The sequence below is a fragment of the Dipodomys spectabilis genome, unplaced genomic scaffold, assembly GCF_019054845.1.
Source record: "Dipodomys spectabilis isolate Male_0828 unplaced genomic scaffold, ASM1905484v1 ptg000125l, whole genome shotgun sequence".
NCBI classification, from domain to species: Eukaryota; Metazoa; Chordata; class Mammalia; order Rodentia; family Heteromyidae; genus Dipodomys; species Dipodomys spectabilis.
The window spans coordinates 18,565,316-18,636,794 of NW_024870802.1; the positions used below are offsets into that span (position 1 = coordinate 18,565,316).

The following is a 71,479-nucleotide window of genomic DNA, read 5'->3' on the forward strand; positions in this document are numbered from 1 at the left end:
TGCCATTTCTCTCTGGATTCTTTCATGTCCAATTTCACAGCCAGCACTTGGATCCAGGCCCTGATTAACCACATGCCCATAGTTGCTGCTGGTCCTCTAACAATACCCCTCATTTAGACTCTTCCTGTTCAGGTCACACACCTCCTTCCTTAGACCCTCCACTCACACCCAAGGCAGTGATTATTGGTGACTCTGTCACATCTCATCTTAATATTTAATAAGGCATACAACATGGTGTTTTAATATGCATATAGATATGAAAATAATTAGTGTAGTCAAGGAAAATAAGATTCAATTTCTAATTTTACTTCTTCTACTCAGGTCAAAGGTCTCTGCCTCTACCACTACTCCTTCCTGTTCTATAATTTGAGAGCTATTGGCACCCTGGAAGGACCTGCCAAAACAGCGTTGCTGAACTGCTCCTCTAGTCTTTCATTTGCAGCAGGACTGGGGCAGAGGCTGAAATGTGCATTTGTAAAAGGTTCCAGAGCCACGTCCTTCCTGGGACCGCATGTAGTGAGCCACTGCTTTTCTCTGAGTTCAGGAAAATGGCTTACCTTCTCTAAGCCCTGACCATAGAATTTTCTATCTTCTCTGGGACCCAGCTTGCTACCCTGCTTCCTTGTAGTGGCAAATACTGATCTTTGCCATGGAAACGATCCTTATTATGCCTTCAAGCATCTCTTATCACTGCTACTTTAACCTTTCTCTCATCTGCACAGCCCAGCTCTCACTACCATTCCCACCATCTTTCCTTCTACTGCAATTTTTCCTGAACTTATGACCCTTACCTATGGTTTCGACTCTTTATCCACATATTTCCTTTTATAATTTGCAGAAAATTCCCAAGCTGCATTACTGATGCTATGTGAAGTTAAAAAATACTCATTCTTTCCACACTCAATGAAATGTCCTTATTACACATAATAGCAGTTAATATTTTCTGACTTCCAATTGCATTTCAGGTACTATATAATTCATATAGAGAAGTTTGTGCTGTAACTCTTTGCAGAATATGTTGTTGGTTTTTCCTTTCCTTATTGAAAGCATTCATCCTGTCTCTAAAGGAAACATCTCACAGCTTCTCTTTGGTATGTCTGGATGCCTAGCACTACTATTCTAGTATGCCAGGGTGGCTACTAAGTGCCTGATATAGTGTGTATATCTGGACAAAGGGACAATTCATGCACTGGGTGGGATGGAACTGGGTTTGGGGGATGTGGTGGAGATTTTAGCCTGCTATTCAGAATGCCATGCAATTTAGAACTTGGAAAATGTTTTTATTTCTGGAATCATCCGTTTTACACTTTTGGATCACAACTGATCATGGGTATGAAACTGCAGATACAGGGACTACATTACTCCAGACAGTAGCAAAATCCAGAACATCTGCTAAACTGCCATGTTCTACCTCCAGTGCCAAAGGTTCTGAACCAGGCGTAGTCAGGAACTAGGCATTTGAATTATTATTATTATTATTATTTGGTACCTATCCTAGGGCCTGAACTCAGGGCCCGGGTGCTGTTCCTGAGCTTTTTTTGCTCAAGGCTAGTGCTCTACCATGGAGCTACTTTTGGCTTTTTGGTGATTAATTGGAGATAAGAGTCTCATGGACTTTCCTGCCCAGGCTGGTTTTGAACCATAAGGGTTAGATCTCAGCCTCCTGAGTAGCTATGATTACAGGTGTGAGCCACCAGTCGCAGCTGCAGGGTAGAATCAAAATTCCATTTTTTTTTTTTTTTTTTTTTGGTCAGGGGGCTTGAACTTTGGGACTGGGCACTGTCCCTGCATTCTTCAGCTCAAAGCTAATGCTCTACTACTTGAGCCACAGCACCACTCCGGTTTTCTGGTGGTTTATTGAAGATAAGAGTCTCATGGACTTTCCCACTCTGGCTGGCTTTAAACCATCATCCTCAGATCTCAGCCTTCTGAGTAGCTAGGATTACAGATGTGAACCTCCGGTTCCCGGCAGAATCAAAATTCTTAATGACTCCCTTTGTGGTTCTGGTGTGGGTAGTCTTGTAATCACATACATTCTGAGAAACAGTCCTCTGTATTGACATAATTGGCCACACCCTCTCTTTAAACACTTCCCCCGGTTGCTATGATACAACTTTCTTTCTTTCTTTTTTCCTGTGGGCTCTTTGATTCTGCTCTCCATCACCTGCTCATATCTCTGGCCCCCAGACCCTGCCCTCCGCCTGTTCCTCTTTCTGCTATCTGTCCCCAGTACCAGTGCTCCAACTCAGGCAGATGGTTCCCAACCAGGCCCTTCTGGTGCCAACCTCCTGGCAAGAGCCATGGAACAGCATGACGAAATGATTTTGGAACAGAGATGAGCTTCAACTCAGGCCGCAGACAAAACCGTGAGCAGATGACATTGACTTTGGTACCCCATTGCCCCACCCCTCCTCCTAGTCTTTTCCTCTGGCTCACGAGATCTATGTGCTTTGCAGTTTTCTAATCCAATCAGTTCAGCAACTGAGCTAATGTGTTAGTTAACTCTCCCAGTCATTTGCATTTTTAAAGCCTTTTATACCTCTTTGTGGTTCATGCATTGAAGACAAAACAGATTTGGAGAATTTGGAGGGAAATAGGTTCTGAGGAGAAGAGGAGGAAGGCTTGGGATGGGGTATTTTCATCCCTTGGCATGTTTTTTGGAGCTTAGATTCAAAAGCATCCAGTAGACTGCTGGGAGGGCAAGACTTGGCCTTCCTGGCCTCATGCAAACTCCAGGGCCCTGGGCAGTGATAAGCAGTAAGTGCAGCTGCTACTGGCTGGCCCTGAAGCAATGAGGGTAGGACAGACTATGGAGATGGCAGTTTGGCTGGCATCCTGCCACTGCTGCCTGCACACTAAGTTTCATCTTAAATGTTCTCTCTTCTGAGCAGCAGGTCGTGACTTATGGAGCTCCTATTGGTGATCCTCTGTGTTTCTTTCATTGCATAAATCACAATTTGTCATTTTTACTTGTTCTTTCCTGTCCCCATCCTGAGAGCAAGGATCAGGAGAGCAGAGACCATGCCTGCTTGCTCCCACTCAACTCACATCATAATGGTGCTTCCTAGTAGCTATGAAGTGTTTATGGCAGGAATGGTTGTGGAGTTACACCTCTATCACTAGTGCCAGGTCTTGAGCTGCCTCTGATTATCACTACCAGCTATTCTAGTGTTGGAATCCCTGTTGGAGTTGAAGTGAATGAAGCATGTCTTAGAAGTGGCCTCAGGAAAAATTGAAAATGAAAATCTTTGAAATAGGGAGAAGAAAAGAAATTAATATGTCTTCACTAGCTTACTATTGAGTTATCTAAATTTTCACTCTATAAGCTCTTTTGTAACGTTGTAAAAAAAATGATCGTGATACCAACAATTCTTTTCCATGAAGTTGCAAATAGATTTTTGTCTGGTGCACATATGTTAATAAATTATCCTGGACCTAGATCAGTTTTACAGCATGCCTAAATTCATTTTACCTTTCCTGATTGACAATGGGTATGCTCTTGGGATTCTTTGAACTGGTTGTCACATTTTGCTGGTTTCCACACTAATTAGTAACATAAAATCTCTGACACATTGAGTTTGTGACTCTGCACGAGTCAAAATAGAACTTAAAAAAGAAATTAGATTCTCAAGTTGGACTTTAAGAACATTTGTGCATCAAAGGATACTATCAAGAAAGTGAGCTAGGCGCCTGTGGCTCACACCTGTAATCCTAGCTACTCAGGAGGCTGAGATCTGAGGATTGCAGTTCAATCTGGGCAGGAAAAGCCGTGAAACGCTTATCTCCAATAAACCACTACAAAACCGGAAGTGGTGCTGTGGCTCAAGTGGTAAAGCGCTAGCCTTGAGCTGAAGTGCTGAGGGGCAGCACCCAGGCCCAGAGTCCTAGCCCCATGACTGACCAAAAAAAAAAAGAAAAAAAGGAAAGAAAAGAAAAAGAAAAAGAAAGAAAGAAAGTGAAAAGTCAGTCTGTAGAGTGGGAGAAAATATTTGAACATCATGTCTAGAATATACTAAGAACTAAACTCAACAACAACAAAAACAACAAAATGAATCCAAAATGGGCAAAGCACTAGTTTTCCAAAGAAGATATAGAATATAGAAATGATCAGGGGCTGGGAAGGTGGCTCAGTGGTAGCGTGCTTGCCTTGTATGCATGAGGCCCTGGGTTTGATTTCTCAGCACCACATATGCAGAAAAAGCTGGAAGTGGCGCTGTGGCTTAAGTGGTAGAGTGCTAGCCTTGAGCTGAAGAGCTGAGGGACAGTGCCCAGGCCCAGAGTTCAGACCCCACTTCCGGCAAAAAAAAAAGAAATGATCAATAAACACCTGAAAAGATGTATAATATCATTGGTCACTGGCACAATGCAAATCAAAACCATAATGATATGCTACTTTATACTTACTGAGATGTCTACATAACTTTTGTGTGGGGGAAAGTACCAAGGCTTGAACTCAAGATTTCTTGCTGTTGCTAAACTTTCTTGCTTACAGCCAGTGTTCTACCACTTGTGCCATGCCTCCAGTCTTGCATTTTGTTGTTTATTCAGAGATGGAGTCTCACAGATTTTTCTGTCCTGGTTGACTTCAAACCTTAATTCACCAGATCTCAGGCCTGGGCCACTGGTATCTGGATAATACAAAATAACATCATGCACTCTGCTTCTAAACCCCAGAAGGAACTATTCTGAAGGCAATGGACCATCCCTTGGAAATGTGCACCCTGTGAACTTAGCTCACAGAAGTGTTTTGTTCCCAGGAATGTTTGCTTTCATTTTAAAATTTTAATACCAATAATAAGAATCAGAATAATGAAACTAAAAACTCACATTTCCATCTGTTCTTGAAAAGTGGATAACTCCAGAAATTCTGGCCTAATTTTCTATTTTGTGCCTCCTGCACTGTTTAACAAAATTCTTGATAAAAAAAAGTATGTCGTTAAAAAATGAATCTTACGAAAGTATGACTTAGGAACCTGTGGTTGTTATACATCAGAGTGAGAAGGATCACAAAGTCTCTATCTCCTTCCTGTTCACTACTGTTCACTGGAAACTAGTGGGTCATTTATGTTTTCTGTGTGTGTGTTTAACTATTTCCATTTCACCTCCAGTAGCAGGAAAAATAGTCAAAGAAATTTTATTTTTAAAAAATTTTTCAGGGCATCACTTTGAGAAATTGCTTATGATTTATGTGAAATAATTGGACCACTTCAAAATGGTGGCATGTATCATTAAAAGCATGACCTATAGCTGGGCGCTGGTGGCTTATGCCTATAATCCTAGCTGATCAGGAGGCTGACATCTGACGATCACAGTTTGAAGCCAGCGGGGACAGGAAAGTCGGTGACACTCGTATCTCCAATTAATCACCAAAAAGCCAGAAGTGGAGCTGTAGCTCAAGTGGTAAAATGCTAGCCAAGAAAGAGAAGGGGTGGGTGTGGGGGAGAACACACTCAGGGACAGCATCTAGCCTCTGAATCAAACCTTAGGACTAGGGGCGGAGGGAGAAGGGGACACGACTTCCTTCTCTAGATATTCTCTCTCGATGACCATGTTATTGTCCAAAATTTGTGAAATCCTGTGATTTGGTCAACTCTTATTTGGTGCCTGTTTACTCATTATATAAAGAGAGGAACAACTGGAGGTCACTGATGAGGGATGGCCACCTGACAGGACATTTCCATACTCCCTTTCCTCTGCATACAAAGTCAGCATAATTGGAGCAGTGTCAATCCATGTGGTTTGAGCATTTGAGCATACAGACCTCAATCTCGGAAGTGTTTCTGGTCTCCTCTCTCAGGAAAGGGCCCCTTCCTGGTATTCCATAACACTCTGGACCGGTTCTTCTTCTTGCCTACCCTGCTGTACTATTATGACCTGTTTCTGAGTCTATGTCTCACCTAGCAGTGAGCCTTCATGATAAGGATAACTTCTTTTTATGACTTTAGCCCCAAGCCCAGCCAGCCCTAGAGAAAAGAATGTCAACCTTCATTATAGGGACTTTCATTACTATTACTCCTCTTTGCGGTTCCTAAGTGAGGCAGGCAATCTTTACAGTCATCGATATTATATGACCCCCCTCCCCCAAAATCAGCATATCAGTTCTCAAATGGAGGTTAGTCTTTCTTGTTTTTGCCTCACTTCTCATCTGTCTTCAGAGAGTCTCACTATCTCTTAATCACAAGCTTTCTTATCCACAACTACTTCACAGAGGAGTTCAATTGATGGCCTACCTCTTTCATTGCCTCCTGAGAACAGGCCTAAAAATGGCAATTCATTTGTCCACTTGATATCTTTTCACTTTGCTTTCCAATGCCCATACCCACCACAATATTTGCCCACCACAATTTTTGCACGCTGCAAATATTGTAGCTCACCATCAGCCTTCTCCAGGCTGCCACATGAGCAAGTGAACAACTTGACAACTCGCAAAAGATACCATTGGGCTGTGGTCCTATTCAAGGCCCAAGCTTCTCTTCGAAGCTGCCTTTGTGCAAGATCTAAGCTTGTAAGAGGATAGGAAACATAAGCTGATCTTGCCAAGTTCAAGGCCTGGGCACTTTGGCTAGTAGACGGTTTGTCAGCATTTATAGAATCCCTATCTGTGTCTGTCTTGGTCCCTACAGGAAATTTGCCTTGGTGTAGTAAGAATTTACGATTTGAGATTTCTAAGGTCCTATGAAATCCCACCTACTCGCTTTCTGATCTGTTTTTTCATGCCCAAAATTGTTTTCATTGACAAAATTTCCATTTATGACTAGAGTCAAAGTTTAAAAAAAACAAACCACAGGAACACTAACAACTTTTTACATGTAAGTTTTTTATTGAACAAACACAATACACACAAATACACACACACACACACACACACACACACAAATGCACAGATCATAGGTGTAAATGAGCCACTAATAATGAACACCAAGATCAGCAAAGCCATTATCTTCTCAAAGTTCACTGTCGCCTGCCTTGTGGCCTCTTCCAGTCACTTTCCTCATCTCTCACCTGGGATACCACTATCCTGACTTAGAACAAGACAAAATACTTAATATTAATAAATTCATTACCGATGGATAAATTTTTATGATTTACCATGTAAAACATAATGCTTTGAAGTATATGTACAATGTGGAATGTCTAAATTTAGCTAATTAACACACATGGCCATCATATTTGTTTCATCCTTTATGTACGTGGAACCATGTAAGCATTCTTTTGCATATGTGTATGCTTCTTTTGCTCAGAATTATGTTTCCTGAGATTCATCCATGCAGGTGCATAATATAATTGTAGTTCACTTTCTTTGCTGTATAGTATTCTAATGTGCAATTAATAATGAGTTCATTATTCTAAAGGTGACAGGCATTTGGGTAGCTTCCAGAGTGTTAGCGAAATGAATTCCCTTCCCATAGCTTAGTACAGTCCTTCCCTTCTCCACAGCTTAGCATGCTCCCTTCCTAGGCAACACTAGGCCCATGTAGTAAAGGCAATAAATAGCCTCTAACCCCCTTTACCTTGGGATGGCACTTCTCTGGGGCAGCTACCACCATATAAGGCAACAAAAGCCCCTTAGAGTGACCTTCAGGTCTGGACAGCTTCAGGACCCTTATCTCCTATTTGGGCAGCAGCCATAAATCCTAGTCTACCATGATGAAGCCCCTGACCCTCACATCCACACCAGAGTCTCCGCCTCCTAGCCCCTTCTAGCCCCTCCTAAATCTCCTAGGTTATATAGGTCTCCTCAGAAAATAGCTGGCGCTTCTTTTCACTTCTCCCTTGTGAGAAGGGGTCTTGCTGGCCCCTTTCCTGGCAATAAACCTTTCTTTGTTCTCTGTACCTGGATGTCTGCGTGGTATTCTGGCAAAGCCCAAATAATCTAACACAGGGTTTTTCCCTTACATATTGAATTACTGTCAGGTGCTGGTGGCTTTTTTGATGGTTGAGGGTAAGCATCTTAACAGACTTTCCTTCCTGTGTTGGCTTTGAACTGTCATCCTCAGATTACCTGAGTAGCTATGATTACAGGTGTGAGCCACTAGCCTCCATTTTCACCCTATTATTTTAGATAATAAAAGTAAGAGTAAAGAAAGAGATAACTTGACCAGGGTCTTCTAGCTAGTGAGTAGTAGAAACCCTACTCCAGTGAAAATCTGACTGACTCTTGTCACAGAAGCTTTTGGTGGAGAGAGAAGCAAAACATTGTATTGGAGGGGAGTTGGGTAGAGAATAATGAGGACCCACAAAAAAAGATAAACATGAAAAGTTAAGAGGTGGCGAGTGCTCAAAGCAAAGTACACAAATATAATTTTTCATGGAAACGGTATTTAATCTTTTGTATGTATCGCTACAGTTTCAAATTCACAACCAAATACAACTTACCATTTTTTGAAAACAGTGCCATGTTTTAGTCACCTCCTCCATTTCTATTAAGATACTTAATGCTCTTTCAGTCTCTTTAGCTTTACAAGCATCTTCAACTTCTGAATCCTTCATCCCCTATACCTGATGTGTCACAACTTCTACCATTTAGTTCTTCAACTCATTCTTAAATTCTTCATCACCAGTCTAGTACTGCCTGTGTTCTGATAAATCTCCCTATAGCCCCTCTTGCCTTCAGCCACTCCTGCCTTTCTACATCCCATTAATCAGATGATATATTATTAAAACACTACACATATTGCCTTCTTTAGAAAACAATAGTGAGCATTTATTAAGTCTTACTAAGTGCCAGGCATTAGGCCAGGGCCTTTAAATACAAAGTCTAAATTGCTTTCCACAATAATACTGTCAAGTAGTCACTGTTGTTATTCTCATTTTTACAGAAGGGGAAACACTGAAGAAAACCCAAGTCATGCTTAAGGTTACATAGCTAGTAAATAGCAGAGCCAGTATTCAAACAGAACAGTATTTGATACTGACTTCTTATACAGCCAAACATTAGCTGTGTTTTACCATGCTTTGCTGGCTGTAGACCAAATGCCACAACCTAATATTCAAAAACATACAAAATCAACTTCTTTCTCTGACTTTTCCTTCATACTCTTGTCTTTTGTTTTGTTTTGTTTTGTTTTGTTTTTGGGGGGGGGGTGGTCCGGTAGTGGGGCCTGAACTCTGGGGCCTGGGCACTGTCCCTCAGCTCTTCAGCTCAAGGCTAGTGCTCTACCACTTGAGCCACAGCACCACTTCCGCCTTTTTTTTTTTTTTTTTTGCTTATGTGGTGCTGAGGAATTGAACCCAGGGCCTCATGCATGCAAGACAAGTGCTTTACCACTGAGCCACCTTCCCAGCCCCTTGTTTTTGTTTTTGTGTTGATCTAGGGACTCAAACTCAGGGCCTTGGTGCTGTCCCTGAGCTTATTTTGCTGGAGGATAGTGCTCTACCACTTGAGCTACAGCTCCACTTCTGGATTTTTTTTTGTAGTTAATCAGAGATAAGAGTCTCATGGATGTTTCTGTCTGGGCTTTCTTGGAACCTCAACCCTCAGATCTTAGCTTCCTAAGTAGCTAGGATTACAGACATGAGCCATAGGCACCTGGTGCCTTCACTATTCTTATTCAAAAATTCCTCTCCAGCTAAAGTGATCCCTCAATTATATTTACCCAAATAACCCAAGGATCTATCTACTTCTCACCTTTTCCTGAGACTCCCCTCCTTTGAATGTCCCCTCTTCCCATCTCCTCTTCTCTTATTTAAGGTCAATATTTAAATCACAGGTTATGTTTCATCTTCTCCACAAAGACTTTCCTACCTCTTACCAGTCCCTCTGTATTCTTTTCTGATTACTTTTCTGCATAATAATAGTTTCTGATTTTTCTAAGTACCAAAAAACTGCAATGGGCCTCATTGAAAAGTAATCTATCGGAAAGACTGAAAGATTATTAGACTTTGCCAGAGAACCACGCAGACATCCAGGTACAGAGAACAAAGAAAGGTTTATTACCAGGAAAGGGGCCAGCAAGACCCCTTCTCACAAGGGAGAAGTGAGAAGAAGTGCCAGCTATGTTCTGAGGTGACCTATATAACCTAGGAGATTTAGGAGGGGCTAGAAGGGGCTAGGAGGCGGAGACCCTGGTGTGGATGTGAGGGCCAGGGGCTTCATCATGGTAGACTAGGATTTATGGCTGCTGCCCAAATAGTAGACAAGGGTCCTGCAGCTGTCCAGAGGTGAAGGTCACTCTAAGGGGCTTTTGTTGCCTTATATGGTGGTAACTGCCCCAGAGAAGTGCCATCCCAAGGTAAAGGGGGTTGCAGGCTGATTATTTACTGCTTTTACTACATGGGCCTGGTGTCGCCTAGGAAGGGAGCATGCTAAGCTGTGGAGAAGGAAAGGACTGTACTAAGCTATGGCAAGGGAGTTTATTTCGCTAACAAAGACAATACAGCTATGGAATTCAGTTTTTGGTGCCCCCGTTTACATGCTTATGACTCTGGGAGAGTTAACCTCTCTGTCTGTTTCCCTGTCTATAAAATGGGAATAATAGTACCTACTTCATTTGCACAATATTTTTAATTGTAATTAATTTTTTATTATCTTTAAGTGGTTGTACAAAGAAGTTTCCATTCTACAAAACAGTATATGAATACACAGTATCTGATAACATTGTCACCCATCATTCCTAACTCACCCCTTCTCTCACTTTTCTTTTTTTTTTAAGTTGAGATTAGGTGACTATGTAAATTTCACATATTTCACAGTATTGTGGAATAGTGATAGTTAAAGTCACACACACATTTTAACCTTCACAAGGCAAATTGTCATTATCATGGTCTATAAAGTTTGTGAATTCTATGAGCTTTTATCTTTTTCTTTTTCTTTTCTTTTCTTTTTTTTTTTTGTCAGTCGTGGGGCTTGAACTCTGGGCTTGGGCGCTATCCCTCAGCTCTTCACCTCAAGGCAAGCGCTCTACCGCTTGAGCTACAGCACCACTTCTGGTTTTCTAGTGGTTTATTGGAGATAAGAGTCTCAAGCCCAGGCTGGCTTTGAACCTCGATCCTCAGATCTTAGCCTCCTGAATAGCTAGGATTACAGGGGTGAGCCACCTGTGCCCTGGCTAATTCTATGAGCTTTGACAATACAGTTATTTCTTCCACATCAGGTGATATTTACATTTCTTTCCTTTTGGTTAGTGTAAGCTGTTCCCTCTTTCCCTCTCATTCAATAAGTATTTTGAACAACTTTTATGCATCTGGCATTGTGTTGAGTACTGAGAATTGAAAAAGAGAGGCACGGGCCTTAATCTTGTGGAGGTTACAAGTCAATGAAGAAGGCAGATGTGAGTTAAATTACCAGTATGTATGCAGTTGATTGTACAGAAAGATCATGATAATCCAATTTAGTTGGTGAGACAGTGTAGATGAAAAGCTTGTGTTTCATTTAAACTGAAGCTTGAAGGATGAGAGGGCAGGCAAACAGAGGATTTCCAGGCAGAGAGAAAGGTAAATTTGAAAAGACAAGTCTGTTGAAGGAAACAAACCCATCATGGCTGAGGTCTCATTCAATGCTATGGGGACTGAGATAGCAGATGGTTCTGTCAATTACTAGCATATAACAAAACATCCTCAAGCTGAGTTGCTTGAAACAAATTTAATCTGCCAATCTGGGTGGGGCTCATTGAAAACAGCTCATCTCTGCTCTGCCCCAGGCCCAGTCAGCAAAATAGAAAGAATGAGGGAGAAAAAAAACCTGTATCATCCTTTATCAGTTTAGCCTGTATCAGTTTAGCTTCTGAAGATTCTTAGTCTTACTTTTGCTATAGTTACTACCATACCTGTACAGATTTAAGGTAGAAACCATGGATATTAGTTGTCCATAGGAGAATTTCAGTGTCCTATCATAATAAAGGCATGTTTAAAGGGAGACATTTATGTGACCATTGGTGGGTAATAAAGTATATTTAAAGATATACACTGTTAGTAGAATTTACATCCATAGTTTAAAATATTACTTAAATTACCACCACCCAACTTCCCTCACTAGTACTTAACATTGCTGTTTTGCTGCTTTGAGTTACACAACGTTAATGAGCATTTATATTTTCATGTTAATTGAAATAACACACTTTACAGATTGGAAACCACAGGTCATGCTATTTACTAGGCACATTACATATGGAAGGATATATTGTTATTCTGTATACACTATCTTTTTGACTGGTCAACTCTTCAAGGTCCAGTATACCTCTCTGTAACCCTGATGAGTAAGTACTTCAGTGCTCTGCCTAGAGCAGACACTATAAATATGCCTTTTGTTGTTGTTAAGGTATAATGATTGAGATTTCCTGATCTCATATTTTTTTTCTATCTAGTATTGCTTTTAGATTCAGATTAAGCAATCTATGTCTAACGAATTTTTTCTTCCAAAGTTTTTATTAGCATAACTATACATTATAAAGAAATGTCATAGTGACATCTAAATACACAAATATTATATAGTTTGACCAAATTCACCCCATCTAAATCACACTTTATCTCTCCTTGTCATTATTCCCTTTTAACAGATTTTACTGGGGTTCATTGTGCTATTTTGATACATATGCCAAAGGAAACAAGGCAAGAAGACACCAGAATTAAAAGAAAAATGCTAAAGTAAAATATTGGTAGAAAGGACATTGGCTACAAGGCACAAATGTGTTTGCTTATATTAATAATAAAAGAACAGATGGTGTGTTTTTTTTCAATGCTCCCTATAAAAGGGTGCTTTACAAAATAACTCAAAGAATATAACATTGAATTGTGAGGCCTCCTATTGCTTTAGTTTTTTGAGCAAACGTTTTTTTATACAAGTATAATCCAATTGCATTTTGAAATAATTGAATTTACTATTTAAGTTACCTTACAGTTTCTCAAGAAGTCATTCACTGCAGTAGGTAAATCAGAATGTCTCTACAATGTACTGCCTGGCTTAGAAGGAGCCTTTTACTGATAAGGATATTGAGATCTATAAAATCAATGTGCACTAAGTAACATGGTTTTCTCTCAAAAAAGGGCATTCTGCAAAAAGCCAGAGGCATGCCAGTTCAATTCAACAAATATTTAATTAGCGCTTGTGATTTCCAAGACACCATGTTGGGTACTGAAGAAGTAGACATAACTCCTGAATGCCAGAGGGAGATAAGACCTGGATCCAGGAATTAGAGTGGAAAGCAGAATCACGGAGTGGGAAAGGCATAATGCAGGAAGAGCCTAGAGGATCTTAAAATAAATTAACTTTAACTTTCTTGCCTGCCTGGGTTTTTTTTTTTTTCTTTTTTTCTCCAAGGTTCTATTTTGGATCCTCTTTCATATGTGCCAGGTTCCTTGTTGGCAGAGGATCCACGACCCTGTGAGCGCTCTCCCCTTCCTTTTCTTTCTCCTTTCCTCCCCAGTTTGATGAGCTGTTCTGCATTTGGACCAGCATCTACTGTGTGGGTGGTGGAACATGTAATGTTATTTTGGTTCTAATTATGAGCGCGGCTTTACTGGGGAGCAGAGGCCGAGGCCGAGGCCGAGGCTGGGAGGATGCTCCGCGGAGGCGTTACTAAGGTTACTAGACAGAGGACGGCAGGTGACAGGCAGGCAGGCAGGGTTGGTGTTTTTTCTTTTCCTGAGACAAAATTCGTGGCGGGCGTGGGTTGAGCCACACGGCGGTACTTGTTGGAGTTCCTCGAGGGGAAAGGAGGGAGGCCCGGGGCGAGGGGGTGGGGGGCGGGGAGAGCGAGAAAGAGAAAAGCTGAGCGCCTCTGCTCCCTCCTCTTCCCGGGCCTTTTCCTCAGCCACTCTGGTTTCCCGGAACTGTTCTAACTGTAGCACAAAGTCGGCGTACCCGGAAGCGGTACCTTTTAGGTGTGACACGTGCCTGAGCCAGGCCGGAAACAGCTCCCAGTCGAGACCCGTAGAGCGGAAGGAGGAGGAGGTGGAGGCCGCTGAGGTGACGGCGGTGGCGGCAAGGTTGTGCGGCCGAGGCGGACACGGGGTGGGCCCTGCCGCGGCCCGCTTAGGCGGTGGGTGGTCGCTGCAGTGCCCAGACTCCCAGGGCGAGCTTGATGCTAGCCGAGAGGACCGGAAGGGAGGGCTGCAGAGTATCCGGAAACGTGGCGCTCCAGCGAATTGACCTCAGTCTTGAGGGGACGGGGGGCGGGCGATAGAGCCCGGGGACTCCGGCCTGGGCGCCCGAGCTGTTCCCGGCCCTGCCGGAAGTGGTTCTGCCGGAGAACTTGTGAGCGCAGCCACTGGGTAGATGCAGCCGGGAGGGAGAGGAGAGAAGACAGAGGAAGGGGAAGCGGGGGTCGCTGGTGGTGTTGCCGATGAGGGAACTGGGCGACCACAACGCCGTGCTCGTAGTTAACTTTCACAGGGCTCCCTGTTCCCCTTCGAGCTGGTAGCTTCAATCCCGTGCGATCGGCACTCGTTAGCCTCAGAAATTCAGGAACCTGCCCTGAGACAGATGCGATGTGTAGAGCCAGGCTTTGACCTCCTGCAGGCCGACTCTAGAATTTACCACCAAGGGCCCACCATTGTTTCTCCAACCATCGAAACTGGCAGAAATTGACGAGGACCAGGAGTAAAGGGGTAGTTTGGCTTGAACAGAAGTGATGGCTGGAGTCAGGGTTTGATCTGATACAAGGTATGAAATCCAGAGGTATGGAGCAAAGATCTATAAGACAGGTGGAACTGTGGCCTTCATCTTTATCTCCAAGCATGGTTTGAGATTAATCTGAGGAATTTGATGGGGACAGGGAAAGAGAGGTACATGCACACCTAAGCTTGAAAGTTGACTGGCTTGTGCAATTTAAAGCTTACTGATGTAGTGATTATGACAGTTGAAAACCCAGAGTTGAAGTGACTAGTGTAAAGACTAGAAGCAGTTCAGTGAAGTTTAGGGAGTTATTTTTTTCCTTTTCCTGCTGTGCTTGCTGTCATGAATATTAAAGTTTACAAGTTGTGGTGAGTCATTTGACATCGACTGGTTTCTTTTCAGCCATACAAATCGAGTATTTGTGACATCAAATAGTCCATCCATTCCCCCATTAATATGTGCCCCAAATTCAACATAGTACCAAACTCAGGAGTTTCTTCCAACAGATTTGACACTGGCATTTTTAAGAATTTAAATGTGAATTGACACAGGATCAAATTAAGCCAAAGGGTAAGGTAGTTTATAGAAATGTTCAAAAAGAGAAGTATCTACATGTGTTTAAAATATCAGGAAATTTTTCATCAGTAGTATATGTTCCACAAATACAGTAATTCTTGTGGATATATATGAGGGTAATTTGAAATAATTGAAATACTTGAAACTGTACACAATATCCACGTCTTAGATTTTTTTCATCCCTCAAATGAAGATTATGGACAATCACAAAAACTGTCAAGTGTTTAGCACAATGTCTGTGCCAACATAAATGCAGTCAAGCATGGCATAATGAGAGGAGCATGTTGTAAGAAATGCTCCCTTAGGCAGTCTCATCATTGTGCCAACGTTGTTGAGTACTTCCAGAAACCTCGATGATAATATGGTAAATGTACCACACACAGTGTGTGGGATAGCCTAGGCTGAAAGTCTGAACTATAAACATGTATAGTGTGTTATTTAATACTGTGGGCAACTGTACTAAAATGGCATTTGTGTTCCTAGACACACCTAAACATAGTGGCAGAAGAAATATTAGGGAATAAGAACTATCAGCTACATTATTATCTTATTTGAATACTGTTATTGTGGTCTGTCCTTGACTGAACCACCCTTACCAGGTGCATAATTAGCCAATAATTTGACTCTTCTGGGTCAAATAAATGTAGAGCTTCTTTCCACTTCCATTCCTTGAAATGGAAAGACCATGTAGTAACTTTCCGTATTCTATATGTTGATGAAAGGTTAAAAAAAAATTACACATTTTCTGAAGGAGACCCCTGCTGTCTGAAAGTATTTGGAAGTCTTAGATGGTTGAATAGCCCACAAACAGTAATTTTATGATGATCCTTTAAAACTGTTGTGGTTACTGAAGATCACTTATTTTTCAGTTGCTTTGTCTCTCAAATGCTTGTCAATGTAGGGACTAAATAGTTGCTTTTACACTCCTTTGCAGATGCATGGTCATGGAGGCTATGACTCAGATTTTAGTGATGATGAACATGGTGGAGAATCTAGCAAAAAGAAAAGAAGGTAAATAACCTATAGTTGACAAAATTTCTAGATTGATATGAGACAGATAATACTGAATAGTTTTGGATTGTGTCTCCATGTGAAGAAAACTGCTTTAGTGAGTCATTTTTTTTTTTTTTTAGTTCATCAAAACTAATAACTTGATTGGAAACTGAAGACAGTTGTGGTGAAACAGGATAAAATGTGCTGTAAAGAAGTTTATTGAGCTAGAGAGGAAAAAGGAAAGAAAGACGTGATGTTTATGTCATAGTTCAGAAGGAGCTTGGTTGGGGCTGTCTTACTAGTATTTGACTTCAAAGTGAAGTTAGTGTGGAGGTTGCAATTGTAGCACAGGGTAGCCCTATGAAAGAAGCTCATGGAAAGTTTGATTGGAGGAGATAAGAACTGCCAGCCTATAAAGCCTAGGTGTCACAAAGAGGCTATGTCTTGACCAATTAACAGTGTATTGGGGCACTTTTGCAGCTTTAGTGCTTAGAGACTTGTTTTTTATCCATTAATTTAGGAATAGTTGGCTAAACTAACTCTGCAATGAGAATACTATATGAGGCATACTAATGACCTGAACATTCTCATAAAAAGATAATCCATCTTTATGGATATAATTATAATAAAATACATTTTATAATGTTTTATATTTTCTACTTTTTTAGTAAAAATACTTTATCAGAATAGAATTCAAGCAATGTAGTTAGATACTATGCTCTAGGATTATGTTTATCTAAATATCTAAGGCTGTTTATCCATGGGCTGTATCCTCTATAATGGTTCTTTCTTTTTCCATATTTTTTATGACTACAAACTATTTTTTATGACTACAAACTTAATACCCCTATTTTTCAGACAGAAAATAAGTTACTTTACCCTATTAAAGATTAAGGGGAACAATGGCTTAGTCAAGCTGTGTGTTGGTGGCTCATGCCTATAGTCATAACTCTGGAGGCTGAAATCTGAGGATCAAAGTTCAAAGCTAGCCTGGGTATACCTGGAAAATCTGGGAGACCCTTATCTCCAGTTAACCATCAAAAAGCCAGAAGTGGATCTGTGACTCAAGTGATAAAGTGCTAGCCTTAAGAAAAAGAGTTCAGGGACGGCATCCAGGACCTTGGTTCAATCCCCAGGAACTTAGAATTTGAACTAAAAAGCTGGGGAGTAAAAAAAAACAAAAAACCTGGGGAGTGTAACACTGGAACCAGTATATTATTTTGTTTCATCATCTCCATTTATATAGGCATTAAGTAGAGTTAAAGAAAATATAAACTGTCTTACTAAATTCTTTTTAAAGATAAGACTTGAATACTGTAAATTCTGCTCATTTTGCAAAAGCTAGCAAACAACTTTTGAGAAAAATTAACTAATGTTTTTTCTTAATACATTAGGACAGTTGAAGATGATTTACTGCTGGAAAAGCCATTTCAGAAAGAAAAACATGGAAAAGTGGTCCATAAACAAGTTGCAGCAGAATTGCTGGATAGGTATGTCATTTCAATGTGAATTGCATTCTTTCATTTAAGATGTTTTATGAACTCAAGGATAAAGCAATTTGATTATAATTAGAATATAGATATTTGAGTTTGTTTAAAATATATTTTTTTTTGACAGGGAAGAAGCAAGAAATAGAAGATTTCATCTCATAGCTATGGATGCTGTATCCTTTTTATATTTGTATATTTCTGTATTTAGTAGAATATTAAAATATACTTTGGTAATATATTTTAAATTTTTTATCATAATTTTAAGAAGATAAATATGCCTTTTTATTTTTTGAGATAATGCTTATTGAAAATAGAATTTTATCATCGATACTTTTGGATGTAATTCTCTTTTATTAAAATATAGGGAATATTTCAGACAAAATAATGAAACATATTCCTACTATAATCTGTAAATAGACTTACACAGTCCATGAATCTGCACATATTTTTTCAATTTGTTTTTGTCAAACTTTTGATACTTCCCTTCTCTACGTTCTCTTATCTTGAGTCTCTGTTTAAATTCTCTTCCTGTCTAATTCTTGCTTATCTAAAGTTCTCTGCAAAACTTGTATTTGAAATTCCATCTGTGTGTGAGCCATCTTCAGGCCTGCTGTGATTTTAATTCTCAGTGATGACTGCAGGCCAGATATGAATGATAACTTGTTTCCCCTCCCTGTTGTAATCAAGTCTCAGCTCAATTTCTCATTAAGACTGTGGCTCAAGACAGTAACTGCTACACTGCTAAGATATTAGAGAGAAATAAGAATACTGTTATATTCTTAATTTGTTGCTTCCTATTACCTTCTTAGACAGTAGTTTAACTTTTCCATGGATCTCCTTAGCTTCTTGTTCCTTTAGCATTTGCTCTGTCTTTTCTGACATATAGGCAGAGTCCGAATACCTAGTTGCAGCCTGGTGAGGGTGAAAGTCTAGATATTCCATTTCAGGCACGGGTTGAGGAGAGATCACAGTTTTTACTATAGTGTTTACCTAGTGTACAATAATTACTGTCTATTAAGTTACTGGTCTCACTAGGCCAACTCTTGATCACTTGGTTAGAGAAAACAGGCTTTTACTAAGGCTGTTCAAAGCTATGCTTCTGGCATTTCTACATTGTCAGCTTCATCTCCAAGTCTGTGATATGTGAGACAAAAAGAAAACCTGGGGGTATACATGACCTGAAGAATTCGGTGAATGGCCTCCCCACCATTCAGTTTTCTTTGAAAATTTTCCTTCCTTCCTTTCACTTTGTTTTCACTCTTATTTTTTTGGTAACACTTGGGTTTGAATTCAGAGTCTTGAACATGTTAGGTTTGTTATTCAGCTGGTGCTCTCTTACTTGAGCCATATCTTTAGTCTTGCTTTTTTGCAAGATGGAGTCTCATGAACTTTCCTAAAGCTGGTCTATGGCTGGTCTGGAACCAGTTTTCCAGATCTCAGCCTCCTGGGTAGTTAGGATTAGGTGTGAGTTTCTGGCACTTATTTGTTTTGTTTTATATATAATGTCCAACACTGTTGTTTATTGCTAGTTAAGGAATAAGGAGAAATATATCTTCACCTACTCCATCTTCCTGGAAGTAAGTGTTCCATGGACCACCTGTTTTCAGACATAAAAAAATTGTGTTGGAGGGGCTGGGAAGGTGGCTCAGTGGTAGAGCGCTTGCCTTGCATGTATGAGGCCCTGGGTTCGATTCCTCAGTACCACATAAGCAAAAAGAAAAAAGCCAGAAGTGGCGCTGTGGCTCAAGTGGTAGAGCGCTAGGCTTGAGCTGAAGAGCTGAGGGACAGCGCCCAGGCCCAAAGTTTAGGCCCCACGACCAGACCCCCCCGCCAAAAAAAAAAATGGTGTTGGAGCCGGGCGCCGGTGGCTCATGCCTGTAATTCTAGCTACTCAGGAGACAGATCTGAGAATCATGGTTCAAAGCCAGTTCAGGCAGGAAACTCCATGAGACTCTTATTTCCAATAAACCACTAGAAAACTGGAAGTGGTGCTGTGGCTTAAGCGGTAGAGTGCTTGCTTTGAGCTGAAGAATACAGGGACAGCACCTAGGCCCAGAGTTCAAGCCAAAAAAAAAAATGTGTTGGAACACATTTATATGTTGTCTGTGGTTACCTTTTGCTACACTGGCCTAACCAAGACCAAATGACCCGTGAAGCCTACGATATTTGTCATCTAGCCCTTTTTTCCGTCAGTTGTGGGGCTTGAATTCAGGGCCTGGGCATTGCCCCTGAGCTTCTTTGCTCTATCACTTGATCCAATAGCACCACTTCCAGTTTTTTGAGTGGTTAATTGGAGATGAGAGTTTCATGAGGACTTTTCTCCCCATACTAGCTTTGAGCTGTGATCCTCAGATCTCAGTTTTCTGAGTAGCTAGGATTAAAGGTGTGAGCCACCCTCACCCCACTTGCCATCTAGCCTTTTACAAAACAAGTTTACTGACCACAGCTTTTATAGAAAGTGGTCATTCAAGACCTTAAACCCAGATTTCAGAATATCTGTTATTTCTCACTCCCTACTGCTTTGCTACCAGTTTTAGAAGTGTAGTGAAGTATTCTATTAGACCACATTGTGATCAGTAAAAATCATTAATGTATCTTTCCTTTTGTCTCTCTTGTTTCTCTCTCCTCTTCTTCCTCCCTCCCTCCCTCGTTCTCCCAACCCCTCTTTCTCCCTTCCTCCCTTCTTCCCTCCCTCCCTCGCTCTCCCAACCCCCCTTCCTTCCTTCCTTCCTTCCTTCCTTCCTTCCTTCCTTCTTTCTTTCCTTCCCTCCTTCCCTCTTTCCCTCCTTCCCTCCTTCTCTCTTTCTGTCTGTCTGTCTGTCTCTCTATCGCTCTCTTTTGCTTGAACTCAGGGCCTGGGCACTGTCCTGAGGATTTTTTTTTTGTTCAAGGTTAGAGCTCTACCACTTGAGCCACACCTCCACTTCTGGCTTTTTTGTAGTATAATATCCTGGATCCAAAGGAAACTCTAAGACACCCAGTTAAAGGAGCTAGGAACTTTATTACATCCGCATGGGGTCTGCTTCCTGCTACCGGGAAAGTAGGACAACGGCCTTGAGCTCAGGGTAGGATGGGTTTTTATAGGAGTAGGTTATATAGAGTTACACAGAGGAACCATGCAAGGCAGGTTTGGCACATTTTCATTGGTTATGGTTATATGACCTTTAAATTCATTTGTTCTTTATGGTAAATATATGTAATAATCTGCAGTAGGCTGCCCATAGTGGGACCATTCGGTGGTGGTCTTCACTTGGAGGACAGTGGTGATGTCACCTGTGGGCTTAAGGCCTTGCTACTGAGGCAACCAAGCAAGGTTACAGAAACAAAACAGCAAAAACATAACCTTGAGTCACTGGAGCATAAGTAAAACATAATCTTGACTTGCTCAGCATGACCGATACTATCAGTGGTACTGACACTATTGCTACTTCATTACAAAAATTCCTTGGATTACAGAAGTCAAAATACAACCTTGGGTGGGGGTGGTCTATATTACAAGAATGATTTTTATTATGAGCTCCCGACTAATGCAGCAACTCAGTGCAGCTGGTGATAAGCCTCAAAGTTGTCAGTAGCCTTCTGCAAAGTTGGCAGCTTGGTAAACTTGAGTGAGGCAGAGATGTTCTTTTGCTTTTTAGCAAGGATGGAAAAGAGGCTAAGGCTGATCAGTACTCAGCCTTTGCTTGGGTTTTTCTTTACCAAGAGGTTTTGCCCTTTATCAATAATTTTGTTCTGTTTTCTGATTTCACATTTTCTCATGAATATCCTTCTTTTCCAAGGAAAAGTAGGTTCAGGGGGGAGAATAAATTTCTAACAGCAGGAGAAACTGAAGTCAGACAATAGAAGGAACTTTCTGCCAGTAAATAGCAACTCAAATATTACACTATCATGTATCTTTTTTTTGGGGGGGGGGGGTGTCCAGTCGTGGGGCCTGAACTCTGGGCCTGCGCATTGTCCCTCAGCTCTTCAGCTCAAGGCTAGCACTCTACCACTTGAGCCACAGCACCACTTCTGGCTTTTTTTTCCTGCTTATGTGGTTCTGAGGAATCGAACCCAGGGCCTCAAGCATGAAGGCAAGCGCTCTACCACTGAGCCACTTTCCTAGCCCCTATCATTATGTATCTTTAATGCCACAGGATGTTGTTACAGATAGCATCACAGAAGGGGAGATCAGCTTTGCTTTATGCATGTTCAACTCCAACTCTTTCAAACCAGTAAAATGCTCATGCATCTTGTTATACTGTGTTGAAAATAAACATAGTTGTATAGAACATTGGATTTCCTAGATTGCTCTATTTTTTTTGAAAGTAACGTTAGGATTTTATAAAAGTTACATTTTCTATTAGAGACTTTAATATTACAGAAACAGCTAACAATGATGCTAAAATTTGCCTTTTAATTTTAGAAGCCATGATTTCTTTACTTTTCACATTCTGAATTGTAGACTATCTGGTGGTAAAAGAGTATGTGCCTTGTATGATTAGAATAGAAAGCTTTCGCTCTCCCCTGGTGGTGATGTGCTTTATCACAGGAATAATATTCCAAACATTATATTTCAAGTAACATATATTTGGGAAAGTATTCAGTAGGAAGTAAAAGTTCTTCTACTGTACTGTACTAGATTTTATAAAAGCATGTTTAATATATAAGTACATATAATATATTGATATATTTTAAAAAGTAAACAGACATACTATGCTTTTTATGTAACATGATGACACAGAATAAGTCAACAAAATCCTTAATTTTTTCATTTCAGTATCAAAGGCATACAAAGTTTGTAAATGACTATATTCTATATTACGGTGGCAAAAGGGAAGATTTCAGGCGTTTGGGGTAAGTGTCACGAAGTGTCATGGAGAAGGGGACGTGGATGACTTGATAGACATGCAGCCTCCTGTCTTCTGTCACTCTTGCACAGCTTTCTGTCCCAGCCTCCTTGCCATTTCTTAAGTGAACAGGCCATATATAGTTTCTAAGTTGCTCTTTGTGAATCCCATTTCCTTGGCAACAGGCCTCAGGTAGCTGTCTCACTTGCTGAGCTGGGTGTGATCCTGGCAATAACTGCATGTGTGAGGAATATTCATGTGTCTTGTTGGCAGAGATCTTTGAGACAATAAGATGTTTAGACCTCAGTGTTAAGGCTAGTGTTTTTCAAGGTAAGGCAAACAAGAAATCTCACTCAAAATTTCTCATATATGAAAGTTCTTTCTCAATTCGAGGCCCTTTAATTAGAGCCAGTTGGTCTTGCATGGATTTTTTTCCCACTTTGTTTTAATTTTCTGACTCAATAGGGCCTTAAAAAATTTAGTTCTATCTCAATCTTCTCTATTCCAAATTCTGTTCCTCTATTACTTTAGCTAGCATCCCTCAACAATCATTTATTCTACCTCCTGACTGATTAACAATTTATCTTTTTTTTAAATAACATTTTATCTTGAAAGGTCTTCTTAACTCTCCTCCTTTACTCAGTCTTCCTAGAAAACTAGTAATGAGGTAACTTTCCATATTTTTTTAAAAATTAGGTATCCAGAGAGTAGTCTTACTAACTTCTCACTAAATTCTGAAAGTTACTTTTATTCATATTTTTTTAATTTAGTGATTATTCAGTTCTCATCCTAGCTTTTGTAGCACTTGTTGAATATGGATGGATTCTTATGCATTTATCTTGCTTATGTAGCAACACTCTTTTTAAGTATCTTGTAAAAATATTGAAATATTATATATGTATTATATCAATATATGCTTATATATATTTTTATGTACTTTTATTTACCTTCAAAATTCATTGTTTTGCTTCCTAAATTTAGTTAATTTTATTTTTTAATTAAATGGAAATCATTTTATTTTCCAGGGAGAATGACAAGACAGACTTGGATGTTATTCGAGACAATCATAGATTCCTATGGAATGAGGAGGATGAAATGGACATGACTTGGTAGTTTTTGCCATCACAACCATAATGTACCAGATTCTTAGTCCTGTCTTTCTTATTCCATGTTTACTTACTTGTTATTTATCCAAAGCATTCAGCCTTCTTGTAGGACCGTTCTGAATTAAGGACCATATTGTATGTCTTCTTATAATATAGGCTTCATATAAAGTTTTTTAAGTAATTTGGTAAAAAGTAATCCCTGAGACTGGTATTAAAAAGCTAAATATTAGGGCTGGGAAGGTGGCTCAGTGGTAGAGCGCTTGCCTTGCATGCCTGAGGCCCCGGGTTTGATTCCTCAGCACCACATAAGCAAAAAGAAAAAAGCCAGAAGTGGCGCTGTGGCTCAAGTGGTAGAGTGCTAGCCTTGAGCTGAAGAGCTGAGGGACAGCGCCCAAGCCCAGAGTTCAAGACCCACGACCAGACCCCCCCCCCCCCCCCAAAAAAAAAAAAAAAGCTAAATATTAAGCCAGGTGCTGGTAACTCATGCCTAAATCCTAGTTACTCAGGAGGTTGATCTAGGTTTGTGGTTCCAAAGCCAGCCCAATCAGGAAAGTCTGTGACACTCTTACTTCAGTAAACTATTCAGAAAAAGATCTCTGGGAAGAGCAAATGGTGCTATGGCTCAAGTAGTAGAGCTCTAGTCTTGAGAAAAAGTCCGAGGGACAGTTCCTAGGCCCCGAGGACTGGAACACACACATACAATCTAAACATTAGCTGAGCTCCAAGGGATCATGCCTGTAGTCGTAGCTATTCAGGAGGCTGAGATCTGAGACTTGTGGTTCAAAGACAGCACAAACAGGAATGTTCATAAGACCTTTATCTCCATTTAACCAGCAAAAAGCTCGAGGTGGAGCTGTGGCTCAAGTGGTAGAATGCTAGCCTTGAGCAAAAATGATCAGGAACAGTGCCTATGCCCTGAGTTCAAGCCCTAGTAGCAGCGCACGCGCGCGCGCGCACACACACACACACACACACACTCACACTCTCTCTCTCTGATGGAAAAGTAATTCTTCCTCTCATTTCTATCAATTTCCTATCTGTGTACATGAAATAGGCCTTTTTTTAAAACATTAATATTTATATCATATGTATTAACTTCTTTGACATTGCTTCCAAGTGAAAAACTATAGTTAGATTTCTAAATGTGCAATATATTTTTTTCTGGATCTAGGGAGAAGAGACTTGCAAAGAAATACTATGATAAATTATTCAAAGAATACTGCATAGCAGATCTCAGTAGATACAAAGAAAATAAGGTATGCCCTCTAAATATTAGAGAAGGTATTCTTACTAAAGTACAGTGTTAGTTTTTATTCTATTATGACCCTTCCGCTATCATGTTAAAGACACTAATTCTAGTCTAAGTTGTCTTGAACCTATGAAGTATCATTTTGATCAGTTGACCTCTTCAGCCAAAGGACTTACTAAGGAATTTATAAGGGACAAGGTTGCTTTTTCTTTGTGAGCTGAAGCACGACTAGTCTAAAATTAAGCACAAGTGGCATCCTCTTTCATCCTGACTATGGTCTAGAGCCACAGTGATTATAATGAATGATTTAGCATTGCAGAATGATGTATCATTTCACAGAGGATGTTTGAAATTGATAGATTTTTTTCATTGATTATTTATAGAAAGGCAGGTGCACATCTATGACATAAATAATGTCTATTTTAGTAAAATTAACTTTTCAGTGAGTGCTAATGACAGATTTCCATTCCCACATCTTGCTTTGGTTAATAGTGAGGTTATTTTTATTCCTAGCTCATCTTCAAATTAGTAACTGGAAAAGTTAATAGAAACCAAAAATAGATTATCTCAGTTGGAAATGTGAGAGGAGGGAATCTTGTATGACTATGTATGTCACAGACAGTGTATATTTGTATATATGTTATTATTTATATGTAGACAAACTACTTTAAAAAACTACCTTAAGTGTATATACCCAAATGGTTTGATCTCATCACAGCTAGGATTGGTGTAGTAATTTTTTCAGTAGTGCCTTCAAGATATATGTTGTTTTCTAACTCTGAATAGACAATAGTAGTATTTATTTTGTACACCCTTGTTTACAAAGCCATGTACTGGATGTTTCCTAAAGATTTCATGGTCTTTGGGAATTAGTTGTGGACTCTAGCTCATACCTCTTATCTGTGTGCCTGTTAATTATCATATATAATCTAGAAAGTGCCACAACAGTTGAAGTTATTTGAGATTACTACATTGCAAATCAAATGTGAATTACTAAGTCTTTCTAGGGACATGTAACATTATCACATAATTCTATTACAAGTAGAATAATCCTGGCTCGTTTATGGATTGTTTTTCAATATTTATTTAAACTGAACTAGACACTGGATTAGTACATGGTGACGGCTTTTCAGAAAAAGCTGTGGTCTAGGCTGGGCACATCATACATGTCTAAAATACCTTCAGTTGGGAGGTAGAGGTATGAGGATTTACAGTTTGAGGCTATCCTGAACTACAAAGTTTGAGGCCAGCTTGGGCTATATAAGTAGTTGAATAGCTTTAAGTATTCATTGAATAGGTTCTTGAAAGATTCTTTCTTCTCCCTTCTCCCCTCCTCTTCTTCCTTCCCCTCTCCCTTTTCCTGTCCTACCTTGTCCTGCCCTCCTCCTTGCCTCTCCTTCCCCTCCCCGCTACCCTCTCCTCCCCTTCCCTTCCTTTCCCTGACCTTATAATCAAAATCCTGCCTCACCCTCCCAAGTAGTGGGATTACTTTTACCCTTTGCATTTAAGATACAAAATTGCCAGATTCAAATAATAGATGATTTAAAAAACTAAATCCAAAGTTAACCAGGCATTGAATACTCTGTAAAGTCTCTCAATATTATGACCCTGTTAGGTTAAGATTGTTATTACTGCCCTATCTTTATACGTAAAAAGGAAATAAAATAATTTTAATTCATTTTTTCCAAGGTTACAGAGCTAGATGATGATGGTAGAATTTTATGAACTATCATTCATTAGAGTCCTGTGTAAGTCTGTATGATTCTAGTCTGAATCTTTGTCCCTTTTTAAAAAAATCTTAGATTTTTTTTAAGTTCCTAGCAAAATTGAGTGGCAGTACAATGATTTCCCTTATGCTTCCCCCTCCTCATACATGTACAGCATTCCCTACTAACATCCCCTACTGAGTAATGCATGCATCTACCATCAAAGTGTATAAAGAATACCCTTAAAATCCTTTATGTTCTGCTTTATCTCACTCTCCATAACTCCTAGCCATTCCCTTGTGTATATATGCCACATTTTCTTTATTCAGTCATCTGTTGACAGGCACCTAGATTGAGTTCAAATTTTGGCTATTGTGAAGAGTGCTGTTATAAATATGGGTATGCAGCTATCTCTCTTGAATGCCGACTTGCATTCCTCTAGATATATGCCCATAAGTGATATGTCAGGATCACATTGTTTTTTTTATTTTTAGTTTGTTGAGGAGCCTCCATACTTATTTCCATAGTAACTGCTGTGCTAATTTACATTCCTACCAACTATGTATAAAGGTCCTCATCCCCTGCCTCCCCCCATCCTTTCCAGAATTTGTTTTCATTTGTTTTTTTTGATAGACATTTTGACTGGCTAAGATAGAATCTTAGTATCATTTTGATTTGTATTTCCTTCATGGATAAGGATGTTGAACATTTAGCTTCATGTTTAAATTTATAGTTTAAATTTAATGCTTAAATTTACTTTTACATAATTTTATCTTATCAGTTTGGATTTAGGTGGCGAGTAGAAAAAGAAGTAATTTCAGGAAAAGGTAATTTTTTTTAAAGTTTACTTTTTAGTAGGATATAGCTGATTTTCCTATGATGTTGAAATGAAGTCATTGAGTTAGGTTATTCTTAGCACATAAACGAGGAAATGTATTTGTGTTACATTAACAGAGATCAGACTATAATGTGTTGGTAGAATATGAGACTCCATCTCCAAAATAACCAATAAAATATGCTGGGCTGGAGGTATGGCTCCAGTGATAGAATACCAGCCTAGAAAGCAAGCCCAGTAAGTACAATGCCTTGAGGTTAAACTTTGGTACCTGTAAAGAGAGAGGGGAAGGAGGGAGAGAGGGAGGGAGGGAGAGGAAGAGAGAGGATATCTTAGTAATTTTTTTTTTTTTTTTTTGGATCCGGTTGTGGGGCCTGAACTCTGGGACTGGGTGCTGTCCCTCAGCTCTTTAGCTCAAGGCTAGCGCTCTACCACTTGAGCCACAGCGCCACTTCCGGCTTTTTTCTTTTTGCTTATGTGGTGCTGAGGAATCGAACCCAGGGCCTCAGGCATGTAAGGCAAGCGCTCTACCACTGAGCCACCTTCCCAGCCCCTGTCTTAGTAATTTTTATTTTAGAATTTTGCCACTAGAACAATTAAGAATAAGTTTAAGGCCAGGACATTGGCTCTTGCCTGTAATCCTAGCTACTCAAGAGGCTGAGACCTGGATGATTGTGGTTTGAAGCTAGCCTAGACAGAAAAGTATGAGATTCCATATCTAATTAACCAGCAAAATGTTAGGTTGGAGGCATGGCTTAAGTGGTAAGAGTGCCAGCTCTGTGCAATAAAGCTGAATAAGAGTCTGAGGCTCTGAGTTCAAGCCCTGATACAAATACAAAGAAAAGAATCTTAAAAAAGAAAAGGTACAGAATGTTTAAAGAGTTAACAGTAAGAAGCAAATGAATGCTTTTTCCTTTTAATCTGTTTTTGGAATTATAATTGGATTACTGTGTTTAGTCAAATCCACATTTTAAAAATAGAAATTAAATTACACTTGAACCCATTAGAATTTTCATAAGGCTAGTTCTCATTTTGGAGCATTCCTGAAATTGAGCCCAAATATTTAATCTGATAGCTGATTAAACTAGAACATTTGGCTAGCAATCAATAAGTGATTTTTCTATTCATTGTTGTAATCAGTTCATATGTTAATGTAATCTATTAATATTTCAAAATTGTATACCTCTATACTAAATTAGCTTTTTATACAGTAATGGCATTTTTGCTATTAATATTTTTAAAAACTATATGGTAATACTTGGGAAACAATTTAAGACTGAAAATACTTTAAAAGAAAATAGAAGCATGGTGAGAATGCTGTCATAATATTCATTGCACGTCCTTTAAAACTAGGAAAGTTGAGGGGAGGGATTGGCCTGGGAGAGATGGGGAGAATGATGAAGAGGGTAACATTGATTAAAATGCATTGCACTTATAAACTGACTTGTTGAATGCTAACTCCTTTGTACAGCTACTTAAAGATAATAAAAATATAATTAAAAGTGAAACAAAAAAGAGTTTACATTTTTAAATGGGCATATATGTTACCTGACATCTATGAATTAGATATATTTTAATCAGCTCTGAAAAAAGATACACTGTCAAAGAAAAGCAGTAAGATTTTTTTCTATAAATAATGAAGAATTAGTTCTAAAAGTGTGTTAGAGGAAAAGGAATAAATTTAAAGCTATTTTTAGCTTTTCTTGAGGTTACATTTTCATGTGTTTGTACCTAAAATAATGAGGGATCTTGAAATGTCTTTCGTTATCTTACACTTTTGTACTTTGAGATTTTTAGGAAAGTTTATATTACTTTTTAAAAAAATGGTGAATTCATTAAACTCACATGACTGAATATAAGAAAGGAGACAGCAGCTGGGCACCAGTGGCTCATGCCTGTAATCCTAGTCCCTCAGGAGACTGAATATCTGAGAATCATGGTTCAAAGCCAGCCCAGGCAAGAAAGTCCGTGAGAACTCTTATCTCCAGAAACCACCAGAAAACCAGAAGTGGCGCTGTGGTTCAAATGGTAGAGCGCTTTCCTTGAGCTGAAGAGCTAAGGGACAGCTCCCAGGCCCAGAGTTCAAATCCCACAACTGACAAAAAAAAAGAGGAGAGGGCAAGCAAGATGCAGCTGTGATTTAAGTTATGTTTTTTGCTGTTTAACAGCCATTGCTAAACATGTAGATTTGTAATACACTCATTTTAAATCACATTAGAAAATAATTAGAAATTGTCTTCGGTTATGGTAATGTGAATTCAGTTTGGTAATTTCTTTTATGAAAGATTTGGTAGTTTCAGATTTTTCCTGCTGGTATAAGTAAAAATTTGATTTTTGTGATTTTCTACCAAAGTAAATATTATTGAACAGTTTCTTTTTCCTTATAGATCATAAATCTTTTTTTTGTTGAACATGGTGATGTGTATTAATAGCAACAAGGGATTCTAAAATTTAGAATATTGGGTTTGGGCTGGGAAGGTGGTTCAGTGGTAGAGTGCTTGCTTCTCACACATGAGGCCCTGGGTTCAATTCCTCAGTACCACATAAGCAGAAAAAGCTAGAAGTGGTGCTGTGGCTCAAGTGGTAGAGCACTAGCCTTGAGCTGAAGGGCTGAAGGACAGTGCCCAGGCCCAGAGTTCAGGTTCCATGACCGATAAAAAAAAAAAAGAATATTGGGTTTGATTATATGTCATACTTCATATATTTGAAATGTGGTTTTGATTCTCATTTTTACTATAGTTCTAAATAAATGCTATTATGTTTGTACTTAAAATGTTAATTTTAATATTACAATTATACTCTTCATAGAAGAGTATAAGTCTCTTCTTTGAGGATTTTAGAATGTACACTCATTTTCCAGACTGTAAGATTCCCTAATAGTCTTTACAACTCTAAATATGAATGGCTTATCAAGTAGTAATTTTATTATTATTTTGCTACAGTTTAGCTGTTTGGTCTGATTCTTGTAAACACATTTGTTGAACATTAAACAATTACTGTGGTCAGTTATTTTCTAAGGTTGACTTTATGCAGCTAAGATTTTTTTTTGCCGGTCGTGGACCTGAACTCTGGACCTAGGCACTGTCTCTCAGCTATTCAGCTCAAGGCGAATGCTCTACCACTTGAGCCACAGCACCACTTCCGGCTTTTTCTGTTTATGTGGTGCTGAGGAATCGAACCCAGGGCCTCATGCATGCAAGGCAAGCACTCTACCACTGAGCCACCTTCCCAGCCCTGTAGCTAAGATTTTGTATATTTAGAAGTAAACTAGAGTTACTAACAAGTCATTTAAATAAATTTTACTAGCTATGGTAGCTAAGTATTCTTTCCTTTTTGCAGGTCAGTTTTTTTGTGGAAATAAACATTGTGATATAAAAGAAGGCTTGAAGAGTTGGGAAGTTAATTTTGGTTACATTGAGCATGGCGAAAAGAGAAATGCACTTGTTAAATTAAGTAAGTTGACTCTAGCAGAGGTGAGATTGATGTATTTCAAGCTTAATTTACAATTTAAAATATGTACTTAAAATATAACTGAAAAAAATAACATCTGAAAGTACTCATTTTTTCCTTCGAGCTTACCAGATTCTCAAGTTTTGAGCCCCAAATTTTAATGTTCTTAGCATTATGGTGACATTTCAATAAAACGATTCTAATTTCAAATGTGTATTAGACTTACACATCTAAGAGGCAGAGAATCAGTTAAGGCAATAAAAAACTTACAATATCTGATCACATAGTCATAACATTGCAGTATGGATAGTGAGTCCATTGTTTTCGACATTTAATAAAGAACCATTTGAGGGTGACATAATTGTTCTTTTCAAGTTAGTCTTGCATCCACTGCTTCTCTCCCACATGTTAATGGCATTGCTTCAGCTTTGTTGGTCCTAAGTAAATATGCCTTCAGAGCTCCTACCCATACCTCATATTATTATTATCAAGTATTATTTGACTGTATTATTATTTCTTTTAGATAGCCTTGGTAGGAGACATTAATGCTGCTAATGCAACATAATTGACCTGTTTTTTAAATAAAGTAATGTTAAAATATGTTCAATTTTATTTCAATTTATTATTTCAATTATTTTAACAATCTATTTTATATTCATATATGAATTCTTTTGAGTTGGTGAAGGTCATATTGTCTTCAAATTATTCCCCTCTATAGTATATGAAATATAAACTAAAAAGTGGGAATGGTAATAGTTATTGCTCAATTTCAGCAATTCCTTTTTTGTTTATCCTTTGTTTTTCTGATTTTTTAGGATTATGCCAAGAGTGTTCTTTTAAGTTAAATTTTCATCACAGGTAATATCTTTCAAGTGTTATTTTTAGTATATGTAGGAAAATGTCATTGTGAAACCCATTATTTTATAAAATTACTATTTGGTAATGAAAACAATGTTAGTGTTAATAATCCTGGCCACAGTAATTTATCTGTACTGAGTGTCCAGCTGTAGACATGGGAGTTGATAGATTGGTTGGTAGCATAGAAAATCAGGCATTATTATGTGACCACAAAACACAAGGAATTGGAAGTCTACTGTGTTCTAGCCAAGCAGTTGAGATGGGGTGGGGAAGGGAGTAAATGAAATGCATGTAAAGTACTTGCCACAGTACAGTCCTGGACATTGAGGATATTTGGACAAAATCTGTGAAACTTGCCCATGTAGAAATCAGGTTCCACATTCTGAATAACAAGTTGGCAAAAATGTATCCATCAACATAGTAATTTTTTGCCAGTCCTAGGGCTTGAGTTCAGGGTCTGGACACTCCCTGAGCATTTTTGCTCAGGGCTAGCATTCTACCACTTGAGCCACAGCTCCACTTGCAGCTTTTTGGTAGTTAATTGGAGATAAAGAATCTCATGAACTTACCTGCCTGGGCTGCCTTCAAACCAAGGTTCCTCATATCAGCCTCTCAAGTAGTTAAGATTATAGGCATGAACCACCAGTGCTTGGCAGACAGGCATATTATTTATTTATTTGGTTTTTTGGTCGGTCATGGGGCTTGAACTCTGGGCCTGAGATCTCTATCCCTAAGCTCTTCAGCTCAAGGCTTGTGCTCTACCACTTGAGCCACAGTGCCACTTCTGGTTTTCTGTTGGTTAATTGGAGATAAGAGTCTCACAGATTTTCCTGCCTGGGCTAGCTTTGAATAGCGATCCTCAGATCTCAGCCTCCTGAGTAGCTAGGCTTACAGGCATGAGCCACTGGCACCCAGCTAGGCATATTAATTTTGAAATCAGCTTTTTCATGAGTATGCTTGTCTTGTACTGTTGAAAGTAAATACTAAATAATAAATGATTCGCTCTTAAAAATAACAGGACTTCAGGGTCTGGGAAGGTGGCTCAGTGGTAGAGCGCTTGCCTTGCATGCATGAGGCCCTGTGTTCGATTCCTCAGCACCACATGAGCAAAAAGAAAAAAGCTGGAAGTGGCGCTGTGGCTCTAGTGGTAGAGTGCTAGCCTTGAGCTGAAGAGCTGAGGGACAGCGCCCAGGCCCAGAGTTCAGGCCCCATGACCGGACCCAAAAAAAAACAAAACAAAACAAAGCAAAAAAACAGGACTTCAGATTTCTCAGATAGCCTAAACCTTTATTTCCCTTTGCCAACAATGACAACAAAAGGAACTAGAGATATCTACATCCTTGACTTTTGAGCTTTATTTCCAAACTGAAGTGATTCTGATGGAAGAGCACACATAGTCACTGTTATAACTAGTATTTGGAAGTTCTGTTAAACTTTTCAATCTCTTTTCTTTCCTTTTTTCTATCTTTTTTTTTGGTCTTAGATTCAGTATTATCTCTTTTCCCTATGTAGTTTTTCTTAAGCAATTAAGCCAAATTGCTTGCCGTATAGTACTGACCAGTTTATAAACCTAGCCTGGAACAGATGAACAGCAATAAGAGTATAAACTATAAATTGTCTAAAGTTGACATATGAGTTCAGAATAACCCCCTTCCATCTACCTTCTATTATAACTTCATTATATTAATTTTTTTGTCTGCTGGTTCTAGAGTTTGAACTCAGGACATTGGTGCTGTCCCTGTGTATATTTGCTCAAGGCTAGTGCTCTAGCACTAAGCCTCAGCTCCACTTCTGGCTTTTTTGGTGGTTAATTGGAGATATGAGTCTCACAGACTTTCTTACCTGAGTTAGTTTTGAAGTTTGATCCTCAGAACTTGGCCTCCTGTGTAGCTAGGATTACAGGCATGAGCCACTTGCACCTTGGCATTATTCTTTTATCCTTATGAAAAAAAAAATTTACAACAGTTTTCTTCTTGCTTGTGATTTTTCAGTGTGTTTTTAGATATATATTATGTAAAGGGAAATGAGATTTGTTTTTGTAATTTCCTTAAGTGAATAAATAATAAAGTATGAAAGGAAATAATTTGTCAATGTTTAGCCTTCCAGAATTGTCTTAATATAGCCCCTTAAAATATTTACATGCTCATTTAAGATTCTTTGTATAAATTACATTTTAAAATAAGTACTTTAATGTGGGGTTTTTTTTTGTCCACTGGTGTTTATTTTTGTAAGACCATTTGAAAAGTTAACTTTGATTTTACATTATTAACTTAAAGGAGAAAAGAAATCAAGTCAAAAAAAAGAAAGGCTAAAAAAGACTGTGAAGAATATGTACATAAAAAATCCAGATTATCTCCTACAGAAGATACCTCCAAGAAAAAGGACAAAGGTAAAGGGAAATTAACGTATAGTAGCTATTTACATTTCTGAATATGAAGTGCTTTATAATGTTGAATGAAAGTGTGTTGAGAATTTAAGTGTGAATTTATAGTGACTTGTAGGAGTTTTAAGAACAGGATTGGTTTTGATTGATTTTTGGCAGGTGTAATATTACATTATTAGTTTTGTTAATTACATTATTAGTTTTGTTAATGCTATACTACAATGTTGTATAATATTATAAATTGAGTCCTGGCTTTATCCAAGACTTGTAACCTTAAGTAAGATACATTAAATTATTTTTTAATTATTATTTTACTTTTTAATTAGCATACATATATAGTGTGAAGGGGTTCACTGTGATGTTTCCATACATGCACACAGGGAATTTTTCATTAACCACCTCCTCTCCTCTCTCTTCCCCTCCTTTTCAAACAGCATTTGATAGTGCCATTGTGCTGTGTGGGTGTGGGTGTGGGTGTGGCATACTTTATCAATTTTTGGACACTTTACTTGACTCCACAGTTTGGCTATTGACACCAGAGCTACAGAAACAGGGGTACACAGGTATCTTTCTTATATGTTGATTTACTCTCCTTGGTGACATATGCCCAAGTATAGTGTGGTAGAATAAGATAGATCTATTTTTAGTTTTTTCAATTATTAATAACATTCTTCCAACAGTATATGAGGTTTTTGTGCATCATCAGTATTTGTTGTTTATATCCTTGATGATTTTATATCCTGTTAAGTTGTTGAAACTGCTTATCAGATCTAAGAATTTTTTGTTGGCATCTTTAGAGTCTTTTAAGTATAGAATCATTTCATTTGCAGACATGGATAATTTGACTTCTTCCTTTTTTCTTTGTATTCCTTTTATTTCTCTTGCTTTATTGTTTAAGCTGAATTCTAGAAGACTCAATTTCTTGAGTTTATTTTTCTTGTGTTTGTTGGGGTAATGTTAATACCTCCCTGCTAGTCAGATTATAGAGAATCAGAATGTGAAAGCACTTTAAACACTAAGAGTTTTATAGTTTATAATGAACGGTATAAGATTTACAGTACTGCGGCTGGGAAGGTGGCTCAGTGGTAGAGTGCTTGCCTTGCATGCATGAGGCCATGGGTTCGATTCCTTAGCACCACATAAGCAGGAAAAAAAAAGCCGAAGTGGTGCTATGGCTCAAGTGGTAGCGTGCTAGACTTGAGCTGAAGAGGTGAGGGACAGCGCCCAGGCCCAGAGTTCAGGCCCCACGACTGGACCCAAAAAAAAAAGATTTACAGTACTGTGATATTTATTATAATGATCTGTGTAATTTTTTCCACTCATAAGCTTCTGAATTGAGAGATTTTAATATATTGATGCGCTTAGAACCTAGCATGTGCATTGCATATACTTAATAAATATCAAATTCTAATCTTAGTCCACTGCCTACATTTCCTTAGCAGTACTTAAGGTTTCTAAGCCTATTTCCTCATATGTAAAATGGGTCATGATAACAGTAGCTACTATATGCAGAAATTGAAAAGAGGTATTCATTAAGCAATTTGCATACTACCTAACACATAACTAGTTTTTTCAGCCCATAAGAGTGTACTTGTCTGTTACTTCAAGTAAATCAGAATGCTAGGTTGAGTTAGATTCAACTCAGTGTTAATATAGTTTTGGACAAGAGAGGGCTCTCTTCCTCCAACTATGAAGATCATTAGCGAAGTTGCATTCTTAACATGCATTTTTTCTTTTTGCATATATTCATTGTATCAGTGGAATTAAAATATACAGATATATATTATCACCAAGTTCTAGACATGGTAAAATTGGTAGATAGTAAAAAAAAAAAGTTTTTCTCTTTTTTTATTGAAAGTTAGCCTTTGATGTACAATTCCTTTTCATATCAATTTAATCATGTCCAAATTCTATAGAAAATACCTATAGAGTTTAAATTTTTTTATCCTGATAATGCTAAGAAAATATTTAATATGCCATTTGAGAAGTTTGTCGCACCTGTTAATACTTTTCATATTGTTGAATTCACATATTCATGTCCTAACTGTGATACCCTATTTATTATTGCATTTTCTAAATTAAAAAAGACTTAAAGTCTCCTTTAACCACATCACCTTAAATTAGCCTACATTTGCATAGTAATTAATAATATCATTGTGCATTAACTAACTTACTATCTTGATTTTATTCCTGTCTTTCTGGCCTCTCTTCCTCTTTTCACCAGCAATTCTTCCTTAGTCTTACCCTTAGGTGTGTTTCTCAGTGTTCTTACCTGGACATCTCTTTAGTGTTCCTGTGTAATACTATCTACTTCTGTAGTTTCAGGTTGCCACCATAGAAAATGTAAAATAAAGGAGCAGATGAATATTCAGCTGGATGCTTGATGGCTGAACAAATGAAGAGGGAGGAAGGGAGGGCAAAAGGAGGGGGGAGAGAAAGAAAGGGGACGGAGAGAAAGAGAAAAGAAACAGAAAGGTCAGTATCTTGACCTTGAGGATGAGTGAATTTGCTTTGGCAAATAAGGGCAGAGCATCCTACTTAGGTAGACTGTCTTGGCAGAAAGTTCAGGTTTTTACTCCTCTCATCATTGCCCTTTTTAAAAGCAAATACAATTTTATTGTTATTATTAAGATGTTGTACAGAAGGTTTACCATTTCATAAGTCAGATAAAGACTACAATTCTTAAGTGGTGCTGTAGCTCAAGTGGTAGAGCCCTCGCCTTGAGCTGAAGAGCCTGAGAGACAGTGCCCAGGCCCAGAGTTCAAGCCCCACGACCAAAAAAAAAAAAAAAGACTACAATTCTTTTTGGACAGTGGCACCCCTTCCTTTGCTTTTCCCTAGTTTCCCCCTCCTGTCTCTCCCAAATTGCATTGTTCATTCTCCACCTAATATGTAGAGAATACCATGACTGCATTTGTTCATTCTTTCTCTGTGCCTCCTTCTTTACTCCCTGAAAAAAAGACAAAAACAAAAAACAGACCCCCAGAAAACCCCAAGCCCATTTCCACTTCCTAGAATTTGTTTCAATAAACAGTATTTTGCATGTTCAAAGGAGTTAATGCATTGGGTTCCTCCCCTAAGAGTATCTTCCTTTAGTCTGACTGTTAGTGTGTGAATGCCCAGAGTTCTGTATAAGTTATCATGTCCAATTGTATATTAGGTCTAACTTCCACATATTATCATTGCCCTTTTCCTCAAGGCCACCTCATCTTTCAGGTTTCAGTTTAGCTCCTTGGAAAGGCATTTCACCCACTTTTGCAAGAACCCTGCAGTTCTTTAAGAAACATTCTTTAGAAATTCCCTTTTGAAATAATTTATTTTCTGTGAAGGAATGGACATGTGGCTTGTGTAATTCATCATCTCTAGTTCCTAGCAGTGAATTCTACCAATTTCTCAGAGCTGAAAGGTGCCTCGGAGATCAATTCTGGAATCATGATAGAAAAATATTCTGTAGTTTTGCTCTTCAAAGTACAATACAGGAGTGAAGAAATGTTTTTCTAACAAAAGCCATTTGAATATTTATAACATCATTCGTAGGCTATATAAAATTACTAGTACAAACAGGAAGCTCAGTATAGTGGATGCACTAATATATCTTCAGTGCTTTTCTTATTTTATTTCCCTCAGCCTTGGCAGAATTGAAGTCTTCCTTTATGATATGACTTTGGCAATATATTGTGATAAGGGAATCTTTTTGTAATTTGTAAATTACTACTTTCAATTGTTGAAAATCACAAATAAAAGAAGTTATTTTTTAACAAACTATGGGTTTGATGTGTTTTTTAGCAAAAGTAGGTTGATATATATCTATATATACATACACATTTGTTTTTAAAATTGAATGCTACCTGTTTTAGGTTATATGAGAGTGTAATATAAATTCCTGCCTAAAAGAACCTATCATTTTATTTGGGGAGATAAGCTAAGGAACCTGAAAGATTAGAAAATGTAAGAGCACAAAAGAACCAAACTTGAGAAGAACTATGGCTATAGCCACATCTGTTACACAAGTGTAAATGGTACTTTGCAAAATATTGCTAATGTTGGTTTGTTTGTTTTTTCCAGGACATTCTTCCTCAAAGGAATCAGAAGATTCTGTAAATCGTAAGTGTCAAGCCTTTATTAAGTAGTAACATATAGATTCATAACACTTCCAGTTTAGATTTTTTATGAATTGTACTTGCTCTGATGTGAATTATTCTGTTTTTGTACTACATGCGAAGAATCACAGAGGACCAAAAATGTTTATTCTCCAATTTACAACAATTAAAACAATTTACAACAATTAAAATTTCTTTTCAGTATAGAGAGCATTAAAATTGTTTTCAAATAAGTACAATGGACACAGATTTTAAGTTCACATGATAAAATGTGATGGAAAAGTAAGTATGTAAGTGTAAGTTAAGTAGAAAAAAAATGGGTGGGTGTTAAGCCTTAACTTGTCTAGCTGGGCATAGTGACTCATGCCTATAATTCTTGCTCTCAAAAGGAAGAGAACATTATAGCTCGTTGTTAATTATCATGGAATAGTCACAAAAGCCAAGATGTTAGGCCTGCTTTCATAATTTAGAGCGTCATGTATAAAAATTGATAATTTAGAGCATCATGTATGAAAATTGTATGTGGTTGTTTGTAGGCCCCATATTCTAAAGGGGATATTGAGGATGAAGCAGGTCAGGAACAGAACAGCCGAGGTGTTATAGGGAGAATATTGGTGGCACTGCACATGTTTAGCCTGGAGAAAAGTGTTGAGAGGAGAGGAGGCAAGGGCACAGACATGGAATAGATGTTTGGAGGCTTTTTAATGACTTTGGTTGGCAAAACTAGAACCTATGCATAAAAACTGCCTGAAAACAGTTTTTTTTTTTCCCTCATTCTTAGAAAAAACTTGTCACTTACAACAGTGAGTAAAAGAATTGAGGGAAAGATCTGCCTCAGGAGGTATTATGTCCAAAGCACATTGTAGATGGAAACTTGCTGGACATGTTGCAGTGCAAGATGTATTCTTTGCGTAGGACTGTTCCCCTTCCAGTCAGAGTCAATGACTTTATTCTGGCCCCCCACCCTTACCAATAGTGTTTGTAGAGATGAGACAGTGACTCTCTAAGACATGGTTTTGTAATGAGCACTAACTTATTGTTACTTCCTTGGCAATATCCCTTCCATCTCTAGCAGGTTGTAGCAGTTGTAGCAATGAATTGTAATAATTCTTACTCTCAGGAAATTAGGATATTTTCGATATATACTGTTGTACTGGAAAAGTATCCACTTTAAAAAATGAGTTGTTTTATAATGTTTACATTGATGTGATTTTTTTTTTTTAAAGTAAAATCACTAAATTGTCTGATATCAGAAAATAGGGAAACTGACATGTGGACAATGTTCTTAGAAGGGAACAGGGTAGTACTGAGGCTTTTTAAAATGAGCTACCCATTGTGCATTGTAATTTGAGGTAAGTCTGAGCATAAAAGTTCAAAAGACTCCATCTCAATGAGCACACTACCATGCATTACCATGTGCATGTTATCCCAGTTTCAGGGAAGCACAGTGCCTGGGCACAAACGTAGGCTGGCAAGGGCATAAAGTGAGACCCTATCTCCAAAAGAGCTCGAGCAGCTGGGTGCTGGTGACTCACACCTATAAACCTAGCTGCTAGGAGACTGAGATCCAGAGAATGATTATTCAAAGCCAGCTTAGGCAGAAAAGTTTTAGGATCTGTCCAAAATAACCAGCAAAAAATGTAGCTTGGCGGCGTGGCCCCAAGGGTAGAGCAGGTAGAACCCTGAGCAAGCAGAAAGTCCTCCATGCGTGTTCTAGTAGTAGTACAAGAAGGAGAAAGGAAGGGAAGAGAGAGAGGGAAGGGAAGAGAGAGAGGGAAGGGAAAGAGAAGGGAGAGGAGGGGAAAGGAAGAGATCAAGGCAGGGAGGCTTGGCCCAAGTGGTAAAGTGTTTGCCTTGCACCTGCCGAGGTGGGAGTTCAGACCCTATTACAAAAAAAAAAAAAAAAAAGGTCCACTATCAGTTTGTGATACTGGCAGTTCTAGTGATGGCTATATTTTAACAGAAATCTCTTTCCCAAGATTAACTTTATAATTGTTTGTATTAGACAACAACATTATTCCCACCCTTCTGTTTTTGTTAAAATTGATGCCACAACAGATTCAGTAAGGAGCAAAGTTCAGACACACACATTGATTCAAGGATCAAAGTCCAACAGGTAAAAGGCTAGTACCACCGTGGCAATCAATCCAGTTTTATTTTTGTGCTATGCTGAACATTTTGCATAGGCAAAATTGGACTAGATGTAGCAATTTAGTATTAACTCTTAATGGAATGATTTCTTGTGATACAATTGTCTTTGATTTAGTTTCTTCTTTTTCATAGTCATACAAAAACCCTAAGATTCCTGTAGAGAGCATATTTACATAAGAATCAGTATGTCAAGAACTAAGCCACTATGTAAGACAAGATAGTTATGGAAAATATTTGTCAGAAATTTTGTGAAACTAATGTTGAGTATGTGAATGAGAAGAAATGTATGTCATTGATCAGACTTGTTTTCCAACATGATGCAGAGTTAAAATTCTGTAAACTTTTAAGGAAAATCTACTAATATGGAGCAGTTTAAAATGGCCTTTGATGCTGCTTTGAAAAGATTTTGAATAAATAATCACCTCAGTTATCTATATGTGTAGAGATGTAGTCTATTTGACTACATCAAAAGCACATAGGCAGGCTGAGGATATGGTTTGTTTGTAGGACTGGGTTCAACACTGCAGAAAACAGAGAAACCAAAACAACCTATACCCCACCAATCAGGGATTAAGGGTTAAATTAATTTAAAAGAAAATAAAGATGAAAAATACTACGGAACTGTTTAAAAATTCTAACTCTATGCATGTATTAAAATAGAGGAATGAAACCTGGTGAAATTGTTTTAAGAAGGGGGAGGAGGTACGAAGGAGTGATGGATAGGGTTTGATTGGCGACATTGCATATATGGGTGGACATGCCATAGTGGACCCCTTCCTGTATATGTGCTATTAAGAAAATCTTAGAAAACAGAAACAAAAAACTTTGCTGTAGCAACATATATTGCCGGAGAAATTGTCCATGCCATATCAATTAAATTTTAAGTTACAGAAAATATGCACTAGATAAGCTAATTAATGTTAAAGGCATTGTATATATTATATACATACATACAAATATGTATTATATAAATATATATTAAAGAAGATGCAATGTATTGTTATATAATAAGCTATATTTTATATAGTATTTGGGTTTCATGTATATATTTTTTAAATAGGGTTGCAAGGGCAAACCAGTGAATATATTGCCTGTGAACCTATATACTTTTACTTTCAACTTTAAAGACTTTCATATTACTTGTACATTATACAATGAACCTGTATTATCTTCAAAATTAATAAAAAATAATAAACTTGGTTTTGGGTGATACTGGGAATTGAAGTCAGGGCCTTACACTTGCTAGTCAGGGACTCTACCCATTAAGTCATTCCTCCAGTTCTTTTTAAATTTTTGTATTGTTTATTCTTAAGGTAAGGTCCCACTTTATGCCCAGAATTGTCTGGGCTGTGATCTCCCTATTGTGCTTACATTGGTGGAGGTGATGGGCACACACCCAGCCATTGTGTTTCCTCTTTACAAGCTGTAATAAGTGTGTACTTACTGCACTCAGGTATTGGTTGAGATGGAGTCACACAAACTTCTTTTTCTCCCCAGCTGGCCACAAATCCTCTCAAGTATCTAGAATTACACCACAACTGGCTTAAAGAGAAATGGTCTTGCAGTAGTCTTAAAATAAATAAACTCTCTACAAAGATCTTTATTTTTTTTTTTAATTTTTTTGGGGGTCTGGTCGTGGGGCCTGAACTCAGCCTGGGTGTTGTCCCTCAGCTCTTCAGCTCAAGGTTAGCTCTCTACCACTTGAGCCACAGCGCCACTTCCGGCTTTTTGCTTTTTGCTTATGTGGTGCTGAGGAATTGAACCCAGGGCCTCGGACATGCAAGGCAAGTGCTCTACCACTGAGCCACCTTCCCAGCCCCCTGCAAAGATCTTAATGTGCATGTCTTCTGTAGGACCAAGAAAAGGAAGAAACTAAATCAATTGCTTTTACTCTGTAACTTACAGAAATTTCTCACAAGACATTAAGTCCTTGGCTTTTTTGCCAAGAGTGGACTTTCCCATATTATTGATTTATTTAAAGAAATGATTGTTTCTGGATCTGTGAATTAAATTAAGCATGCTAAATTAACTGGTGAGTGGTTCAAAATGTGTTTTTAAAAAGCTACATTTTTTTTTCTTTGAAATGAACAGGACATACTGATGAGGAAGAAAGTGCTTCAGAATCCGAGTTGTGGAGGGGCCCACTACCAGAGACAGATGAAAAATCGCAGTAAGTGCTGACCGTAGTGCCTAGGTCAGTTATCTTTAGCTGCGCCTACAGTTATATACAGCTAAAGTATGTATATGTATATATATATATATATATATATGTGTGTGTGTATATATATAACTATAACTTTAGCTGTGACTACAGTTATCTTTAATAACAGTTAATGAGAAAATTTAATACATTCATGTCTATTTTATGCCAAAGACTATGGCACCTGGTAAGATCAGAGCTTATTACCAGATATTGTGGCCATTAACAGCCAATGTGAACAGCTTCCTCTCCATGAATGAAGCTTTCATCAGCTCACCTGAACAGATGACCCTCTGGACCTTCCTTGAATTCCTCAGAGAGAGCTGTTTACTAGGTTAGAGTGTCCCGTGATACTGTGGGCCCCTTGGAGATTTATACAGGTATAGAAGCGCCCCTGCCAACACCTAGTGACAGATAACTCAGTGCACTTGTTCTGTGCTTTGAATATGGGCTGGGATGTTATCAGCTCTTCCTGAATACTAGGATGTTCACCACTTGAACTTTATCTGTTAAAAGGGGAACATAACTAGCACATAGTTTTTTCTGGGAGGAGTAAATTAAATAACGCAAACTATATAGTTCTGACCTACAAATAAATATAATGAGTGCTCATGAAGTTTTAGTTCCATTTTAGCAGTGCCTAGCCAGATTGCTTCATAATAGAAAGAGATCTATTGAATCAATTATAACTCATTAATATAAACTGGTTATAAAATACTTGCTATTTAAATGATATGTTCTCAGTGTAATAGAATTTAGGTGTGTTCAAAACAGTTGTGTTTTTTTTTTATTTTTTTATTTTATTTTATTTTTTTTGTCGGGCGTGGGGCTTGAACTCTGGGCCTGGGCACTGTCCCTCAGCTCTTCAGCTCAAGGGGAGCGCTCTACCACTTGAGCTACAGCGCCACTTCGTTTTCTGGTGGTTTATTGGAGATAGGAGTCTCACGGTCTCTCCTGCCCGGGCTGGCTTTGAACCGCGATCCTCAGATCTCAGCCTCCTGAGTAGCTAGGATTACAGGCGTGAGCCACCAGCGCCCGGCTTTGTGTTTTTTTTTTTTAAAGCAGGCTTTCTTTTTCTCTTTGTCTGTGATCTTTTTTTTCTAGCCAAATAGAGAACTCTCCAAAGTATGGTAATTACAGGTCAGTTTATTTTTAAAGGCTATTACTCTAAAATGATCACTCCTTTGTACAGCTATTTGAAGTTTTTTTTAAATCTGTTGCTTTAAATAAAATATTGCTAGCCAACTTAAACTCCCAACCACTTAATGAGCACCTGCCCTTGAAGAGAGTTTATAACTGAATGACCAAAGAGGTCATCTACTCAACTGATCTACAAAGGTAATAAAGGTACATGGGGCTGAGGGTGTGGCTCAGTGGTAGAGCAATTGCCTAGTGTGAGCAGAGCCCTGGATTTGATCCTCAGCAACATACAAACACACAGAGAAAATCTTATAAAAAAAGCTTTCATAATATAAAACTCTGTATCAAGTGCTGGGCATACAGCCTATATAGCTATTCTACCAATTTCACACATACAACTTCTTTCTACAGTTTTAAAGTCTTGGTGCATTTTGCTGTCGTGCTAATGACAGCCAGTGGGGAATAGCAAACTGCAGATAATTTTATCAATTCTACTTGATTCTGTATTTTTTTTCTTATATTTGAACACAGCTTTATACATTCTCAAGTATTTAATTCGAAATGACAGAGTCCTGTTGCGAATATATGACCTACAAGAGATTGGTAGTCTAATTTTTATTACCTATCTTGAATCCCTGTTCCCAGAAGGAAGCAAACTGTATTTATTTCAGCTGTGTGAGAGCATGTACATTTCAAATGAAGTAGGAAATTAGCTTGGTGGAACAATTAGAAAGTGACAGAGGTAGGACATAGGTTTGACATGCTGGCTCCTGTCACTGACATTCAGTTAGTTGTTTTCACGTGTCATAGTATTGATACATTATATTCTAACTTAACATGCAACACTTTAGTCTTCATTTTAGATATAATCTAAAAATACATGACTAAAAATACATAAAATATTTTACATTTTCACAACAATGAAGTGCTGTAATCCAAGCAGATTTCCCCGCATTCCTAGGAGCAAGGCTTATGTTTTTCTTAAAAACAGCGTTGTTTTTTTTTTTTAAAGTTCATTTCTTGAGCAGATTCTAGTTTGAAATAAGAATGAATGAGCGTAAACTAAAAATAAAAAAGTAGAGAAGCAGTGGCATTTCACAAAGTGCTTCAAAGCAAACAGAATCTTAGATGATTCATTTTGGGATTGTGCCAGTGTGAAATATTTTCATTTTAATCAGTGTGAATATGCTTTTCTAGAAACCAAGAATCATTTGATGTTGAATCATGGAAATATGTAGATACAGAAAAGAATCAGCCAGTGTGTGGAATTTAAGTATTTTTATTTATCTCATATAATGTGTCACCTAATACTTTTCTCCTACAATTATTATTTCTAATCAATATGTATTCTCTTTTAAACAGGGAAGAAGAATTTGATGAGTATTTTCAGGATTTATTTCTTTGAGACATGAGGTTTTACCTACAAGTTGCAGCTTGAATGGCTCCTCTTAGGATTACAGCTGCTCAAGAAGTTCATCAGTTTTGTGAGAAACATTTCTTTTATATGTCTTCAATTGCCCATCAACAGCTGTTTCATCTTGTAGTCTTTGCTGTGTGATATTACTATGTTAAAGGACATTTACAAATGGAATGATTGGCATTCGTCTTACTTTAAGAATGGCTAATATTAAGAGTTTTTTCTTTTATTAGACAATTGTTGCTAATTCTACAGATACTTATAAGGCTTCTATATTATATTTGAGGCATTGTGTATAGCATTGCTATAAATGAACTATCTAGGAAGTAATTATGTAATCTATTAAAAAACAGTAAATCAGTATTGAGTTTATTAATATTGAATATGTCAAAAGTCCTTGAGTAAAGTTTTGAAGGTATTTGTTTGTTTTCATCTTGCTGCTTATAGTGAATAAAAAGGAATCTTAATTTCTGAGGATAAATATTTGAAATGTTCAATAGCAAAATTGATATTAGTTATGAAACATATGTAGTTAACATTCTATGGTAATAATATATTCATAGGCTGAGTGCCAGTAGCTCCTTCTTGTAGTCCTAGCTACTTAAGGCTGAGATCTGAGGATCTAGATTTGAAGTCAACCCAGACAGACAAATCCAGACTCTGATCTCCAATTAACTAGCAGAAATCTGGAAGTAGATCTATGGCTCAAGTGATAAAAGTATCAGCCCTGGGTGGAAAAATCTAAAGGAGAGCACCAGGACATGATGAGTTCAAACCCCAGTACCAGCAATAATAATAGTAAAGTCATCAGAAAATAAAGTCCCTGGGGCTGGGAAGGTGGCTCAGTGGTAGAGCGCTTGCCTTGCATGCCTGAGGCCCTGGGTTCGATTCCTCAGCACCACATAAGCAAAAAGAAAAAAGCCGGAAGTGGCGCTGTGGCTCAAGTGGTAGAGCGCTAGCGTTGAGCTGAAGAGCTGAGGGACAACACCCAGGCCCAGAGTTCAGGCCCCACGACCGGACCCAAAAAAAAAGAAAAGAAAGTCCCTGAAAAATTAAGGTACCTGGAAAGAATAACCACATTCTCTTTTAGAATAAATTCAAATATTGGTAATTAAGGTAAGGGAGTACTGTATAGGTATCACTTACCCAAGGTGATGGCTTTGTTATTCCTTACTTACACCAATTTCCTATAACCTTTATTCAAAATATCCTTCATTCATGTTTATCAAGTGTCTACCTTATGCCAGCACCATAGTTCTAAGATAGAGCTGTAAGCAAGGCAGACAAGTACCCTTCCTCATGAACCTTATACTCTAAAAGACCTAACTTGGAAAAAAAAATGATCTATGTCTTAGCTGCTTAAAACTTGTCCTTATGTTCTGTATAGTAAGACATGCTTGGGGTGCATAGATCTTCAATTTATTACAATTTAGATATTTTTACAAAAAATCCTTATGCCAAATATATGGTGCTTGCTATTGGTCCTGATTTCTAACTTCATATAAGATTACAAATAAATAAACCTTAAATTTCTGTGATACCAGACAGATAAATACCATGTAATGGAAATAGTTGGTTATCCTTAGTTTCTCCTAACAATTTAATATTTAGAAGGCTTTATAGAGTACTATTAACCATTGAGAAAAGTCATCTTTTTTAAATTTTTTTTATTGTAAAAATACTGTACAGAGGGGTTACAGTTACATGAGTGTAATGAGTGCATTTCCTATCAAGCATTGTTACCTCCTCCTTTGTTTTTCCCCTCCCCTCTCTTCCCTCCCACCTCCACAACTACACTCCCTCGCTCCCCCCACTCTCCACCTAAATTGTAAAGTTTGTTTTTCAACATAGTGTCCTGTATATCTCATTGTTACAGTGGGTCAACCTGTATCCCTATTTAAGCATTTTGTTTGTTCTAGACTCCTTAAAGGAGTTCTTATGCAAATCACATGCGTCTTTTCTTTTTGTAAGGGGAATTAAGAAAGAGTTGTCTTATACCACATAGGCTGGCCTTGAAATTATGCAATTATAGGCACATTTTATCATACCCAGTTTAGATCACATGTTTCTTAATGCTGTTACTCACTACCTTCACTTGTACTAGGATAATCCAGGTATCTTGTAAGTTGATAATTCTTTCAATAAGAAGTATAATTCTGAATGTTAAAAATGTTACTAATTACATATAACAATATAGTTTTTTTTAGATGTTGACATGAAGGAGGCATAGGACAAAGGAACAGTTTTCATTAACTGCCAGAAATGGTGTTGTCTTAATGCCTTTATCAAGGGTAAAAAAAATAAGCATAGGAAAGAGATGATAAGTGTTTGAAGTAGTACAATGCTTGACATCTTTTTTTTCTACTTTCTGCACTATATTTTCTCTTTGTGTGCTGTATGTACTCTTAGCTAGGACATACTAATGAGAAGTTTTTAGTTTAGGAAGTGTTTGAAGTACAAATCATAGTTGTGAATGCTGTGGGCTGAATCCCCACATACACAGCTGCCAATCATATGTTGAAGTTCTATCCCCAGTACAACATTGAAGATAGAGCCATTAATGAAGTAATTAAGATTAAAATGAGGGGTCTCTAATCCAATAGGATCAATGTGTCCTTATAAGAAGATTAAACTGGGACATGGGCAGACACAGCTGGATAACCACGTGGACACACACACACACACACACACACACACACACACAAGTCAGGGACATGGGCAGACACAGTTGGATAACCACATGCCCCCCTCCCCCTCCACACACACACACACACACACACACACACACACACACACACACACACACACACACACACACACACACACACACACACACACACACACACACACACACACACACACACACACACACACACACACACACACACACACACACACACACACACACACACACACACACACACCCCAAGTCAGGGACATGGGCAGACACAGTTGGATAACCACATGCCCCCCTCCCCCTCCACACACACACACACACACACACACACACACACGTCAGGGGCCTCACCAAAACTAACCCAACACCTTGCTTCAGAGCTTTTGGGTCCAGCCTTCAATGACAATCTTAACAAATAAATACAAGTGATACATTTTAACAAACTTTTTGTGACTAGTTTCAGGATTGCATAGATTTTAAGTTAAAATAAATTGGCACCAAAAATGTACCCATTCTGTCTAACTTCACTTTTGTTGATGTTTATTTTATCCTCGGGTCTTGTATACTCTCTTGAAAGTCAAAGAGATTTTCCTGAAGATGCTTTTGCTCTTTTATTTGATAGGTTACTGTATGAAATTTACTGAAGTTCTTTGGAATGTTTAATGTTTTCCTTGGGAACTAAGATGATATTTGAAATATAGGCCATTTGAATTGCGTCACAACATTAAGCATGTTTTAGACTTCTTGTCATCACTACCACGTCCCAAATCTTTAGCAGCTAGTAAAAAACAGAAGAAGAAAAAAACTATCATTAGGAACCATTTTAAATCATCATGTTCTTATTTTAATACTTTCATGATAGTTGGTGTCAACTCTATAGCCTAATTAGTAGTGTTAACCTATAAGAAGTACTAAGACAAAATTTTATCCACAGTAGGTTTACTTAAAAATAGAATCTGATAAATAATTTGCTGATTAATATTTCAGTTTCTCAGTGATGCTACACATTTGAGAATGTTAGTTAAACGAACAAGATTTGATGTCAGGAGATGCAAAATAGTTGAGAAGAAGTTCAAATTCAGAAGTAAATTTTTATACATATGAAATACAAAAGACCTAAATCCAAAACACTAAATAATAAAATATCAAGGGCCAGTTGAAGGATCTGATTCTCTCTTTAACATGAATTGGGACAAATGGGAAATATGGAAGGACTAAAAATAGCCTTGCTTCTCACATGCTCAGTGAGAATCACTTCTGTCTTTGAAGTGTACTCAGGCCTTAGTAGTGGACTAAAATGCAGCCAAGCCTCAGGCTGTGTACTCTGGCTGTTGCCTGTGCTACTGGCCATATCTGCTGCTAGGGCCTCCTGGCTCTCTTGGGTCTGGTTTTACACTTACTTTTAAATTCTTGTTACAGTGAGCTTATTTTCATTTTAACAATTTTTTTTGCATATTCCTATTTTCCCCTCCTCGTTCTCCAGTCTTGCTCCTCTGTGTGTGAGCCAGAGCTTATGTTTTGACACTGGCATGGGTGTCCTTCAGAGCTTCCCCCAGGCTTTCTCTAAGGCCTTATAAGGGCTGTCCAACATATGGCCTTGATTAGAACAGACCCAGTCAATAAGTAAGTGGATGTGTAGAGCAGTGAAAAAGTCCTGTTTTTATTCTGCTGAAAGATATCTCTAACTTCATTAAGGAAGATACTATTACTTTCTGAATTGATTAAAATGCCACCAAACACAATAGAACCATCAAAATGAAATGAATCTTTTTTTTCAAGGCCTTTCTACACAGAGATGTCTTTGTCTATAAGAATTCCTTAGAAAACCCTTACAGTGCTGAACTTTAAAGATAAAAGCTGTTGGATATCTATAAAACCTTATTAATTTATGTACCTATATCTATCTATCTATCTATCTATTTCAGAGTTTTAAAAATGCTGCCTAGAATTTTACAGTTATGTGTAGTATCAGCCCAAAGCTGTATTATTACCTGTGGTCTTACAGTTTCTATGGCTTTCATATTATTCCTAAAACCCAGTATTCTGCAGAGATGCCTTAGATGCCCCTCCTAGAAGGATAAAGATGACTAACTCCTCTGCCTCAGTGGGACTGTATTTGGAATTATACATAAGATCGTTGCTGAGAGAAACACAACCCAGAAAACCCACCAAATGGTTTGTAAAGTTGGCTTCCTGTTATGCTTTCCTCAAGTGACCTATACAGCTCAGCCTGACTTCCTGGTACTTTACAGGTAGCTAAAGCAGATTGTATCTAACCTTTCCCAACCATGTTTCCTTCTTCTTCCTTTTTCCCCTCCTCTTCAAGTACCTTCACCTTTGCCTCATACTCATCAGCTAGAGATTTCCATTCCACTCTGTTACTCTGAAGGCCACTCAGCATAGGTGTGATTTCTTCATGAAACCTCGAGAACTCCTAGAGAGAATTTTTGGTCAGAAGAGACTTAAAGTATACTGTTATTTTCAGTGTTTTTCATATGCTGAGAAGGAGCTCTAAGGTGGTATGCAGGGCTCAGAGCCACTGGGGTGAGCCTGACTGAGTGTATTGAGAGCCTGGGAGAGACAGATGTTCTCCCTGTTGCCTGCCTAAGCAGATCTGTCCAAGGCTTACATTTAAGTTCCACCCTGAATGAGATTAGAGTCAAAGCTCAAAGTACTGTGGAGAAATAATGTCAGCCCTGATGGCTTTCTCCATGGTGACTTTCTCACCCTGGTAAAGTCATTCTTTTTTGTTGGTGTTGTTTTGAGACAGGGTCTCTCAAAGTAACTTAGGCCAGCCTAAGGCTCTCAGTTCTCTTCCTACCTTAGCCACCCAAGTGCTTGGATTATAGGTATGCCCCATTATATCTGGCACCCTCTGGCTACAATGTGAAAGAAAATTCTCATTTTAACTAAATTATATAGTTCATTTAGTTTACTTCCTTACCTTGTATACAAAAGTGCAAACAAAATCAATAAATCCAACTTGAAGTTTGGGTAGTTCATCCTTTTTGTTTCTGTCCATCATAGGCTAGAAAGAGAAATAAGTCCCTTTAATATGCCTTCCCAAGATTTAGTGCACAAAGTGGATGCATCCTGAATAGTTAAATAAGCAATGTGGTCTTTACAATAGGTTGTTGCTGCAGCACTGTTCTCTCCAGATCGCCTTGTTCCCAAAATTCATTTGCAACCAGAAGTGCTACCTGTGGGGGAGAAAAGCCAAGTTTACCACATCCACTCATTAACAGGAAGTGACATGTAAAGCTAGAATGTCTAGCCAGTGCTAGACATTCAAACCATATGCTCTGAAAACACAAGAAGATACCATTTACAGATTAAGTTGCAATGGGAAAGGAAAACTTTTTCTTCCTACTCAGAGATTGAAGTTTAGGAGCATCTGTCCACTATTGGTACTGTCACCACTTCTCATTCTCCCACTCTAGAAGCTGGCAGAGGCAGATTGTATGTTCAAGGCCCAGCCTGAGTGACGTAGTTCAAGGCCAGTCTGGGCTATCCAACAAGACCCTGTCTCAAAAAACAAAAACAGCCTATTGTTCTTCAGGCTCCTGTGTTCCCAACCCTCCTTTGCTCTGCATGACTGAGCACACAGCACATACCCATGTATGCTCATAGGCATACAAACCCAGATTAGTACATAGTTTGGCTTGATTACAGTATGTGGATGTTCAAGGACAATTTACATTGTTTAGTTTTTAAAAAATCAGCTGAGTATTGGTAACTTGCATATAATCCTAGTTACTTAGGAGGCAGAGACCAAGAAAACTGCAGTTCAGAGCTAAACTGGGTAAAAGCGGTGATATGTACCTGTCATTTCAGCTATAACAGAAAGGGTAAAAAGAAGGATCATGGTCCAGGTTGGTCTGGGCAAAAATGGAGACCCTATTTAAAAAGTGACCAGGGTGAAAAGAGGCTGGGCATAGCTCAGATTGCATTGTACCGTGAAGCTTCACCTTGGTTCTCCGGGCCAGTGGTGCTTATTCCTGGAACAGTAGGCTTCCTCTGAAGTCCACCAGGGCCCAAGACAGGGACCAAGAGAGATTATAGCTGAAGTAGCTTTTCTTGATTCTTTTCTTTTCTTTCTTTCTTTCTTTTTCTTTTTCATTTTTACTTCATCTTGTTATTAAGGTTTGAAGTCAGGGTGTCATGCTTAATAGATAAGAGCTCTACTACATGAGCCAGGTCTGTAACCCTTTTGCTTTAGGTTATTCTTCAGATCGTCTCACTTGTGATGCTCCTACACATGCTTTCTTATAGCTGAGATTAATAGATGTGTACCATTACATTTGACTTCATTTGTTGAGAAAAAGGTATCTTAACATAGGCTTTTTGATTTAACTTTTTTGCTAACTTTTTTTTGTCTGGGCTGACCGTCATCAAACTGATTTTCCTGGTCTCTACCTCCCAAGTATTTGGGATTGTGTTTTCCTCATTTTTATTTTTACTTTTTTTTCCTAGGGCTGAGGACCGAACCCAGGGCCTTGCATGCGCCGGGCGGGCGCCCTTCCACTGGGCTAGACCCCCAGCCCCTCCTCATTTTTATAAAGTTATTTAAATAAGGATAAATTAAGCATAAATTTATTTTTTGGTTTTCAAGTTGTTTGTTTTTATGTTGTTTTCAAGACTAGGGTTTGACTTTGAGTCTTCCACTCACTAGGCAAGTACTGTTCCACTTGAGCCACACTGCTAGACCTTTTGTCTTGCTTTTAAGCCTAGACTGACGTGGACCGTAATCTTCCTACTTAGATTTCCTGCTTACGTGAGATGACAAGTGCATATGGCCACACCCTGCTTTTCCTTTTGAGAGGAGGTCTCAGGAGCTTTTTGACTGGCCTAGCCTCAAATATTCTAGGTCTCAGCCTTCTGTCTGAATAGCTAGGATTACAGGTGTGAGCTACCATGCCCGGATTTTTTTTTTTTTTTAAATCATTGGAGACCTTCTCACCCTGCCCCAACTTTTTGACTGCTGGGAGTACAGGAGTGTACCACCATGCCCAGTGATTTATGTAAAACTTTTTTTACAGCCTGTTCAACAATAAGGAATTCTTTCAACAGAACATTCTTTCATGCCAAGATTTCTGTATTTGCCATATTATGGGGTCTGATCAAGTGATTGATGCTCTTCTGATATCTGTAATCTGTCAGAATAGGATTCTGAACTTGCCAGAGATCTCTGTGTGGACTTTCACGTGAGATATGGGCAGGACCCAAGAGTGTGTTAGGAAGGAGAAGGAGCCTGCACTTGCCTGGCTCTGCACCTCCCAGGGCTTGGTTATGGCAGAGAGGTCACACGCCGTCATCATCATTGCCCTGGGAAGGCAAGAAAATGTGTTAAAAAAAGAGACAGCAAAATCATGTTTTTGTCCAAAGAGAAATCAGACTCCAATTACTCACATGATGATCTCCTTTTTAGTTGGATCAGTGCTTACATATCGGATGGCATCTTCTTCAGTTTTCATTTGCTCACAGGCGTCAACAATTTTTTGAAACATGGTTCTCTTTCTAGAAAGATACAGCCACATGATAGTTTTGCCATATAAAAACAGGAAAAAGGTGTCTTAATATGTGTTTTTTGTAGTTTGCACTGAGACATCCACAGAGTAGGGTGTAAGCTGAGGAGGGGAAGACACAGACGGGCTGTGCAGCATAAGAGGGGTAAGCACGAAGCACTAAAAGGAAAGACAGGTAAGTTTAATTCTAAAATAACTATGTTACGTTGCTGGACACCAGTGACTTATGCCTGAAATCCTAGCTGTTCAGGAGGCTGGGAGCCAAAGGATTATGGTTCCAAGCCAGCCCAAGCAGAAAAGTTGGTGAGACTCCAACTCCAGCAGAAATAACCAATAAAGTGCCAGGCTGGTGGCAGCCCGCAAGTGGTAGAGCACCAGCTGAGCAAGTGTAAAGTCCAGAGATCATACTCCAATACCAACAAAAACAACATAAATGAAAAGGGAGACCACAGCAGCGATAAAGGCCACAGACTGTGATAACATGTCATCCTGTCACATCACATGCAACGAAAAAACATTAGAACCCAAAGTATGTGGAGGCTTGATTTCCCAGCATCTCACAGTCAGTAATTCAGCAAAATAAATTATAAATGTGCCAGATCTGGAGTACTCCCTCTGGGGGATCCACAGGTCCCACCTGTCTACTGCTAGTGAGAATGTGACACATTGACTATAGGCAATCCTGTTGTATTTCATTTCTGGGTACGTGCATTAGAGGACCCCACCCCCACCCCGTGCATGCACAGGACGTATAAGGTAGTATTGTAGGCAGTGATGAAAATTGGAAAGCAATCTAAGATAATTGTTCCACCAAATACACTATACCACTGAAACACAGGAATTGACTCCATTTACTACTAAGTAAACAGTGTTATTGTGTGAAAAAAGCAAGTTACAGGGAGACAGTGTGATACCTATGAAAAAAATGTCACCCCAGCAATGCCATGGAAATACATGAATGGAAAGATAAATGTACTTCAGCAGCAGATGGTGACATCCTCAGCAGAAGGGGAAGAATGTCATGCTTCAGTTGCTTTGTTTTCCTCCTTCCAGGCTGAGATCTGAAGCAAATGTGGCAAAATTTAACATTGGCTGAATCTGAGTTATATAGATAATTCATTTGTGTTGCTATCTGGGTGATTTAATAGTTCAAATATTAGGCCAGGTACAGTGGCTCATGCCTGTAATGCCAGCTACTGAGAAGGTGGAGTTCAGGAAGGTCATGGCTCAAGCCCAGACATGGAAAAAAATGAATTCCCATCTTAAACAATAAACTGGGCATGGTGATACACTTATGTAATCTCAGCAGTGCAAGAGGCATAGGTAGGAGGATGCTGGTCTAAGGCCAATCAAGGCAAAAATGTGAGACGTTATCTGAAAAATAAAGCACAAATGGGTTAGGGACATGTCTCAGGTGGTCAGAGTGCCTGCCTGGCAAGCACAAAGCTCTGAGTTCAAAGCCAAAATTTTTTTTAAATAGTTAATTTTTTAATTAAGAAGGATCATGAAGAAAAATTTGATAATGTTCCAGTTGCCAAATATTGAGATTCTATAATTAGCTTATATACTCAGTGTTCATCAAACAACTTAGTATTTCACTGACAAGGAAATGTGCAGATACTCGAGTATCTGGTCTCCCTGGCAACATTATTATAAATAGGTTGGCTCAAAGCCTCTCACAGGATCAGATTCATGAGCTTGAAACACCAAAAGCCAGATTCTGGGCCATAGTAAATTCACCAGAAAAAAAGAGCTGTGCGTGGATTCTCATCACTGCTCTGTCCATCCCTGCGCTTCAAGTGGAGCTTCTTGAAACGAGGGACTTCCAGCTGCCCCGTCTAATAAACTCACTGGCAGGCATCTCTCATGAAAATCAATTGGTGTTCCTAAAAGAGAACAGATGGCTGTGGGCAAGCCTTAGCCGGCAGTAGAAGCACCCGGATGCCAGGGCACCTGTCTGTGGGTCAACCACATACTTACTTGAAATATAAAGCCAGGTCCGTTGCTATTATTGCAACCTCAAACAAATGAATGACTGTTTCAAACTGCCGCTTATTTAGGTTCTGGAAGATGTTTAAACTCTGTAAGATGAAAATCACAATAAACTAGTAAGCATTCATTTGTCTTTGGTTCAACAAAGCACCAGTTTATGCTTTTTTTTTGGGGGGGGGGGTCCGGTCATGGGGCCTGAACTCTGGGCCTGGGTGCTGTTCCTCAGCTCTTCAGCTCAAGGCTAGCACTCTACCACTTGAGCCACAGCGCCACTTCCGATTTTTTTCTTTTTGCTTATGTGGTGCTGAGGAATCGAACCCAAGGCCTCAGGCATGCAAGGCAAGCGCTCTCCCACTGAGCCACCTTCCCAGCCCCCAGTTTATGCTTACAAGAAGAAAACCTAGGTCTTTCAGTACTTTATTTTCAGTTTTTATCTCCTGGCTTGAGTAAACCCTTCTGTATTTTGAATAAATTCTAAAAATTGGTACTGTTACAAACATTCAGGCAATCTGGGTAGAATAAATAAAATATTATCTTTCAGGACCACTTAGAAAAAACAACAATAGATTCAAAATTTGCTTGTATTAGTTAGGATATGATAATGAAGACCTGGAAGTCCATTGTGCTACATGTCATGTTATCTAGCAGGTATTTGAGAGATCCCAAAAACCATTCATCTTTCAGAAACCACAAATTCCACCAGTACTCATGCATATGTCAGGGGAAAAATAATAAAATACCCCATGTTATCTTTAAAAATGTTTTCTTGTAATAATATTTTACCAAGACTTGACTTTTCTTAAAAGAGTTTCTCCATAATCTCTTCACATAGAAATTAGCTTCATTTCTAAGCGTTCTAGAAAAAACAGAGTATGAAACTTATTTAAAGCCCTGATATCCCAAATAGTATTGTAGGCATCTATGGAAATATCACAATAAACCTTGTAACAATTAGTGAACACTAATGAAAAGGAAGAGTTTCTGATTTATTTCTAGGCAGAACTTGAGTTTGAACTCAGGGCTTTATGCTTGCTAAGTGGATACTGTACCACTTGAGCCATGCCTCCAGCCCTGTTTTCTTTTTAAATTGTTAATGTAGATTTATATAAAGGATCTTGATTCTTACTTTTGTATTAGTGCTAGAAAACTCTTGACCAGACTCATGGCCAACATGTAGTTAATGTTTGTACCTCATTATACATATTTTAGCTATGTATGACCTTTACCAAAATCTATCCTATTTTTCTTACTTCTTTTTTAGCCTTTATTATCATTTTCTTGAGTATTACATTATTGGAAGCTTGACTAAATCCTTTTTTTAAAAAAACATTGGATTAAAAATAGACATATGAATAAAGTTGAGGTCTTTCTGGATTGTTTGTTTAAAGTAAGGAAAACAGATCCAGTGTTGTTGAATTAGAACCAAAGGTCTCAGATGTACACAGCACACACGTGGAAGAAGAAAGACTGCCCTCCACGACCCTGTGTGGCACCACAGGGCAGAACAGCAGCTGAGGAGGAGCTGCCAGAGCATGGCCAGCCCTGATGATGGTCATTGGCACTCTATTCTGAGAAGGAGAGGAGACAGATTGCAATGACCAATCCCCAGGCATGAGCCAGCCCTGGTTCCTACCCCTCCCCCACACTGAGCAATGGCAGTGGCATTATAAAAATTACATATCCTCACTACAGAAATTCAAACAATAGGGAAAACATCAAAGACAAATAGAAAGTAGGAAAAACAACTGTCCAAATTCTACCTCATAGAAGTAGGTATTTCATTAATGTGGTGAACCTCATTTGTAGTTACCTTTGGTGAGAAGCTATTTTTGAAGAACGACATTGCATGACAAGCTACTTTCCAAACTCACACTTAAGTGTTTAACCAACTTAAGTAAAATTTTTATGCATGCATTTAATTTCTTAAAAGATACCACTTCCCCTCTACAGTGTTCTAGAACATGGTAAAAGGCAGGCAACACCAGAAAAAAGCAAGGGAACTGCTCCCAGCCCAGCTGTAGCCAGGCTGGCCTCTACCTGCTCAGCTGGTTTCTTGGGCTCACAGTCTATTTTTATTTTTCTGTTAAAATGGAAATAAAAATAGGAATTCCCTGTTGTACAGCAAAGCAGATAGAAATGGCTTGAATTTACTGTGATTGGGGCACTCGGGTAGGTCTCAGCCAAAGAAGTTCTGGCAGTTCTGATCTCCAGCATGGCTCCTATGACAACCACATGAGCACTTTGCCAGCATGTCCTTGCCTCTAGATTTTTTTATTATTTATTTATTTTTGCTGTTCCTGGGACTTGAACTCTGGGCCTAGGCACTATCTGTGAGCTCTTGTGCTCAAGGTTAGTACTCTACTACTTGAGCCACAGCTCCACTTCTGGCTTTTTTTTTTTTGTAGTTGAGTGGAAAGAAGAGTTTCATGTGGACTTTGCTGCCCAGGTTGGCTTCAAACCACAATCCTCAGATGTCAGCCTCCTGAGGATTGCAGGCATGAACTACTGGTGTCCAGTAGGAACTTAATTTCTTGTGGGACAGGCTGATAGGAGTGGTATGAAAAGCATAAATAAAATGGTTGGGCACTTTGTAAGTCGATGGCTCTGGATACTAATAGGATTCTCTTCTTTTAGCTGAGCAATTTATGTTCTCCTTTCTGTACTCTTTTGTTAAAATGTATACTCTGGGATGAGATGTAGTCCAGCAGTTGAGCACTTCACTAATGTGTGCAAAGTCCTAGGTTTGATCCTCAGCACACCAGAAAAAGCAAGTAATAAGAAACAACATAAAAGTGACAAATGCAGTCCTACAAATTTAATTAACAAAATTTCTACCTATTCATTCAGTAGAAGGTTGGTTTCTGTCCAGCTTAGAATACAGATCATTCTTTTCCTCAATGCAACAAATCCAATTCTTTAGCCATAGAAGTCATATAACCTTATAATATGAAAAGCAAGTGTCTGCGTGATTCCCACAAATGTCATAATTGCTGGAGAAATCCAAGGATTTCTCTTACAAAAAAATCAAAGTGAGTGTTAATATTTCCTTCCTTTACAGAATATTAAACGAAAGAACTACATTATTACAACATATAGAAAGCACACGTGATATCTGAAAGTGTTGTGTTTTTGTGCTTAATATGACTGCCCACAAACAGGCTGCATGAGCCTTGCCTAGCAACTCTATTGACAAAGCTTTAAATGTCTGCAATTAACAGGCTGAATAGTACTATAGACAGGTCCTTGAAAAGATGGTATGGATTACTGAGTGGCAATATTGCTTTTTAGAAAGAATAGTAAGTCTTTACATAGCCATCAAAGCTAGTTTAGACTGCAAAGTAAATAAGATAAAAAATTAAGATGGAAAACTACTTCTGTTATGAATTGTCAAGGCCCAGGAGAAAAATCAGATGAGAACTTAGGAACCCTGCCCTGTTAAGCATTAGTAATTAAAGGTGAAATTAAGTGATGAATTACATTTGACCTCTCACCTCATTGAGGAGTGTACAGAAAAGTCTTACTCAGAAAGCAAAGATTGTCTCTCAAGCAAAAACGAAGAGCCATGATAAGTTAGGTAATTATAATTTACTCTTCCCTTCCTGAATTACTTTCCATCTCTACTCTTTTAATTGTTGTAGAACAGGTCTGATCTACTCCATGAATCTTGTGACAAGGAGAGATTTTGCCTGCACAGCTGAAATAACAGAGGTCTAACTCAAAATGCAAATTCTCCAGCCCCTACTCCAGGAAGTCTGGTTACTAAATGGGAAATGGGGAGTTGGCTTTGTGCCTTTAAGATCCTGCCCACCTCCTGCCCTGAAAAATGGGTGGCTCTGGGATAGTTGATTGGTTCAGGCATCATTTCTGAGATCTATCATCTACAATCACAAAGGTACAAGGGTTGGAATAGAGTTTATTCCCTCCAAAATTCATGTTGAATGGAGTTAGGAAACCAAAGGGCTAGGAACAATAGTTCAGAGGTTGACTTAAAACAAGCACATCCTGGCCAACTGTTGCCAACAGCACAACTCATGATATTTTGTCTTGTTTTGGATGACCCATAGCCCCTGCCATCTGAAAAACGAAAATTCCTGGTCTGAGTGTCTCAGGCCCCAAACTCCCCTGCCTGATATGGAAAGAGTTAAGGACATATAACCAACTAACCATATAACCTAACTGCCATACCAGTCCTGGCCTGACCATCTGCAGCAAAAACTCCCTCCTGAGCAGTGTGGGAAGAGATGACACACGTCCCAGTTTCTATGAAAAATCCTTCCTTTTTCCCAGGGACAACCACCTCCGTGTGAAGCCCAATAAAAGTTCAAAATCTTAAACCTCTTGGACCAACCACTTATTCAAGCTTGGCCATTCTCCAGTCTCGAGCATACTTACACATTAATAAGAGGGCTTCTGCAAAATCTCCTATGTCTCCATCCTTGAATTCTTTCCTTCATGAGACCAAGAACTGTCTGTCCCCAGATCTAGTGACAATAGGGCCATTAAAAAGGGATAAAGTCCTTAAATGGGATTAATGCCTCTCTCTTGGGAGTGGGTTTGTCACAGAGCAGGTTGTTACTTGCCCCTTCCATCATGAGACCTTCACCAGAAGCCAAAGACATGTGGCTACCTGATCTTCCTAGCCTCCAGAACCATAAACCAAACAAATCACTATGTTACTTTTGGCTCAGGTAATTTTTTATAGTCACAGAAAATCAACAACAGTACAAGGGTGGTGCCTCACCAGGAGCATTGCAGATTGTGAAACGCTACAGCAAGTTTAGAATGGACAATGTATCAGGAGCTATATCATCACAGCACACTAAAAACCACACGAGCCATTTCTTCTTTTCTGCCCAATCACTCTGCTTTACAATATATCCTCCCTTGACATGTGTGGAGCAGCTTGGCTATTCCATTATTGGGAAAAGTTTCATTTTATATCTAGATTTGAATATAGTTCTGTATACTCTATCCTCAAACATTTAATAAAACTTTATTACTGATGGCAAGAAAAATCCTACTCCCCAGAGTGTATTTTTCCAAATGAACTCGCAATTCTAAGCAAATTCTCTGCCTGTTAAAACTAATGTTTCTCTCAATAATGACTCATTTGCATTGTTTTTGGTGTGGAACTTTCTTAACAAAGTTTCATTAGATTACATCCATAACTTTTCTATGTGCCTATATATCCATTCAATGAAATTGATAAAGGGAAGAATAACAGCTTGTGGAAAGCAGCCCACAGGAAGTGCCATTCATAATTCAAGGGGCTCAAAGCCACTTACAGTCTAGGCTGTCCCTGACTCCCTTCCCTCCTGCTCCCATGAGTATGGTCCCTTTCTAATTCCAGAACACAACGCAGTGCCTTTCTGGCGACAGCTGTCTGGCTCTGTCTTCCACTTTGACCCACATAAGGCCTGACTTTCTGCAGGCTCAGCTGTGTGGCCAAGGAATGATTAGAAAAACCAGTGCCTAGTAACCTTCTTCCCCACTTCCCATATATTTAAACACATTCAGGGTGCACGGAGACCTTTTACACCCAAAGTATGCTTTTCAATTCTTTCCCCATGGGTACACTGATGCTGTAACTTTCCATGACCCTTTTCTCCTCTGCCTCAGCCACTTCTGGCTCAGTAATTCAAAAACTACCATATAGAAGCTTCCATCAATCAACATAGTTACAAGAATGTGTTGTCAATGCCACAACTCAGGACTACTTTTTGTTGTTGTCAGCGATGGGGCTTGAACTCTGGGCCTGGGCACTGTTCCTGAGCTCTTCAGCTCAAGGCTAGTGCTCTACCACTTGAGTCACAGCGCCACTTCCAATTTTCTGGTGGTTAATTAGAGATAAGGCATGGTTCAAATCTCCAATAAACCACTAGAAAACTGGAAGTGGAACTGTGGCTCAAGCAGTAGAGCACTCACCTTGGACTGAAGAGTGCAGGGACAGTGCCCAAGCCCAGAGTTCAAGCCCCACGACTGACCAAAAAAAAGAGTCTACTGGACTTTGCTGCCTGGGGCTGGCTTTGAACCTCGTTCCTTAGATCTCTACCTCCTGAGTAGCTAGGATTACAGGTGTGAGCCACTGGTGCCCACCTTAGAACCACTCTTTGCAAGTATTTTCTGGGAGTCAGTGTTTTGATTCCATACCCGTAGGCTGCCCTGGAGGAAGGCTGCCATACCTCATCCTGTAAGAGGGTCTTACTGTACTCCAAGTGGTGTCTCTCCAGAATGGACGTCCCATGGAGCTTGGCTAGTGGAGATATGGACCTAGGAGGGAACGAATATACCATAACTTCACCAGCAACACACTGCAGGTAAGTCGTACAATTCAAAATCCAACTGTTGCAGGATTCTTTTTACATCTTCCTTTCCCACACAATGTGTCTGAAGTGGTCAAAAAAAATTGGAAAAGGTTTTATTTTTTTGTTTCTTTTTTTACATTTAAAGATGAGAATATATTGTTTTGAATTCACCAAATTCCAATTTGTTAATGAATTGCTTAAACTAGAAAATTTGGTCATGTTGTAATCTGTATCTAAAACTTTAAGTTAGCTGGGCACCAGTGGCTCAAGACAGCCTAGCTACTAAGGAGGCTGAGATCTGAGGATTATGATTCAAAGCCAGCTCAGATAGGAAAGTCTGTGAGACTCTTATCTCCAATTAACCACCAGAAAGCCAGAAGTAGAGCTGTGGCTCAAAGTGGTAGAGCACTAGCCTTGAGCGAAAAGGCTCAGGGATAGGGCCCAGGCCTGGGTTCAAGCCCCATAACTTATAAAAATTAAAATTAAAAAATAAAATTTTAAGTTTGGGGGGGCTTAAGATGTTGGTACTAGGACATACATGGCATGTAGTAAACTTGTGCAAGTCCATATGGCTATCTGTCTATAAAGTGTTAGAAATTTCCAGAAACCAGGATGACTTTCCCAAGAAAGTGACATAAATTTAAACTTAAGGTTCACATTTTTGTGAAGTGCCAGACCACAGTTATCCATGAGTGAGGACTTCAGGTATTCTGTCCTGGGGGCGAGGTGGGAGTACACCAAAGGTAGAAGGAAGAACAGGTGGACAGATCTGTAGTTTATGGGAAGATTTTGTCATGCAAATATGGGATAAATAATTTTCAGGAAGGCAGATGGCAGAAATATGGTAGCAGCCTTACAGAAATTTTATTTTGCTTCATAGAAAACAGAATTTTAGGGAGAAGAAGTATACCTGCCAGGTTATAGATGAGTAAACCAAATACTCATGCTAGGAAACAATTAGATGATGCCTGATTCATATTAGAAGTTACCACAATTCTGACAATCATTTCAATATCTATTCTATGTCAGCATGGGAGATTTTAAAAAATTAATGACATTCAATTCTAGTTAGAAGGGAGTGAAATTCTTTTAGATTTATAAACACCAAATTGTTTCAGCAATTCTGTTTGAAATCACAATTTCCACCATGTAATTTTACTTAATTTTTTTTTTCTGAACCCATCTTCTGTTTCTATGTGATTCTTAAAATGTGGGTCTTAGAGCTTGATCAGTAATCCAGACAGTGGGCAAAGAAATTCTCTGACTCAGGATGTTAGTGGAGCTGCTGGAAGGATGCTGAGCCCCACTAAGGCTAAAGAAAACAGGCCTGTCCCCATCTCCAGTTAGGAAGATGGAAAAACTTGCTGCATGTATGATGTCATTTAATATTCATATGTTTCTGTTTTTCTGTTTGCAGAAAAAAGATAGCTTTAGAACACCAACAGAGCACCAAGCATAGTGGCACATGTCTATAATCTCAGCACTCCAGAGCCTGAGGCAGAAGAATCAAGAGTTTGAGGCTAGCCTGGGCTGCATAGTACAGTAAAAGTGAACAAAGAAGGAGAGGAGGGAGAGGAGGAAGAAGAAGAGAGGGAGGAAGAACACAGGGGTCTGGGATTCGGCTCTGTCCTCTCTGAAACCCTGTATGGAGATGACACATCCAGTCCTGCTACTTCCTACTTTAACTTCATGCTAATGACACTAGTTTAAACCAGTTTTACTTCATCTTTCCTCCTCGGAGTAATAGCACATGATAACACCTCCAAATAAGCCAGGTATGGTGGTTCACATCTTAATCCCAGCTACACAAGAGGCATAGGTAGGAGAAGCGCAATCTGAGGCTGGCCCTAGAGAAAAAACTTGAAACTATATCTAAACAATTAACTGAGCCGCCGATGGCTCACGCCTGTAAGCCTAGCTACTCAGGAGTCAGATCTGAGGATCGTGGTTCAGAGCCAGTCCGGGCAGGAAAGACTGTGAGACTCTTATCTCCAATAAACCATTCCGAAAACCAGAAGTGGCTCAAGTGGTAGAGTGCTAGCCTTGAGCTGAAGAGCTGAGGGACAGTGTTCAGGCCCAGAGTTCAAGCCCTACGACCAACAAAACAAAACATACAACAAAATAATAACTGAAGCAAAAGAGGGCCAGAGATGTGGTTCAAATGGTAGAGCACCTGCCTTAGTATGAGTTCCCAAGTTCCCCCAATACCTACCTACACTGACCCACACAAACATAGAGGAAGTGTTTTCTAACCTGAGCTGTGGCACATTCCACAGGTATATACAAGTATAAGCCTATGCTTGTTTCTTTTAAAGAGTCACAAAGGAGGCATATGCAAATAAGGAGGAGGCATACTAGAAATGGAAACAGAACAGGGGGATTGCAAGCACTAAGGAGAAATAGAAGTTATCCTGAGGGCTCACAGTTAAGAGGGAACAGAACATGGCCCTGAGATTCCCAAACATGGAAGAAGAAGAAGGGATCAGGTCAAAGTTCCTTCCCCCACTGTGTCCCCTACAAATATCCAGGTCACTTACTTCATCTGGTACAAATTATTGGTGCCTCTGTGGTCAATGTCATGGCAGAAAGCAGCAGCAAGCATGGCAAAAGCTTCAAGATCCGTATAATATCTCTTCAGCCTTCCTGTCTGAAGACAGAGGTCCATATTTCTGTGGATTAATGTATTGCTACACCAGCTGTATCCAGGAATGGCTGCCTGAGGGAACAGGGTCCTACCATGTTTCTCAAATTTGCTTGTTTGTGAGTCTTATGGCATTCTGGGTAACTAGACTGTCTACTTGGCAACTCCATTTTCCTTTAAGAAGGTGTGCCCAGGTGTATCTCAGGGACCAACCATCCTCCCTGGGTTGGTATGCAAGGAACAGGGGTTGTCGGATGGGGCACCCACACTTTCAAAATGATGGTTCTGTTGTGACACACCCCCTATCTGTTCCTCCCCTGCTAGGTTTTCCATGGCTTCCCGTGGCTTCTTGCTCTCAGTACCCACCATCAGCAGGGTGAACATGGTCTGCCCCACATTGAACCCGTGCCGCCAGTTGTGGTAAGTGACAGAGCGGTACCCTTTCCTCACGGTGTACATCCATCTGGTAAGAACCTGTTAGCCAAAGGTGACAACACCATCCAGACTTCGGAATCCAATTCTAAAGGTTAGAAGCTTATCTAAAGAAATATGTATTGGTCTTGTTGACAGAGTTTAAGCTGATGGATTGACAAAGTTAATGATAGTTGGCAATCCAAACCAAGTTAATCTTTTGAACCACCGAAAACATTCGCTGAAGCACAAGAACAGAATTCCTAAAGCACATTTAGTGAAATACCACCTGACCTCCACGGGCACTTTGAATTTCTCCACCACCTTGATTTCAAAAAAGAGTCGCAGGCCACATTTCACCAGCTCATGCTCTGTGATGGGGAAGTCGCTGAAGTGGAACTCATACAGGTCGGTGGTCCTGGGGTCCGGCAACTCCTCTTCCTGTTGGAAGGACAGATGGTTTCAGAGTACAGCCGGCTTTCCCTCCTTCATGCTCAAACCCAATGTGGAATGTCAAATAAAGTTATGATGCAAGAATCCAGAGCCTTCCCTGAACACACTATATTATAAGGGTTGCATAGCTTATATTCACCCAAACCCACCCCATTACCCCCACTTCACAAGAGGCAAAACTGAGACAGCCACATTCCAACACTTTAAATGGTGAGATTCACTTCCAAATCCATTTCCATTTTGTCTCTAATGCAAAAAAAAAATGTTTGTTAATAGCAGCTTCACTTGTTCTCAATATTCACCTTCTCCTTTTCTTCATCAGGAAATATTCAGTAAACATGGGATGATGGCTTAATTCATTCCTCTCAGATTTTGTTTATCCACACAGTGATGTTTTCCCACTAGACTGTGGGCTCACTTCCCCAGGGCAGAGATCCCACTCTTATTTGCTGCTGAATCTCAGAACTTACAGTGTCTGTCCCACAAAAGTGCTCAGTAAATGTTTGTTGAATGAATAAATATGGTGTATTTGCAAGCATATCTTGTAACCCATATCTCCTAAGGACTTAGGACTAGGTAAAAATGGTGAAGCAAGCCCATAAATACTGGTCATATGTTTTGGGAACTAAAAATATGTATCTTATCCTTAAGAAGCCCGATTTATTGAGCTGTTTATAAAATACAGACCACTGAAGGGAGGTTGTAGAATAATCAGAATGCATCCTGTATTCAGTGTTGAGGACAGTTCGTCATTCATCAAAAGAGGAAAGATAGGGGTGTGGATGAAATTGAGCTGGTGGAAAGGAGGGGAGAAAAAGAGGAGGGAGAAGGAAAAGAGGAAAGGGAGGAGTGTAGGAGTTAGAATCTTTTCCATCAAAATGGTGGGTGCTTGATAGAAACACCCACAAAGAATAGCCACCATCTTACAAGAAAGCTATTTTAACTAAGTTATATTCTGTTAGAAAAAAAAGTGGTTTTTTTAGGAATTGGAGGCATGGTTCAAGTAGTAGAGCCCTAGCTGTGTAAGAATTGTTTTTCCAGACAAGTCACTTGGCCAGGCGTCCTTGTATTTGTTGATTACTTGGATAAAACTTTTCACCCCCTTCAAACTAGCCAATCACACAAGATTGTAAACCTAAGTCCTGACCTGTCAAAAAGAAAGGATGGTACAAATGAGGAATAAAGTCTGGTGCACTGCACCCTGCCCAGCCTTCTTGGTTACTTGGCTTCCTATCAGTAGTACACTCTTATGCAGAAGCAAGGTTTGCTTTGCCGAGTCCCTTTTGAGTGATGTCCTTATTCCTATTTGATACCCCAAAATATCTCAAGGCATTTCCAACAGGGGAAGAAGAGGGAGGGGGGATTCCACAGTGGGAAAGAAGGCACCAAGTAATAGATATTAGCAAAGGTAATGATTGTCACCTCCTATGACTCGCAGCACTGCTGCTGCTCCATGCCTTCCAGCAGATGGGAACCTTTAGAAAAGTCAGCTAACCCCCACTTGAACCTACAGTTTAAGCACAGCCTTGAGCAGAAATGGGCAAAGACTATGCCCTGTTAATCAATGCCAGAAAACTGTGTATTTGTTTGTTTATTTAAATTCCTAAATTTCATGCAGCAATGATTTGGGATTAAACCAGAGTAGATTGTACATTCAAAATAAGCTAGTGTTTTGGTAAATCTGCAGGGCTATGCCTCTATCACCATTTCTGCAGCATGAATGAGATCCTAGCTTTTCTACTTTGAGAATGAGAGAATTTCTCCTGTTTGGAGATTGACTACAGTTTTGTTTTATAAGAAGATGTGGATCACTGAGGGTAGGGATGGGAAAGGGTTGTTTTCGGAGCCAGATACGACTGGGTGGTGTTTAGAGATAGGGCCCAGGAAAAAGGGAGAAAACATCATGGGTAGGGACTGAGCCCTCAATGAGGAGTCAAAAGCCAAAGGTCTTTGGCAGCATAGCAAAGAGCCTAGAAGGGAGGATTGAGGCCATAAAAACAGGCAGGAGCAGGTGAGGTAGTTGGTATGCCTTAATTTTGTTTTGTGTTGTGTTGCTTGGTTTTTTAGAAAAAAATGCTTACATCAGAGCTTAGGAAGGGGCAGAGGAAAAGAGGTGAAGCAGAGAGGAGAGAAAACAGGATATCATTTCAGTCTTAACCAGACTCTGTCTTAGTAAATATTCCTAAAGTAATTCTATAGGATTACAAATCTCTACCCCAGGAGGGAGGGCAAAATGAAAGATCCCTAACGAAATATCTAAAGCTACATTCTTCCTCTGCCGAAAGAAAAACCAACCCTTTTTACTACTCAGAGCCCCTACAGGTTTTTACTCACAATATCTGGTCTTTCATTAAATCATGAAGCATGCTCTACAGCAGGATAAAGTGTCTGAAACCAAAGTGGGAAAAACTGAGAAGTAGAATGAAAATCTAAAGGTCATTCAGGTATTAAGATGAGTGTGTACTTTAATTATGATTAATAAATCTTTTAAATAGTCCAAGTAGTCTAAATTTTTTAAATAGTCCAAATGATGAAAAAGTACAACATGGAGTTGAAACTTTAAAAAAAGAATTCAGCACACACCTGTGATCTCAGCACTTAGGAAGCTTTAGCAGGAGGGTAATGATTTGGAACCCAGCCTAGGCTATATAGCAAGATTCTGTCTCAAAACAAGCCATAAAGACAAATGTATTTTCTAGAACTGGAAAGGACACCTTCTAGAATTAAGAACTGATTGAGCCTGGTGCTGGTGGGTCACACCTGTAATCCTAGCTACTCAGGAAGCTGAGATCTGAGGATTGCAGGAAAGTTCATGAGATTCTTATCTCCAATTAAACACCAGAAAACTGGAAGTGGTGCTGTGGCTCAAAGTGGTAAAGCACTAGCCTTGAGCTGAAGAGCTCAGAGACAGCATCCAGGCCTAGAGTTCAAGCCCCATGACCGACCAAAACAAAAGCAAACAAAAAACTGATTGAGTAAGTTTAACAGTGTATTGGACCAACAGAAGTCAGGATGAATGAACCAGAAGAGAAGTTAATTTCAACCAGAAGAAATAGCATTGGCCTGATGGCAAAAACAGAAAAGGACTGAGTTCCTCCAGATTCCAGAAGAGAAACTAGGATGGCCAACAGCTATTGCACTCAGAAGGGTGGATATTCTCCTGAACATTTGGCCTGTTCTTGAGAATGGCCATTGAGTAGCCCAAAACTGGAAAACTAAGATGTGACATCCCTCGACACTGTGCCTGAGGACCCTCATGCAGGTTAGCTGTGACTGCAGATTGTCCTTTGTGAATTTAACTGTAGGGACCAAAGATGATATGTTTTATTTAAAAGACATCAAGGATAGAAGGAATATGCTTACCAAAATTTTGAGAAGCTGTTTTTCTTCACAGTCTTCAATGACATCTATATTTAACTTTTCTTTAAATCTCTACAATGTAAAAGCAATTGAGATGTGAAATGCCTATGAAGGAAAAGATTTCTGTTTGGTTCTTCTATTAAAATCAATTAAGATATATTTGATAGTTGTTCCATGGTAAAGATATATTCTGGGTAGGAAAAGGACCTATAGCAACTGATTATGAAAGACATAAACAGATATGATTGATATTTACTTCTTTTTAGTACTAGGGTTTGAACTGAGGCCCTCATACTTGCCAGGCAAACCCTGGAGCTACAGCCCTAAATTTCTCTAGATTCTTAAAACGTAGCAGTAGCCATCTTAAAAAAAAAAAAAAGCTTATGGATAGCACCCAATCCCTGAGTTCAAGCCCCAGGACTGGCACAAACAAAAGTCTATAGATGGTGTGATATTTTCCCTTCACATTCTGGTAGTTAGAAACCAATAGAAAAATTCACTGGATCCCCCATTACCCATGATAATGGCCTTGGTCATGAGTCTTTCTTTGGTCAATGAGAACTTTAGTGACTGTGACATGTGCTTGCATAGTTGAGCTTGCTCTTCTGTACTCTGCCATCACCATGAGAACATCTAGGTAGCTGCTGGTCCATGAACAACGAGAGCTATATAGAGCCAACCAACTCATAACTTGGAGCCATAATACTCAGCCAAGTCAAACAAGGATGGGTTGGTACAAAAATGCATGAGTGAGAGGATGATGATTATTTTTTTATTGTGAAAATACCGTATAGAGTGGTTACAATTACATGGGAGGATGATGATTATTATATTTCATGAACAGTGGTTGTTATGCACCACTAAATGAAAATAGCTGACTAATACATTGACCTTCCTGGAAATACATTTTCCTTGCTATCATATTCCAATCTAGATGTTACTTCACTTTCTTACTACTACAGGAGTTGTTTTAAATGTTTATTCCAATCAAGTAGCCTGGACTTCCAGTAAGATGTGTGGTCACTATGCTGTCTTCCTTCTCTGTCTTTCCCTACTTATCCCAGACTAAATCTCCATTCTCATTTGTCAGACTCCTGGGTGATTTCCTGAGGCCAACGTTAAATACTATGTAATATCCTCAGAACTGAACTCCCCACTTACCAAAATAGACTTAATTTCATCAGGAGTGGCTTTGGTGTGATTCATGAGCATTTCCTGAACAATGTCCTTCCTGTTTTCCAGCTTATTCATTTTCTCATAGGTGTCAGTATTTAAAAGAGACCATCCCAGAAATTGTGTGAGAGTCTGAAATGTAAAACAAGTGACTCAGGTTCCCTAAAGTTCAATGAAAGCTCATTTGGGGTCAGCAATCTGCATGACTCCTCATCCACCAGTGCCTCTTCCACCAGCAGGCTGGTTTCTTAATATACGAAAAAACATGAGTTTATTACCCAGACAATAAAATTGGCTAAGCCCTTGCTTTTCAAAGTGCCATGTATTAGGCATACCCTACTACAGGAGAGAATTACAAAGAGAAGTAAGAAGCAAGTCCTAAAATTTAGACAAAAGGCTGTGGTGAGAATGAGAGAGGATGAGAAGGAATACAAGGAGGAAGATAATGGGAATGAAATAATTTGGGTTAAGCCCAAACTTCATAGTTTATAGAAAACACTGAAATTTGTAGAAGTCAGGAAATAGAAATGATACAAAAGCAATATTGTGTTCACAATCATTCATGAAGGAGTCTCAATTTCCTCTCAAAATAGCATTCTCTAATAGCAAATAATTAGGGATCTATTAATTCGTGAATGCCGCCTGCCTTCATTGTTTGGTAACTGCACTCACCTCAGTAATGTGTTCATCATGCTCATCGAAGGGTTTTCCATCCTTCCTGTTGTAAAACGTAGCTACTCCCACAATGTCTTCCTTCTTGTTGACGATAGGCAGGGATAAGACATTTTTAATGACCCAACCAGTTTCATCTATGGGTCCTTTCTACAAGTAATAAGGGAATTTAGATTCTCTTTTTTTACTTTTTACTGTTAGATAGTTACCAAGTCATAAGATGTTACCAAAAAATGTGCATAGAGTTCCCACAAATGCTTTACCATTTCCACAAAGTTAACTATTGTAAGATATTAGAGCAAGGAAATGGTGTACAATTGATACTTACATGGGTTTTAGTGGATTCATGTGTAATTATTTCTGTGTGTTTGTATGTATAAGAGTGTATAATTTCAAGCCCGGCACTGGTTGCTCATGCCTGCAATCCTAGCTACTCAGGAGGCTGAGATCTGAGGATCGCGGTTCAAAGCCAGCCCAGGAAAGAAGTCTGTGAGACTCTTTATCTCCCATAAACCACCAGAAAACTGGAAGTGCTGCTGTGGCTCAAGCAGCAGAGTGCACGCCTTGAGCTGAAGAGCTCAGGGATGGCGCCCAAGCCCAGAGTTCAGGCCCCAGGACCACAAAAAAAAAAGAGTGTATAGTTTTACACACACATGTAGATTTTCAACCACCTTCAGAATCAAGATGCAGAAAGATTCAATCCCTACGAGGTTCCCTCTACTTTCTCTGGATAGCTACCACTCCACCACCTACCACTTAGTTGACTTTTAAATGAATCTTTGGGTGATACCTTGCATACAAACATGGCTAGAACTATACAGCCATAATACGTCCTCTAGGACATCCAAGCAGTCACTCCAGAACTAAGTATCTGTGTTTTGACACTCTAACCTTCTTTTGTTCCCCAGGCCAAAGGATGGAAAGACCTTCTTACTATTCTGTTACCTCACTGTTCCTTTCCTGCTTTGTTTTCTCCCTAAAATACCTTTAAGTCAATTTCCTAGTTTCTCTCTGCTGAAAGACCTAGTGTAGTTTCTGTTTTCCTGACAAGGGATGGAGTCAGACCGTAGGATGTGTCCAGCTAGTCATTCACACAGAGAACATTTACTGAGCACCAAGGATGTGTTAGGTACTGTTGTTGCCAGTAGAAGGCCAGGAAGGAAATGTCATATCCAGTATGGAGGAGAGGTAGGACCTCTATCTCCACTCTTATCTTCCACTCCAACCCTTTCTTTC

General features: G+C 39.1%; 2 protein-coding genes and 1 long non-coding RNA gene across 8 annotated transcripts in view; 2 read left to right on the forward strand and 1 right to left on the reverse strand.

The window, feature by feature from the left end:
* Positions 1-13,842: 13,842 nt before the first annotated feature.
* On the forward strand, positions 13,843-45,501 carry LOC122115980 (protein FRA10AC1). 5 transcript variants are annotated; one of them, XM_042689603.1, is made up of 15 exons: positions 13,864-13,976; positions 14,456-14,599; positions 16,062-16,138; positions 17,515-17,610; positions 17,738-17,783; positions 22,370-22,446; positions 23,465-23,548; positions 24,717-24,801; positions 27,282-27,327; positions 30,675-30,788; positions 31,601-31,643; positions 33,920-34,032; positions 38,092-38,130; positions 42,369-42,447; positions 44,980-45,501. In XM_042689603.1, the coding sequence occupies exons 3-15, from the start codon at positions 16,062-16,064 to the stop codon at positions 45,020-45,022; spliced, it is 942 nt and encodes a 313-aa protein (XP_042545537.1). In that variant the 5' UTR covers positions 13,864-13,976; positions 14,456-14,599; the 3' UTR covers positions 45,023-45,501. The 5 variants fall into 5 exon arrangements, with proteins under 5 accessions (XP_042545538.1, XP_042545537.1, XP_042545536.1 ...); XM_042689604.1 differs by lacking the exon at positions 14,456-14,599 and having other exon boundaries at positions 13,843-13,923; XM_042689602.1 differs by lacking the exon at positions 14,456-14,599 and having other exon boundaries at positions 13,865-13,976.
* A 2,450-nt stretch (positions 45,502-47,951) lies between these two features.
* The window catches only part of Pde6c (phosphodiesterase 6C), a 36,592-nt gene continuing 13,064 nt past the window's right edge, over positions 47,952-71,479 (reverse strand). Inside the window, exons 9-22 of one of the 2 annotated variants that reach the window (XM_042689683.1) lie at positions 70,244-70,393; positions 69,560-69,703; positions 68,402-68,470; positions 64,880-65,026; positions 64,541-64,648; positions 64,071-64,180; positions 61,411-61,498; positions 55,217-55,317; positions 53,121-53,228; positions 52,973-53,036; positions 50,837-50,911; positions 50,656-50,739; positions 49,989-50,145; positions 47,952-48,489 (exon numbers count right to left, since the gene is read on the reverse strand). In XM_042689683.1, coding sequence (XP_042545617.1) covers positions 48,428-48,489; positions 49,989-50,145; positions 50,656-50,739; positions 50,837-50,911; positions 52,973-53,036; positions 53,121-53,228; positions 55,217-55,317; positions 61,411-61,498; positions 64,071-64,180; positions 64,541-64,648; positions 64,880-65,026; positions 68,402-68,470; positions 69,560-69,703; positions 70,244-70,393 — 1,467 coding nt within the window. In that variant the 3' untranslated portion in view covers positions 47,952-48,427. The remainder of the gene's footprint in view (positions 48,490-49,988; positions 50,146-50,655; positions 50,740-50,836; positions 50,912-52,972; positions 53,037-53,120; positions 53,229-55,216; positions 55,318-61,410; positions 61,499-64,070; positions 64,181-64,540; positions 64,649-64,879; positions 65,027-68,401; positions 68,471-69,559; positions 69,704-70,243; positions 70,394-71,479) is intronic. The other variant, XM_042689684.1, reaches the window with a different exon arrangement.
* Positions 64,125-71,479, forward strand: part of LOC122116036 — a 19,869-nt gene continuing 12,514 nt past the window's right edge. The window contains exon 1 of the long non-coding RNA XR_006148861.1: positions 64,125-64,594. This is a non-coding gene — a long non-coding RNA (uncharacterized LOC122116036). The remainder of the gene's footprint in view (positions 64,595-71,479) is intronic.

Excerpts from the sequence above, each read along its gene's own strand:
- LOC122115980 (XM_042689604.1), top strand. The coding sequence starts at position 16,062 with ATGCATGGTCATGGAGGCTATGACTCAGATTTTAGTGATGATGAACAT. Across the intron at positions 17,611-17,737 it reads GCAGCAGAATTGCTGGATAG|GGAAGAAGCAAGAAATAGAA; the intron begins GTATGTCATTTC and ends TTTTTTTGACAG. Across the intron at positions 42,448-44,979 it reads GAGACAGATGAAAAATCGCA|GGAAGAAGAATTTGATGAGT; the intron begins GTAAGTGCTGAC and ends TCTTTTAAACAG.